The sequence below is a fragment of the Physcomitrium patens genome, chromosome 4 (genome assembly GCF_059467195.1).
Source record: "Physcomitrium patens ecotype Gransden chromosome 4, ASM5946719v1, whole genome shotgun sequence".
NCBI classification, from domain to species: domain Eukaryota; kingdom Viridiplantae; phylum Streptophyta; class Bryopsida; order Funariales; family Funariaceae; genus Physcomitrium; species Physcomitrium patens.
The window spans coordinates 20531078-20596661 of record NC_143413.1 but is presented as its reverse complement, the minus strand read 5'-3'; the positions used below and the strand labels follow the sequence as shown (position 1 = coordinate 20596661).

Here is a 65584-nt window from a genome sequence, read left to right as displayed (position 1 = left end):
CGCATCAAGAAGCTTCCCAAGAACTATGAAGCTTCTCGAGCAACTACCCAAGAGCTAGGAAGCTTCTCAAGTAACTTCCTAGAATCTACTAGAATATTCTAAGAATCTTCTAGAGCCTTCTAAGGGAATCTTTAGGAAATCTTCAAAGAATCTTTAGGGGATCTTTGAAGAATATTCTAAGAAAATATTCAAGGAATCTTCAGGAAGTTTCTAGAGACTTCTTTCTAGAAGGTCCTAGAAACTTGTCTCTAGAAAGGTCTAAGGACTATGTCCCTAACAATTGGTTGGGCAACTCAATGCGGACCAATTACGGGAACATCCAGGTCTTAGTACAGGTCTCTTAGCCAATATGAGACTTGAACTAGTCGGGCGACTCAATGTGGTCCCGATTACAGGGCTCCGGTTCCGTTTCAGGCTTTTCCGTCCTTTGTGCCATTCCTGGAACGTCTTTTTGGTAAAAGGATCTCTTCAAGGTAAAATTGGAGAAGAAAGTTTTGACGGCGGGAGCCAATTTCGGATCCAAGATGGAAGATTGAAGAAATGCAGAGGCTAGGGTTTGAAAGAGGAGAGAATTAGTGTTAAAGGGGAGGATAGGTTAAGAAATGAAAGGGGAGAGAATAAGTTTTTTATTAGCCAATTGGATTGGTTAGAATGTGCACTCTTCTTCAACGCGCGACCATCTCAGTTGCACATATGATGAATGGGATGAATAAGGTATTGAGAGATTTTATTCCGGAAAAGACTATGCCTTTTTTGGATGATGTTCCTATAAAAGGGTGCAGAGAAGGAGACAAGAATGAAACTTTAGATACGAGAGGGTGTCGCAGATATGTTATTGATCATATACAAGATTGTGAAAAGATTTTAACTCGGCTTGGAGAAGTTCATCTTACATTATCGGGTATGAAGTCCGTATTTGGAGTACGAGAGGTTGTGATTGTTGGACATTTATGTGGATCTTACAGAAGAAAATCAGATCCGACTAAAGTTGATGCAATTGGAAGGATGAAAGAGGATTCTGATTCTTTAACAAAGGTTCGCAGGTTTTTGGGTGCATGTGTATTTTATCGAATCTGGATCCCTCATTTTGCTCACATAGCGGATCCATTATATGAACTGTTATGCAAGGATTACCGATTTAAATGGGAAGAAAGGCATATTCAGGCAATACAAAGATTGAAGAAATTATTGATGTCACCTCTAATATTGAGGAAGGTTGATTATAAGTGCAATAGACTAGTGATTCTTACTGTAGAAGCTAGTCCAATTGCCATTGGATGGGCTGTGGATCAAGATGATTCAAGTGGGAATAGATTTGCAGTTCGATTTGGGGCTAAAGTTTTAAGTATTCGTCAGCATGCATACTCGCAAGTCAAAAGAGAACTTTGGTGAGTTGTTTCCGCTATGGAAGCTGAAAAGGACTATTTGATTGGGGCAGTAGTAGTAATTGAAATAGATTGCTTGCCATTGCTTGGAATGATTATTAACTGTTCAACGCCAGATATTACAATGTTGAGATGGATTGCTTATATTAAGTCACTAAATCTAGAATTTAAGCATATCACTGGAAAGGACAATTTAGTAGTAGACATGGTATCTCGAGCAAGATACGAGAGGGAGGACGAAATGGTTGAAGACATTGATGATGTCAGATTGAAATTCTATTCAATATCAAATCTCAACAGAGAAGACAAGCTATTTCTTGAAGAATCTTATGAAGGAGAATTATTGAATATTGATCATTACTTGAAGACCTTGACTAAGCAAGGGAATTGGTCTACAGAAAAATTCAAACAAATAAGAAAAAAAGCATATGGATTTTTGCTTCGAGATGGATTCTTATGGAAGAGACCGAAGAAAGGAATTAGAATGCCACAACGAGTGATAGGCAAAAAGGAAGAAAAATTAAAATTATTAAAGGAGTTTCATGATAGTTTATGGGCAGGGCATAGAGGAATCTGGGCTACTTTTGCTAAACTCAAGGAACGATATTGGAGGAAAAATATGTATCGAGATGTGCTCTCATTTGTAGAGTCATGTGAAATCTGTCAATCGTATTCTAATATCCGACATCGAGATGGTCTTCATCCTACGTATCCTCTAGCTATTCATTTTAAATGGATTGTTGATTTGGTTATTATGCCGGTTGGGTTATGGTAGATGAGATATTTGATTTTAGCTCGTGAAGATTTATCAAATCAAGTAGAAGGAAGAGCATTGAGGACAAAATCTACAGAGGAGATTTGTAGGTTTTTGCTTGAAGATGTCCTTTGCCGTTATGGATGCGTAGGAAAAATCACTGCAGATCGTGGAGAATTAAATGCACAAGAAGCTCGAAAGTTCTTTGAAAGATGTAGAGTTAAACTATCACTGACTACTGCTTATAATCCAGAAGGAAATGCAAAAAGCGAACGTGGTCACCCACCGATTGTGAAAGCATTAATTAAAGCTTATAATGGGAAAGTTAAAGAGTGGCCACGGCTTTTGTCATTTGCATTATGGGCTGATCGAACAACACATAGTTCGGTGACAAGATATATGCCAGTAGAACTTATGACAGGTCAAAAACCAATTATGTCGATTGAAGAAAAGGTACTTACTTGGAGTATGCTACCATGGGAAGATGGATTGACAAGAGAAGAACTTCTGGCTATTAGGATTCGACAATTGGAGCAAAGATCGGAAGATGTGCAGATATCATTGAAAAGGTTAAAAAGAGGAAGATTACAAAATAAGGCGCGATTCAATAAGCAACATCGATTGAGACCTAAAGTAATCGAGGAAAGTGACTGGGTACTTGTTTATGACAATAGTCTAGATAATCAACATAGTACTTTGCGGAAATTTTTAAAATGTTGGTTTGGACCATATGTAGTAACAACTGTTCATGATAATGCGACTTACTCATTACGGGAGTTAGATGATACAAAATTGAAAATACCAATTGCAGGGAAGCGAATAAAAATATTTAAATGAAGACACGCGGAGATGAATATAGAAGACCTTAATGAAGGTATAGAGATTCCGCAGCAAGAAGATGAAAGTGATTTGGATAATGAAGGTGACGAAGACGAACTGGACAAAGACGTAGAGGATGTATTCTAAATCAAACAGCAATTGGATAAATTGGTGCATATCGGAGGATGCACAGGTTCAGAGGGGGTGGATGTCGTGTTGTAATACGAGTATACCGTGAAAATATAAAGAAATGAGACTTTTATTAATATTCAGTTACCTCGAATATTGGGAGAAACGACCAATTCCAGTGTAAATACTGAGAGGCCAGGTTCAGTAACCCGCTACAGTCAGTCGAGGCATATTGAAATGCTCCATTCGATTCCAATAACGGGAGTCAGCAAGAGGGAAAAGGACCAATTCAACAACGAGTGAGCCTGGTTCAAAGAGCCAATTGGATCCAATTTCAAGACATCCAATCCAGATCCTATTACGGGCCTCTTACCCAATATGAGACCTGAATTGGTCGGACAACCCAATGCGGACCAATTACGGGAACATCTTGGTCTTACTACGAGTCTCTTAGCCAATATGAGACCTGAATTAGTCGGGCGACTCAATGTGGTCCCGATTACAGGGCTTCGATTCCGTTTTAGGCTGTTTTGTCTTTTGTGCCATTTTGAGAATGTCCTTTTGGTAAAAGGATCTCTTAAAGGTAAAAACGGAGGAGAAAGCTCTGACGACGGGAGCCAAATTCGGATCCAAGACGGAAGATTGAAGAAATTCAGAGGCTAGGGTTTGAAAGAGGGGAGAATTAGGGTTAAAGGGGAGGATAGGTTAAGAAATGAAAGGGGAGAGAATAAGTTTTTTAGAAGGATCAGAGAGCTAGCTTCATGCTTCGGGCGGGGAAAAAAGGCAGAGGATTGGGGTTTTTTTTTTCTTCATAGGGTTTTGGGAAGACTGAGGCAATCGTTGCTGAAGTCAGTGTTGTAATGGTGAATCGAGATTTTTAATGAAGTGGGTGTGATTACTCTTGACTGTTTTGTGAAATCAAAGTTACGTCTGTGATTGAAGAATTAAAAGGGTGTCTATAGGATTGAGTATGTAGAGTGAATGAAATTTTTTGGATTAATCTAACAAGACAGTCAGTGGATACAAGATCGTGAGTATAAAGCGGTATCAAAGATTAGCAGTTTGGGTTGTTCGGGATTCTCTTTAACGTCTAGAGACCTACCGGTTGGAACAAAAAGGACTTTGGCGAGCAGTCGAAGGACATCCGTATAGATTTACGATGTATTCTTGCAATTGTTTATATTCCAACAGTCAAAAACTGATAGACTGCTTGAATATTAGCGAATCTCCATACTACCTTCTACAGCCAGACGCCCGGTGTCGTATTACGTGTTGTCTTGTTCGGGAATACATTAGGTATCTGGCTGTGGAAGGTATAGTTGTTTTTGCAAATAACAAAGAAACCCTAATAGATTTTATCCATGTGTGAAGAATATAATTGAAATATCAATTTCCAAGTATTTAAAAACACTCCTCATAGTCATTTTAACCATACAATATTCCAATTGCTTTATTTCTTTTATAATTAAGTTGTTTTTGTTTTTCTTAACAAGCCCTAATTCTAGCTAGTGAGCTTTGACAAGCTGTAGCTTTTGATCCAACCGTCCACTTAGTGTGAAATTTTGCACCCAAATACCAATATAAGCCTTCTATATGCTCAAAAAATTTCAGCCCAACCCAACTTACAGATTGCAAGAAAACGCCCAAAAACCGCACTAATGACACTCGGCCGCAACCTTGAAATTTGATGTAGAAACTCCAGAAGTGATTTCTCCTTTTTCAACCGTTAACTCTAGCTCAAAATTAAATAGCCGCTTGATCTCCAAATCTTCTATTACCAAGCCAAAAATTACGTCGATCCAACCAGTAGATCTTCAGATATCACAGAAATCCTATCCAACCCTAGACTGCTAACTTCCGACAACCCTTTGTACTAAAACCCAGATATCTCTTGATTGCATCGTTAGATTAACACAAATTTTTGTATACACTTAGCACACCCAACTATCCAGACAATACCAAATTTTGACCCATAGATGCTACACGACTTGCACAAATCAATTGAGAATGCAAACCATCAATGTTTTATATAAAATCCAAAACACCAAAATAAACACTGACTTTGAGCAGCGATTTCTCTCTCCTTACAAACCCTAATGAAACCAAACTAGTGACCTTAAAAAGAGCTTGAAACTAGCTCTTCGATCCATAAACCCGATCTGAAAAATCCCCCGTATTTTGCCCTAGGCGGCCGTTTTAGTGGCTGGAGGTCGGATTTCGACCCTGTCTCATATCCGGCCGATCCCCGGATATCAATCTAATCTATCCTAGTGGTTTTATAGCCCGATCCTACCCTCAACTTAACCCTAGTATCAACCATGCTAATAAATTATCCTTTTTGTCCTTCTTTTTACCATTTTATGGCCTTTCTAAGGCAATAAAAAAGTTACTACAGCCTAGAAGGTAAAATTACCAACTAGTTTTTATCTACTAGCTATTAAGTGAAGAAAATAGGATTAGAGGCTTTTATAAAAGCCTTGTAAAATATATTGAATGCTTGTTGAACCATGATAATAGAATATTAATTAAAATATCATTTTTTTGTCATATTTTCACCATATAGTCGTGTCACAACACGACACCGGCGCATTCTCAAGCAGGAAAGCACGTAATACGACAGCGCTTCTTGATTCCATTGAAGTTTGTTTTTATAAGTCAAAGGTGTAAATAGAGCTATAACTTGAGAGAAGTCTTTTTGATGAAGATCCGATAGTAGCCGATAAATCTCAAAAAACATTGGACATCTCTTACTATTTTTGGGATCTTCCAATCCATAATAGTTTCAATTTTTTAGGATCCATCATAAGTCCATCATTTGAAATGATGTATCCTAAGAAGTCGACTTGAGTAGTGTGAAATACGCACTTTTTTATCTTTGCATAGAGTTCCACATCTTTTAGTTTTTGCAACACACAACGAACATAAAGTTTATATTTTTCTATATTCTTAGAATAGATTAAGATGTTGTCTAGGTAACAGACAACAAAATCATCTCAAAACTCCCAAAAGACATCATTCATTAGATGTTGGAATGCTGCTAGTGCATTTGTAAGTCCAAAAGGCATGTTGTTGTATTTGAAATGTCCATACCTTGTTCAAAATGTAATCTTCCATTCATCTCCTTCTTTGATGTGTACCAGATTGTATGCTCTTTGTAGATCTATTTTTATATAAATCTTAGCTTGATTCAACTGATCATAGAGTCTAGATATCAAAGGTAGCAGGTACCTGTTCTTAATGGTGATTTTGTTGAGTCCTCAATAATCGACACACATCCACAATGATCCATCTTTTTTCTTCACAAATAAAATTAGAGCTCTTATTGGAGATTTGGAATGGCGTATGAAGTTCTTGGCTAGATTTTCTTCAATATATTCCTTGAGTTCAGCCAATTCATTTTGTGATAAATTGTAGATTGGTCCAAATGGCAAATGGGCTTTTTCTTGAAGGTCAATTGAGTAATCATAGGAACGATGTTCCGAAAAAGTATCCACATTCTTCTTCTCAAATACATCTTAAAAATCTTCATATTAGCTTAGAATGCCACTTGAAGTCTTTCCACTAATAGAAATAGATACGACATAAATGACACAAAGTGATTCTTCTTTTGCAACATGCAAGAAAGCTCTTGTACCTAAAAATATAGGTTTAATTGTATTAGACTTATGACTTTCTACTTGATTAACTACGCTCTTAGTTATACTTTTAAAAAATTTAAGACTAAGAGAAGTCTAATCTATTTTAGGATTATATTTTTCTAGCCATGATAAACCTAAAATGATTGGATTAGAGGGAGATCTAATGATATTAAATATTACAAAGCTACTATGACCATTAGTTGCTACTTCTATAAGAAAGGTTGCATGAATAACATCTCCTAAAGACAACGGACAACCATCTATGACTTCTACATGAACAGGTTTAGTTTTCTTCACTAAAAGTATGCTATATCTTTTAGCAAATTCTTCATCTAAGAAATATGCTAAAGGTCCTGAATCTAACAAGGTAAAGGCTTTGTGATGTTTAGGTCCTGAAATAACATTTCTCGTAAAACAAGGAGAAGGTTCTGAGGAGAGAATAGGACCTTCACTAGGTGTTGTACAAGGTTCCAACCGCACTGTCTCTATTGTAGCTAGACAAACTTGTTTTCTATTATATTATCTTCTTTGATAGCCGTACTCATTATTTTATGGTTGCGTCACTTCTTTAGGCAATGTTGAGCAGTGTGCTTAGGTTCTCCACAATATAAGCACAATCCTTTCTGATGACAACAAATCTTTTCTTGCTCAGTAAGAGGTTTGAAATGTACTACATCAATTTGCATATCCCCTACTTCCAAATGTATGTGTTGAAGAGATGTTGGTGTTTCCATTGAATTATAGTAACATTGAGATCAACTTGTATGATTATCAGATCAAAATTTAAAAAGACAATTGTCACACTTCACAACAAAGTCAATTACTTGACTCAATATTTGAGGATCAAGTAAGTTGAGCATTAATTTTTTTATCTCATATTGTAATTTGTAGAGAAATTGGATAACAAGTGCAACATCATTCTACTTAATATCAATTGCAAGTTGTCAAAACTATGAAGCATACAACATTACTAATCAATTTTTTTGTCACAAAATACGGATCTTATTAGTTGGAACACAAATTATATCATGTTCTCTATACATAGATCGAAAATCCACCAAAAAAACCTCTAAATTATCTGTGGTTGATGTTTTATATATTCTACAATTCCTTTCAGAATAAACCTGTATAAGGAAATTCGAACACAAAGAAAGACTAAGTACATGAGTTTTACTTCTTAGGATCACACAATTAATCGTATTCCAAACCAGTAAAATACTAATAAAGACTACAATGCTTTCTTCCAATAACAATACTCCTTCATCACCTGACAAGAATAATGTGCAACCCTGCACTCTCAAAAGACCGCTCAAAATACATAATTGCTATCCAACACCAGAAATAACTGACTTCACTCTAACAATTTGAATTCACATAATTTCTGTAATTACAGACTTCTTTTGTCAAAACACACACAGCTCTCAATAAACAACAATCATAATCTTCCAATAACTCCTCATATAATTCAATCACTCAGTGCTCCAATTACATAATCAATAATTCAATAATCAATCTCTGATTTATTCTACAGACTCACTTCTCAGTATTCAAAAACTATCCATTACTTTTCAACAACAAAGAAAACAAAGAAACAAAGAAGTAGCACCAAGCTTATCCCTGACTCATGACTATCACAGTCTGGCATTCCAACAAACTTCTACAACTCCTATATAATTGCTCTTGATTTTTAGATTCTAATCGTAATCCTATAATTAACCGCTTTTAATAACTAAGTTAACCATTCGTCCTCCTGAACTAACTATTCTATGGACTATTAGTCTATTTTACCAATATCTTACAAAAATGAACTAATATCTATTCTACATTATCCAATATTAGATCTTATCGTTTAAGAAAAGATAAAAACTATGATAATGCTAAACCTGAAAGAAGCGTAGCAATGAATCTAACTTACGATCCTGGAGTTGGATAACTTTGAGGTTGAAGTTCAATCACAAGTTGTACTTGATTGATAAATCCTCTAAACTTTGATCTAGTGCCATCAAACTTCTTGGGTAGGGCAATTCTTGGTTCTCTAACACTGGAAGGGTGTTCCATTATAGGAGAAGGGACATGATTTGGTGCTGATGTTGAAGCAGCTTTAATCATTTCTATATCTTCACTTCCTACCAATCTTGTTGCTCATTGTGGTGATAAATTGAGTTGATGCATCACAAGTATTAACTCCCTCAATTGCTCTTGCATTTGTGCCATTGCACTCTTTATTTCAGCAAGTTTTGCCATGATAACACTTAGAAAAGAAAAGATGTCTAATATTGCTCAAGACAAATAGAAAAGAGGACTTGAGAACAAAGAAAATACTAAAAACAATATCAGTTTAGAAGAAGGTAATTTGTAACTTCTAATATGCTTATGTCTTATCAAAAGAAAGAGATAATCCACTCCTAATCAAGATTAGACAAAGCTTTGATATTGTAAAGTACATTCTTATCAATCAGAAAAGACAAGAACTTGATAAAAACAAATAAATAAGTGAGACTTTTTTCAAAGAAAGATGAAAAAAATAGAAATAACTAAATATGTATATTAAGAAAGAAACTAGAATGGCTATTGCCAAAAGATAAGAAAACTAGAGACCCTTGAAACTAGACTAGAAACAAGAAAGGAGTAAACAAAAGTGAAGAAGGCTTTACTCTTGCCTCTATATAAACTATCTACCTAGGAGTTACATGGCAACATTCTATAGGACCTCCAAAAACGTGTTGACTTTGCACAACACATATCTTAACTTACAAGGCAAGTTTTCTATATGGGCACCACAAAGTTAGCTTGTTCCGCAAGCTATCAACATGTGTGGCACGTGGTTACCTTGTTGACCAAGTTTCTAACCTACCAATCAAGTATAAACACATATAAAGTCAAAGCAGTGTCTATGAAGCTTTTAGGAAGCTTTTTTAGAAGATATTATGAAATTAATCTATTTTTATCTACTTCTACCTATTCATATCATCTAAGTAATAATAACAATAAATATATGTTCATGACAATCTTCCAATTTCAAGTACATATGATTCTATATTTGTGATTTTAGATTTTTTGATCAATATAGTATATCTTGTATTATTTACAAAAACTATCACAAGTGAAGAAATAGCTAAATTATTTTTTGACAATAATTACCACTGTTATGGATTATCAAGGGATTTTATTTCACATAAGAAGAGTCAATTTATATTAAAATTTTAGAAAATAATCTTTAAAATATTGGAAGTAGACACGAATTTGTCTTTGGCTTTCTATTCTCAAATTAATAGACAAACGGATCTAGTCAATTAAGTTTTGGAATAATATTTGAAGTATATCATCAATTACCATCAAAATGATTAGACAATTCTTTTTTCATTGACAAAGTTTGCTTATAATAATACAGTGTCAATAAATTTATAGTTGGTCCGTAAAAGCACAAAGCTTCTTATTGTGCAGGTCTATATTATTTATATATGTCTTAATTAGAATCTATCCTCTAGTTTGGATATACTTCACTTTGAACTTAAATAATTCAATTCCAATTTAATAGAATTATTGAAATCTTTTGTAATAGATTATATATCTTTCTTTTTTTTAATTTAGATTTTAAATTGAATGGTGAATTAACTTTCTTATAACAAGAAAATCATCTAAGCTGATATTATAGTCACTATTTGTTTTTTACAATCCTATCCTTGGTTATTCTTTTATACACATTTCTTAAACCTAATATAAAAATACCTTGAAACTTGGTTAATAAATTTTTAACTTAACAATACATCTATATTTTAAGTTTCATATCCATAGCTCTTCATAATATCAAGTTATGACCTCTCAAAGTTGTTGCCTTTGACTTGTAATCTTTCTAGACCCTCTTTGCATTAGCAATTTATTCTTTTTGACTCGATTAGTTTTTTCTTTCAATCTTTGCATAAAGATGGATAACTAATGTTTCAAAAACTTATTCTAATCAAAGACTCCAATCAATTACAATAGACTTTCTTCTAAGTCTCAAAATCTACCTTCTTTACTAATTAAAATTAAAGATATAATAACCATTCAAAAACATAGTTTTGTACTTCTTTCTTCTTTTTTTATATCATCTTTTCTTCCTACCATGCGTTGTCTTTCTTCTATCCTTATTTTTTTCAAAAAGTCACAAAGAAAATTCTAAAATAAATAACCATTACTTATAATCTGTCTTCTTTTTTATCCAAAATTCACCAAGAAGACTCTAAGATGAATAACCACTACTTGTGGTCTATCTTTTTATTTATCCAAAAATCACTAAGATGACTCTTAAGTGAAAAACTACCACTTGCGGTCTATTTATTTTTTTATCCAAAAAATTACTAAGAGGATTCTAAGATGACAATCCACCACTTATATTTATCTTATCTTTAATCTCATCTTTTAATCTTCTTGATTATTAGTCTTATGGCTACTCCTCTATTGATAATAAATAAGTACATAAACTAAAACAAATATATAAACTAAAATATCAAATATTAACAACAACCTAATTATATACTTAAGATAGATACAATATATATATAAATACTTATTATTTAACTATTGAATGGCTTATATTATGACAATAGTATATTCTTCTAATCAAAAAATATCTTTCTTTGCCAATAATGGTTATTATTTATAACTTGATGCTTTTGACTTCTCAAAAGCATATATTCCTATGATAGAAGATTTGACAAAATGTTTATGAAACTTACATTCAATAATAAAAATACAATTAAAAGAACCTTAAGAACAACAAAAATCAATGCACATATCTATCACAAGGAAAAATTTCAATTTCACGTAGGCAACAAGGTATGGTTACTTTATTGTAATATTAAGACTATTTGCTTTTGTAAAAAGTTAGATTATCATAGATTTGGACTATTTTCTATTTGTAAATAAATCAATCCATTTGCTTACTAATTGCACCTACTTGAATCTATAAATATCCATCATATGTTCCATGTATCTCTTTTTGAGACATATAAGACAATAGAATTATCAAAAAGAAGACAAATTCCACCTCCTCCTATAAAAATAGATAATAATAAAGAATATGAGGTAGAAGAAGTTTTAGATACATGGAGATGCTAAAATAGGTTAAAATATTTTATTTATTGATACAAATTTGATATTAATAAATGCATATGGAAGCCAATGAAGAATCTTATAAATACAATTAAGAAGATTGATGGTTTTTATTAAAAATACCTATCCAAATTAAGATAAAGAATAACAAATCTTTGTTATAAAAGAAAAAATGTCTAGAAAAGATTATATTCTATCTTCTATCTTTTTTTATATTTTCTATATATTTATAGTATTAAAAAGATAAAAAATCAATAACTAATAGATTTAATTCAAGAGCTATTATTTGTATAGTAAACAAACAAGATATTATAATTGTTGTAACTTTTAAGATGTTGTAATAGAAATGAAGATCTTCAAGAATAATATATTTTATTTCAAATAGATGGTGAAATATAACATCTTTGATATTACAACCTTATAAGAGACTTTTAATATTTGGTGATATTATTATCACAAATATATTATATGAGAAACCAAATAAGAAGTTAAACAGAAGTGTTTTAATAAGAAAGCCAATAAGAACTTGATTAAATCAGATGAATACAAGTTCAATATGAAGATGGTAAGCTAGAGCTTCAAGAAATGTATTGTTAAAATTGAGGATCTTCTCAGCCTCAATTCCAATGTATATTAGGTATTAGGAAGCTTTTCAAAAAATATTCATGTTGCTTGAAGATAAAGCAATCTTTGGAAGCTTCTTAAGAAGTTTCTATATTGCTTGAAAATAAAGCAACCTTTGAAAGCTTTTTAGACAACTTCTTTAATTTTTTTAGAACTTTCTAGAATTTTCTAAAATATTCTAAAAACTATTTGAAACCTTCCAAAATATTCTTAGAATATTTTTAGAATCTTATAGAGCCTTTTAGAATCTAAAAATATTCTAAGAATATTCTTAGAATCTTCTTATTGAATGTCTATAATAATTATTGAAAATAAGAACCATCTTTGATGGTATTTTAAATATTTTATTTGAAGGAAGTTATAAAAGCCTCAAAAATGATCAAATATCAAGGTAGTCTTCTCACTCTAGTATGAAATATTATCAATGGTTTAAAAGACCTATCAACCAATATTAAAAGAAAGAAAGATCATAGTATGTAGCAAATATAATTTGCTACATTTTCAACTTCATCAACATATGATTATCACTCTTTGTAGAAGTTCTTTCTAAAATAAGAGATTATATCATAGACATACATATTTACCTAGATAAAAATATTATGTCAAAAATAAATATAAATAAATTGATATTATCTTATAGAAAAGCTTCTTTGAAGCCTAATAAATGTGTATTTGTCTTTATATATATTTATAATTGAGTAATAAGCTAACAACTTGGCCAATAAATTAGCCACATGTTGTACGTATTAAGCTTGATATACAAGCTAACCATGTAATGCACATATAAGAAACTTGTCTTATATGTTAAATATGTGTCTTGTAAGTTGGACATGTATTGGAGGTCCTATAGAACATTGCTACATAGCTCCTAGCTAGATTTTATATATATATATATATATATATATATATATATATAGAGAGAGAGAGAGAGAGAGAGAGAGAGAGAGAGAGAAAGAGAAAGAAAGAGAAAGAGAGAATGAAGAGTTAAGCCTTCTTCATTCTTATCAACACCTTTGTTTTTCTTAATATTATTTTAAGAGAATTTAATTTTCTTGTCTTTGGCAATAGCCCTTTTAGTTTAATGTTATATCATCTTTAAATAATTATCTAGTCTTTTTGAATGGTAGAAGATTGTATTGATATTTTAATTCTTTGAATTTTATGTCTTTAATATATTATAAAGATGATGTTTTTTTTACAAATATATCTCTAAATTTGTGGCTCAAATTTAAAACAATGTTAAAAATAAATTTTGAAATAAGTGAGATAATAATACTTCAATTACATTTCATGTCAAGTTAGAGAATATAAAAGTTTCACATAAAACATTTATGCTTTAACAAGCATGCTATTGCCAAACATTGAAGACTTTAAGGTTATTCAATGTCTTCTAACCTCAACTCTTATAGTTCAAATACAACACTTACTTTCCAAAATTTAAGACAATGCAATAAATCCCACTTTCTATCATTCAATAGTTAGTAAGTTATTACATCTCACTTACATTCTATCAAAGATTACATATATTGTTAATGTTATAAACTACTATATATAGAATCTTTAAGTCTCTTATTTTCAAATAAACAAATAAATCCTTTTATATGTTACAACAACTTAGAATTGTGGCATTTTATTTAAATAAGAGAGTATAAATGTTTGACACAATTGAAGAATATTATATTTACAATTATATTAGATATATTTAAAGCAAATCAACAACCATTAATTTTGAATTATATTTTTTAGAATTTTCTATCATATTTTTTTTTTTAAAAAATCAACAATAATACTTTAGCATTACATAAGTTAAGTATTGAACTCTCTATGAAATCCAATATGTTTGAAAATCCTCATGAATGATTTTAGAATATAATTTTAATAAGTGAGAATAATCAACTATAACAATACAAATCCTATTTGTATTGCATAAAATCCATGAGTCTATTCAAAATTAAAGTATATTATGGTCTATTATCACTTTCCTAAAGAAAAACCAGAGAAAAGAAAAATTGATATTATGTACATATCAACAAGAAAAAAAAATAACCAACTTCTTCACCAAACCAATAGGCAAGTCATTCTTCAAAAATTTTAATATAAAATTAAAAATATTTAGTTTAATTACAACCAATAGTAGTTGTCATTAAATTTAGCATTAAACTTTTAGATCATTAAAATTATAAACTATTACTTCTTATAATTTTGGCCAAATCATCTTATCCAACTTATGCCCAATTCTTGCATATAATTATTGTGCAACAATCTAATAAAGACAACAATTAATCCATCTTTTTTATTCTTAATCTCATACTTTTTATATACAAAGTAGTATAAAAGATGAAATTGAAGATATAATATTACTACTATTTTTAGAAAATTAGATAAAGATCTAAATTTTCATTACATCTTTCTTTGATCAAACATAAAAGAAGTTATAACTATGATCCATGCATTTTTATCCAACTTTTATTCTTATTTATAGTATTTTCTAAATTTTTCCATCCTTTCAAAATATCACAAAAATATATATCAAATCAAATAGTCACCTAAATAAATAAAATAGATAGAAGTAGATAAAAATAGATTAATTTCATAATATCTACTAGAAAAGCTTCATAGTTGCGATTTCACCTTTATATATGTTTATACGTGATTGATAAATTAGAAACTTGGCCAACAAGTTAGCCATGTATTGCACGTATTGATAGCTTGTGGTACAAGCTAATAATGTGGTGCACATAGAGGAAACTTGCCTCATAAGTTAAGATATGTGTTTCACAAATTAAGCACATGTTGAAGGTCCCATAGAACATCGCCACATAGTTCTTAGGTAGATAATATATATAGAGGCAAGGATGAAGTCCATCTTCACTCTTATCAACTCCTTTCTTGCTTCTAGTTTAATTTCAAGGGTCTCTAGTTTTCTTGTTTTTTGGCAATAGCCATTTTAATTTCTTTTTAATATATATATTTTCTAATTTCTATTTTTTCATCTTTTTTAGAAAAAAATTCCACTTATTTATTTACCTTTATTAAATTCTTATCCTTAACACAATATTCTTAAGAAAATTAACTTCAAAAGTATATAGATTGTGAAGATGAATAATTAAGTTACACCTTAATGGTTACCCTCTATATCAAATAATAGAAAAAAGTACTATTCCTTCCAACCAACCATGTGTATCATTGATTTGTTTTTAGTTAAATACTCTCTAAATTGCTCAAAACAAAGATAAGAGTTCAACTCAATAATTCATGTTTGTTGCTATCTTTCTACAAATGTTTGCTTACTTAAAACCATAGTTATAGTATGGCATTACAAAAGCTTTCTTTTGAGCAATTTTGCTCTTTTTTATACACTTTCTTTAATATTATATACCTACCAATAAAACACATGTAAGAAGGGATGTTGGATTGTTTCATTCATACTATCCTTATATGTGTTTCTTTGTTATTTATCATCTTTTGTGCATCAATATTTAAAAGAGACTTTGTTATATTCAAAATAGTTTTTTCTTCTTTTTCATTTTATATATTTAAAGTATCTATCACTAGATTATAGAATGATAATATTTTTGCAAGCTCAAAGTAGATTACATTTTTCTTCACCAAAAGATAAGTTACTTTTGAATTGAAAATAATAAGAATCAGATTAGGTCGTAGGATAAGCTAGATTGTGCAAAGATTGGAGCTACATTGAGATAAGAAGACATGTATTTACATCAACATGAAATCAACAACAATAGAACAATGTCAAGTAATTACATAACAAGACAACTTAGAAGGTTGCCAAAATTTCACCACCACCAACACAAATGTAGTGAATATATAAAAAAAAAAAAAAAAAAAAAAAAAAATCTATGAGGATCCAATAACCTTGAACTTTTTCTTCACAAATTTCAAGCTAGAATTAACAATGTTATACTCTCTTAACATACCATATTATAAACTTTATTAGATTTAAAACAACATAAAATTGTATAATTTAATGAACGAGACATTATATCAATAGGATATCAATACATAATTAAAGTGACAACATAAAAATAGCCAAGCAATAAGTGAAAATCTAAGTCATCTAATAAAATAATCATATGTTAAACACTCATATCAATGAATTGATTATGAGTTGAGTTGATTTTTATAGATTATATCAAGAAACTTGATTTATTTGTGAAAAATGTGTAATAATTTTCATTTTTATTTTATTCTATTCTATTGGCTACTTATAAACGATTGAAATATATATATATATATATATATATATATATATTATTTAATATCTTAAAATTCCTATCACTAACTTCTAAAATCTCACCAAGTAAATAATAATCATTCAAAAAATTCATTGCATGCTTTAAGAAAAATTTCAACTTCAAATTTGTTAATCATATTATACACATATCTATTTACATTCAAAAGCTAAAGCTCGAGGAGAATATTTTTTAATATATATATTATATATATATATATAACTTTTAATTTAATCCAGTTTAATTTTAAATTTTTTAATTGATATATATATATATATATATATATATATATATTTTATATAAATATATACACATATTTTTCAAAATCTTAATCCCATCACAATCAAACAAAATAATCTTTGTACATACTCATACAATATACAATGTATAATAATACTTTAAGAAAAACATTTTCTTGATTAAAAAACATGTTTGAAAAAAAAAAAAAAAAAAAAAAAAAAACGACCATACATTTAGACACTTTACACTTTAGATGTTACAAAAGACACTTTGCAAAATGTTCATATGTAATCTACTATACTTGTAAAGAAAATTATATCATATTCATAAAATCTATTATTGGCTGTGGTTTAAGTCTCACTTTAAATACTAAGTTAAATATAATCATCAACAACAATCTCATGGGTTTTCTGCCAATCTTTCTCAATCATTATAATTACTCTGAGTTTTGTTTGTACATATCCACAGCTTCCAATTCTTTTTCAGATATTCTGCTTAACCTTCATGGTTGAAACTCAAGCCACAATTTCTGATCTAAACACGTATTAAGAGAATGGACTCATCTTGAACAATCAATATTCAATGATTTCATATTATATGAAAACATATTCCCTACACTTTTCACACTAACACATTTCTTCAAAGCTTGAATTAGTCTCTAAAGGAGTAGAAGCTTCAACGTTTACAAACCAAAAATCTCCACATAGGATTACATAAATAACATGGCCTACAACAACTTCCATTGTCACATATGGTGTGACATAAATAAATTCCATCCTTTTTAACAATCGTCTACTGTTGGACCATCACGCAATGTTCCTTTTGCAACTCCGTATATCTTCCAAGATCAACACTGGATTTGGGAACCCTATGCATCTGCTGAATACACACAAACACCACAACTTCCTCCCATCTTTCCCTTTGGATTTGATGCTGAACCGTCCCTCATCTTCACGCACAATGTCACCGTCTACTTGCTCTTCTTTCCATCACATAGACTCGCAATACGTCAAAATATAATCCGCGCATTCTTTGAACCAACATGCGTGATTTACTGAACACAGCTCCTCGTCCGGCCTTTCTCTTATCTAAAGACCGTGCCTGCTCGACACTTCTGCTCCTCCGCACTGCTGCCTCCCGTGCACACACTCCCTCCCGGATGTGTCTCCCGCTACCCCAAAACCGAATCGACACCGCGCGTCGCGAGGGAGGTCCCCGAGCACCCATTTTCACCTCTCCAACTCACCGCGTACGCCGAGTCCCAGCATCCTCTCACCTCACGCTCTCCTCCTACGTTACATTTTCGGCAGAATTCGGCCGTGGTACATTTGGTCCAACAGAGCTTTCGATTCTGGCCTTCGCAGCAACCCCTTGTTGTTGGCCGATCCGGTTCCTAAGCATACGGGGCCACACCAACTTCCCCCTCCCTGCAACCACCACCCAACAGCGCCGTCAGCCCGAACCACGCTGCAGAACTGCAACAAATATACGACATCCTCTCCGCATCCACGAGCGTGCGCCTGCACGCATCTTCACTACTTCCACAAACGACGACCTCGCCCTCCGCTCCATTTCATCGCATCCGTCACATTCTCGAGGGATCCAACGTTGTTCAGCGCGCTCAGTCTCATCTTACCCAACCGGCGTTGCACCAGGCACCGTTCTCACGTTCTGTGCCTTCTCAGCAGTGCCTGGTCCCCTCCTCTTTTTGAAATGCCCGCTCCGTCGCCCCGCGCGGACACTACCCCTCGCACCTCAACCCACACATTCCGTCCTGGTGAAGCATGTCCTTACCGTAGCAATTGGGGCACTCTGTGTACTCGTACACGTCCTTGGGCCGCTTCCGGTTGAGCGCCTTCCATTTTCCCGTTCCGCCGCACATATCGCCTGCACTCACAGAATGTGCGGTGTCAGCCTCGGTTCACCCGCCACAGAAGACCACAACATAACTTCCATTCCCTCGCGTTTCGTAAGCTACGCACAAGGAACCGCGCCTTGCCCCTGACAATTCTTGCAAGGAGCAGCTGGAACACCCTCCTTCTCTGCAGCTTCCGCTTCGTCCCCTGTTACTTCGCGCCTTGCTAGTGCAGCCAACCCGAAGCCGCATGCGCACAACATTCGCCTCCGGGGAATCGACACCTCTCGATCTGCCAATGACCTTGTTGTCGACTCGTTCGATTGCGACGAACTGGATTCGGCTTCCCCGGATTCACCAGCTCGAACCGCGACCCGCGACCGCCTCGCCGCCGGCGAAACCCCTCGCCCGCCACTTCTCGTCAGACCCGCCGCTTTCGTCACCTGCACCGCAAGTCGATCCGGCTCTGTGATTATTGTTCCTCAGGTTTTGATCGACACAGCATCTCACCCTGCTTAAGCTCACTGACCCAGGGTTCTGTACCGCACACCAAATCCACCCTCCTGCGTCGGCTCCACCCCGCGACTTCTCTCACAACGTTTCAGTCCGCAGAAAGCATGCGCTGTGAACGGAACAGCCCCACCGATAACCTTCTTGCAAGTCGGACATGAAACCTGTGACAGCCGCGGGATTCTGGAAAAAACCATAAACCTTCCGCATGCCAAACTGTTCCAATTCTCCCCGCAAAACTCAGCTTCCCACATCCAATACAAACGCACCGCACGCGCTTGCACGCTTCGTGAGGTGCTGGGGGTACCCACTCCACGACTGAAGTAGAGCGGTGCGCGCCACCCCACACTCCCACGTCGGTGCTTAGTCATTCACTCGCACGACCCTCCACAACCAATAAACCCGACAGCGACACTGGCGCACTAGAATTCCATTTCGGACAAATCTCGCATCGTTAACAGATGACTCCCAACCCCCCACTCTTGCTGCAACGCAAAACGACTACACAGACGAGGCTGGAGCGAGCGAGGACTAACATGTACATTCAGTCCACAGACAGCCACCCGCTTCCTCACGGACGTGCCCCTCTTTGGCTTCTGCTTCCGCCCGCCCATGCAGCTCCCACCCTCCCGCCCGTGGACACCACCGAGAACGACGACACTTGGGTCGCCATCGCTCTAGCTCCGGTCCTCCCAATTCTCTCCTCAACTCCTGCGGACACTGCAAAATCCTCGATCCGGCTGCCGTTCCGGTGCGCTGCGAGGGCGGACAGGGCAAGATAAGGTGCGCGTAGCGCTGCGACAGCGGCTGAACAAAGTCGGCCCTCGCCGGCGGGGTGGCCGCCTCGCTGCTTCTCTTCCTCCACCTTACCACAGAGGTGGAGATGGTCTCGCGGCCTCAACGTCCTGCTCCTGAAGCCTCACGTTGCTGTGCTCGCAAATATCCGGCTGCACAACGAATCCATGTCACCAACGTCGCCCCCACAAATAGTTTGTGGGTTCTACTAAAGGTGCGGAGTGGCGAAAGAACACACCTCCAGCGATCCTATGTGGCGGGGAGGGTCGCAGAAGCGACTTTAGATTTTATCCTCAAAGCTTGTGAGGTTGGCCATCTCCACGCCGTTCAGGGTCGTAGAGGTTTTCCTGGATCAAGGTGTTGCCCTGGATGCTGGGCGACGCATGCGTCTCCAGGAGAGCCACCCAGACTCTTTGGAATTTATCCAGGTCCAGTACAAAGAGACAAGGTCGTCCGTTTAGGATTTGAGATTGCAGAAGGGTCTCTCTTGATACAGCTTCACAGATGGGGCATGCACAGATTGCCGTTTGCCGTAGTTGCAAACGTGCAGAGGTGTTGCTCACATCCAATTACAAGGCATTGTCTAAATTCGGTTCTTGCAAATGTCTTTTGCTTAGGGTCATGAAAATGCTTTCAAGTGAGCTATGGACTACCTGGAGTTGACTCCATCAATGATGTAGCTGCTCATGCAATGTAATGTTTGCACTCAATAAAAACAGTACTGCCCAACTCATAATGACAAACCCTTGTTGTTGATAATGTTAGTATAAACTAAGTCCATATTTGCATCAAGTACATGTAGTGAAAGTGAATGTTGTTCACTTTTCTTTTTCTTTTTCAAAATAGAGATGTGTCATGATACTTAACAAATGAAGTTGGCCCTCAGTATATGCCCATAATTGAACAAACCTTTGTCACAATGTATGGGAGATGGAATACTTTGCATTTTCTAAGTTGAAGAATATCAAGGATTAATGCTTTTGTAAGATTTTGGTAGCAAGCCATGGATCATGCAAGCTCAAGGAAGACGTTTTGAGGTGTAAAATTTGAAAAAGGACATGTTTCAATTATTTTATCAAAGTGGAATACATTTAAAATCTTCTAGTATTGAAGCAACATGCAATGAATTATAAACACCATGTCATTACTATATCTTGTTCTATATCACTACTATAAAGACCTTGACTATATATATATATATATATGTATATATATATGCATACAATAAATTCCTAATCAAGCAACATTAGTTATTAAAGAATTATAAATATAAGAAGATCAAAATTATAATATCTTTGTAATTATGTATTTTTAGAGAATTTACACTATAAGCAATATGGATAGAGACTTCCAAGGTTTTGAATAAAGAATAGTTAAAAAAAACATACAAGAGTCTAGAAGGAAATGATTCATAAATAATATTGTCAATTTATGATGGCTAAGATATATATGTTATAAAAACTAACAAATATACACTTAATGATATAATGTTACTATAAGATTTTAGATATCAATGAAATATTGATCCACAGTTTTAAATGTGTTAAATATGGTTTAAAGTGATTAATACTTGCCATAAAAATAAATTAATCAAAAGCACTAATAAGGCATATACATCATAAGTGCAAGTTGATATTGAAGGCCTTTGATACAATTTTTACACATGATACAACAAAGAGTGTAGATTTCATGATACTTATAAAATATAGTTTCAATATGTGTATTATTTTTTAGAAATGAATGAGTTTAATAACAACTATACATTTAGATTTAGTCTTCTTCTACTATTTCTTATCAACTATATATCATTTCATAATATTTCAAAGAGTCCTATTTATGAATAATAATTTAGTATTCTAATATTTATAATTTCTTAGCTTAAATTAGACTTGGTCATTTTACCAATTTTTATACTAAGGCTTTACAAATAGAACACTTAAATCCAAACTTGTATATTTAGTAACTTGCATCATCTTTTATGACACCATTGTTAAGAAAGGCAAATCTAATTGATATGAATAAAGGAAAACCTTCAAATATCAAAAAACTCATTAAAAATGTCCCTAAAGTTTTAATTGATATTGCATACAAAAAAAGATTTAAAATATATATATATATATATATATATATATATACAATGAAATAATAGACTTTAATCAATTGTAACAATATTGAGATTAATAAAGAGTTTAATCCAAAGACTTTTATGTTGGATGCCTAAAAAAAAAAAAAAAAATTATGTTCCATTGATTCTAGAATTTTATGATTTAAGTTATACACATGTAAGATCAAAACTTTTACAATAATAATGCCAAACATCAAGTAATTCATGCATAAAAAGTGTGTGTGGTAATGTATTTTTAATTGATTTTACTTTTTTTCCATAAATTAAAGATAAGATATTGATCTTATTCATGAACTTACAAAATCCTTATAAAAGTACAATCTATGCACTACAATCTACTCCAAAGTAAATTATCAATTTTGAAATATGTACTTTATGAAGATTGATGCTTGAAGAAATAACATTTCAAAATAATACATATTAAAAGTAAAAATTTAATCTTCCTACTTACATCAAGAACCCAAAAAAAAAAAAAAAACAAACAAATAAACGAACAAACAAACATACCTAATATAAAACCTAATATAAAAAAAGTCATTATTGTCCAAAACTCAATTACTTTGCTTATGGTAAATATCATACTTTTATCAATCAAAAGATATGTAACAAGTGAATCAATCAAGTGTGACATGTTTACATATCATTCTTTTAGAAATCAACAAGCATATGACTCTTAATCCAAATTATTTCTATACATATTAATTTATTCTAATAAACATGTTATTCTCTAAAGGCAAATGAATACCTTGGACCATTCACATGGCATTTAATCTTATAAAAGTCATTATAGGTGCAAGCACAAAAGAATAGGATTAGGTAGTTATTTATATACATCTATGAAAAATTTTAGTTTCAATCATATATATATATATATATATATATATGTGTATGTATGCAGACCTTTCAATGCAAATATAACTATAAATTCAAACAATATCAACATACATGCTCTAGTTTATATAACTTTGAATTAAAAAAATATAGAATTTTGTCTACTTACAAGTTTTGCTTTATTATATTAGTATTTATGATATACAAGATTTGACACCAATTTAATTTTTAATGAATGATATAAAACTCATAAAGTTGAATTGTAATGGTTTAAATATGATATCCAAAGATTTCAATAACATTGATAACATTTGTACAAAAAAAATAGTCGTAGAAGAATAAAAACCAAACACACAATGGACATTGTACAATTGGATGTGTGTGGTACAATAAAGACTACTTCTATAAAAAGGGCTTATAATTATAGATTTTGCTCACATACTTTCTAAAACAAATTTAGACATACATGCTACAAACTACAAAGACTTTACTTTGAAAGGCTTAAAGCTTTTGAAAAACTTGAGTTACATGAAATTTGAGCAAAACACAAAAATCTCAAGGTTGGGCAATAGAGATGAATTAAAGTCTAGATGACACCAATAGTTCATGTGAGAAGATTCTACTAGAAGCTATTATTCAATGCCTTTATATTCCATAAGAAAATTGAATGAAAATTAATACATTGTTCAATTCTACACATGTCAAAGACACAGTTACATGTACTAAGTTTTTACCTTCAGACCCAAGTGAAAGCAGTATCCAATACAATGATCACAGCGTCCCAAACTACTCCACTGTCAATAAAATCCAAAGAAATATGAAGTGATAAAAAAATATTGCATATCATATGCACGGCTGTAGGACTGAATTACATATATTAAGCTATCCAATTGTATGAGAAACAAGCATGATGCAAAAAAAATTAGGTGTACACTTCCTGCATATTCTAATTCAAAACAAGAAATTGGTGTAGACCAAAAACATATTGCAGATTACCACGTTGTTCAACCCACGGAGCCTTCCAATTCTTAAGTTGCAGACGAAGAGAGGTAGCATTCTCAACACTTGACAATCAGGGTCAGCGGTTGCTATGGTACTGGTTGCTACTAAGCACAACTACAGCACAAGACAGCAGTAATTCGATTATCAGCTTGGATGGTGAAGCCACTAAACCGATTACACATCGAACGATGCAAATCTCTTCAAATCTCGTCTGATGCCATTACCAAGTTTAACAGCTTGGAAAAAGTGTATCAAAACATTTAAAAGGAGGCAAAAATCTAATAACACCACACGAAGAAAAATCATTCAAGCCCATGCCAGGATTGTTGATGTATACAATGATACGATGTAAACAGTAACATATATGATACACGTGCAATGAATGTACCAGGCCAACCTAAAATATACACTTTTTGTGTATATTGACTGGCGGTGAAACTTATTGTGCAAATCTTGAGAAACATCCTGAATCATACATCATCATTTCGGGCCAAAACCACTCAAAAGCAAATCTTATTCTGAACAAATCGGATTAACAACATGAAAAGTAAAATACTACGCACACAAAAAACACGCGATCTTTATTGGACCCAAAATCACCTACTAAAATTGCCAAACACAAACGACATTCCCAACTTGTACAACGTACGCATTGCTTACATGAACAACAACTCCATGGTACTAAGACAAAACCAAATTACAAACCATTTGGTTTTAGCAACTTATGACAGCTGTAACAACTTCGACCCAAAAAAAAAACAAAAAAACAAAAACAAAACAAAAACAAAACAAAACAGAAATATCCAACACCAGATCAACTATGCAACATCATCCTCACTACCAAAAAAACCCACTAAAGCATCACAACGAAACTTATAAACCAACATCCTCCACACTGCGTACCAGTCAATAGTGCACTCCATTTACACTACATCCAAACATCACTCTTACACTATAACCACATTCATGTGAAACACCGCTTCCCTTTGTAACAACACCATTACATTCGTTCACGAAAACCGCCTCATAACTCATATTCCACTGCCTACGCACACGAAAACGAACCCACAGATTCAGCACAATCATACGCTCATTTGACTACATAAAACACCTCTCCCAACGTCGAAAGTTGCACCTCATCTCTTCATTCTCCAAAACCTGCCCATCTACTCACAATGTCCCATCCACTTAGCGCTCCCCTGTCTGTTTCTATTCTTGTCATCCTCGACTTTGCCCCCCGTGTTGTTCTCCCTTGTTATTGTCAGACCAAACTCTCACGCCACAACAATACTGCTCTCGTCACACTTGTGCAAAGTGGTGCACAAATGCCATGACGCCCTTGACACGCGAAGTGAACAAGCACTGTGCTTTTGTGAATGGGCCCAACACACCCCACCTCTTCCATCGCATCGTTACTCCGCACCCATGGACTCATTTCCACTCGCCGTCACGCCGCTCCAAAAATAACACGACTGACCCCGTACATCAAACGTTTTGATTGCCACACATCGCTTCCGAGTTGGACGTTATGGTCCCTGTTATCCAAGGCCCTGCGTCGCTTGTTCCCACACTCCAGCGACCATCCACCGGGAGGTCGAACGATGCACCGTAACAACCCAGTTCGTTCGGACAGCTGCAGTCTGCAAACCTCCGACGACATCGTTCTGTGTACATGTTCAAACCTCCTCATTCCTTGCGTTCATAGGCGCGGTGCTACAGTCGGTGCCCATTCCCAAAATTACCCACCTATGGCGCCATCCCCAAACGGCTCGCGCAGCCGCCTGTGTGCGTTTCCGAGCGCCACGAACAGCACGTGTTCAGAACCGACGCCTCCACATGTTGCTCTGTGTGCCCCGGGTCCTAACCTGTTTCATCCGATTCAACACATCGATGCGGTTCGCTGACAACATGAACCGGGCAAGCTCACACCGCCCTGAACCCCGCACAGCCAATCCTCGCGCGTTCATACCTCAATTGACAACCAACGTCTGCGGCCACCACTGTGGAAGCAGCGAAGCCCTACACAACCTCAAACCAAGCTACTCACACCATTTGGACCAGAAGAGCACCGCCCCCGTTCCTCGCTACACTCACACTTCCTTCCCAAGCAATATCGACACGAATCCCGCCCTCCACATGCCCAGCGTTCCTGATGCGCAGCAAACTCGACGGCGAACACGAACGGGAAATAACACTCCGCTCACAGCGCCACAAAAAGTGCCACAAACCATCGACACGAACGCCCTGCACTCGTCCCCAACCCATCCTCATCCATTCCAGGTTCACACCCGTACCAGACTTGTGCCACCGAACGCAGGTATGAGAAAGCCTCTCACCGATGTGCCTCCGCCTCGGGCAGTCCGGCATGCACCCCACTGCCCGGGAAGAGATCCCACCATCCACGACACTGTTTGTACCGCAATCCATCGGCACACACATCGCCAAACACATACACTATCACAAAAGAAAAACATTGGCAACACCAAGCGCAGACAGCCACAGAAACCAGCCACAAAACACCCCGAATCCGTGCCACATACGTCGCGCCAGTCAAGACGTCCACAGCACAAGCCAAACAAGAACGACGCTGTGTTGGAGGCAATATCTCATCCCATTTCCACGGCACAATTTGCATTCATCATCCAAAGAAGGGACGCGGCACCCCGAACCATCCCGCACACTCGCTTATCCACACCTCTTATTTGCGGCACCCTCGCACGGCCCCCTACCGCCATGGCGCTCGGAGCCTCTAATTACGACTACAACTAAGCACGCCCACTCGTCCGTCCTCTACCGGGATCTCATTCCTTCAAACCTTGCCCTGTTGCCAGGTGGTACACTCCCCGACCCATCAGCGACAGCCCGATGGCAGCCAAAGCACCCGGGATGATCACGGACGTGATTCTGTCGCGCGGACCTTTCAGATGGGTCAGCTTGTGCACCCTCTGGAGCGCCTGCTGCCTCTCCATCACCCACTCCGGCGTCTTTCCAATTTCTTCCGACGCCATCTCTTCCGACTTCCTGCATGCCACGCAACCACCTCAACAACGCAGTCCAATCCCTTTCGAACCAAATGCGATCATCCTCTCACAATCATTCCGAAAACCTAGCACCACGGCGAAGCCAAAAAAAGAGAAAAAAAAGAAAAAAAAGAAAAAAAAAACGCAAAACCCCGTCCAGCCCACGCAAATCAAGCTCCGGGACCGAACAGCCACCGCCCCATGCTGAGGAAATTTCTTAAAAGCAACAACAACGACTCACGCCCGATCTACGCAGATTCAGAGACGGCAGGAACCACACAACTCAATTCCAGCGCATGCCAAAACTCTATCGCCTCGCCCCTGCGCGCGGGAGAGGCAAACATACCTGGACCTGGCGGATCACGCAGCAGCTAAGGGAAACGAACGATTGCGGAGCTGTAAACCCTAGAAAAGCTTCGGCACTGCTATATATGAACCACTGAGGGCTGCGTCGCGAGCCTTTCAAGAAGCACTTGGGCCAGAGAGGCCCGTCCGAGAATGTTGGGCTTGATCCAGGCCGTTTCCAAAATTCGTTCCACTGGAGTTAATTTCTGAGAATAAATGAAACAAGAACCCTTGAAATATTTTTATTAATATGTAGTCAGCTTCATTGATAATGTTGTAGGTATGCACGATTGTGTTTTCAAAAAAGTCGATTGAATTCGTTAACAAGAATTTCAAGCTATAAAATTATAAAGAGAATTTGAAAGGCGATTTTCTTGATATTGTTTAGTTCTTGCTAAATGCCAATATTAGAAAAATAAAAAACATTTGAGTATTTTCAGAATGTAATGTTTACAGGATATTTTTGATTTTTGAATCGTGTATACCTACAACATTATCAATGAAGCTGACTACATATTAATAAAAATATTTCAAGGGTTCTTGTTTCATTTATTCTCAGAAATTAACTCCAGTGGAACGAATTTTGGAAACGGCCTGGATCAAGCCCAACATTCTCGGACGGGCCTCTCTGGCCCAAGTGCTTCTTGAAAGGCTCGCGACGCAGCCCTCAGTGGTTCATATATAGCAGTGCCGAAGCTTTTCTAGGGTTTACAGCTCCGCAATCGTTCGTTTCCCTTAGCTGCTGCGTGATCCGCCAGGTCCAGGTATGTTTGCCTCTCCCGCGCGCAGGGGCGAGGCGATAGAGTTTTGGCATGCGCTGGAATTGAGTTGTGTGGTTCCTGCCGTCTCTGAATCTGCGTAGATCGGGCGTGAGTCGTTGTTGTTGCTTTTAAGAAATTTCCTCAGCATGGGGCGGTGGCTGTTCGGTCCCGGAGCTTGATTTGCGTGGGCTGGACGGGGTTTTGCGTTTTTTTTTTCTTTTTTTTCTTTTTTTTCTCTTTTTTTGGCTTCGCCGTGGTGCTAGGTTTTCGGAATGATTGTGAGAGGATGATCGCATTTGGTTCGAAAGGGATTGGACTGCGTTGTTGAGGTGGTTGCGTGGCATGCAGGAAGTCGGAAGAGATGGCGTCGGAAGAAATTGGAAAGACGCCGGAGTGGGTGATGGAGAGGCAGCAGGCGCTCCAGAGGGTGCACAAGCTGACCCATCTGAAAGGTCCGCGCGACAGAATCACGTCCGTGATCATCCCGGGTGCTTTGGCTGCCATCGGGCTGTCGCTGATGGGTCGGGGAGTGTACCACCTGGCAACAGGGCAAGGTTTGAAGGAATGAGATCCCGGTAGAGGACGGACGAGTGGGCGTGCTTAGTTGTAGTCGTAATTAGAGGCTCCGAGCGCCATGGCGGTAGGGGGCCGTGCGAGGGTGCCGCAAATAAGAGGTGTGGATAAGCGAGTGTGCGGGATGGTTCGGGGTGCCGCGTCCCTTCTTTGGATGATGAATGCAAATTGTGCCGTGGAAATGGGATGAGATATTGCCTCCAACACAGCGTCGTTCTTGTTTGGCTTGTGCTGTGGACGTCTTGACTGGCGCGACGTATGTGGCACGGATTCGGGGTGTTTTGTGGCTGGTTTCTGTGGCTGTCTGCGCTTGGTGTTGCCAATGTTTTTCTTTTGTGATAGTGTATGTGTTTGGCGATGTGTGTGCCGATGGATTGCGGTACAAACAGTGTCGTGGATGGTGGGATCTCTTCCCGGGCAGTGGGGTGCATGCCGGACTGCCCGAGGCGGAGGCACATCGGTGAGAGGCTTTCTCATACCTGCGTTCGGTGGCACAAGTCTGGTACGGGTGTGAACCTGGAATGGATGAGGATGGGTTGGGGACGAGTGCAGGGCGTTCGTGTCGATGGTTTGTGGCACTTTTTGTGGCGCTGTGAGCGGAGTGTTATTTCCCGTTCGTGTTCGCCGTCGAGTTTGCTGCGCATCAGGAACGCTGGGCATGTGGAGGGCGGGATTCGTGTCGATATTGCTTGGGAAGGAAGTGTGAGTGTAGCGAGGAACGGGGGCGGTGCTCTTCTGGTCCAAATGGTGTGAGTAGCTTGGTTTGAGGTTGTGTAGGGCTTCGCTGCTTCCACAGTGGTGGCCGCAGACGTTGGTTGTCAATTGAGGTATGAACGCGCGAGGATTGGCTGTGCGGGGTTCAGGGCGGTGTGAGCTTGCCCGGTTCATGTTGTCAGCGAACCGCATCGATGTGTTGAATCGGATGAAACAGGTTAGGACCCGGGGCACACAGAGCAACATGTGGAGGCGTCGGTTCTGAACACGTGCTGTTCGTGGCGCTCGGAAACGCACACAGGCGGCTGCGCGAGCCGTTTGGGGATGGCGCCATAGGTGGGTAATTTTGGGAATGGGCACCGACTGTAGCACCGCGCCTATGAACGCAAGGAATGAGGAGGTTTGAACATGTACACAGAACGATGTCGTCGGAGGTTTGCAGACTGCAGCTGTCCGAACGAACTGGGTTGTTACGGTGCATCGTTCGACCTCCCGGTGGATGGTCGCTGGAGTGTGGGAACAAGCGACGCAGGGCCTTGGATAACAGGGACCATAACGTCCAACTCGGAAGCGATGTGTGGCAATCAAAACGTTTGATGTACGGGGTCAGTCGTGTTATTTTTGGAGCGGCGTGACGGCGAGTGGAAATGAGTCCATGGGTGCGGAGTAACGATGCGATGGAAGAGGTGGGGTGTGTTGGGCCCATTCACAAAAGCACAGTGCTTGTTCACTTCGCGTGTCAAGGGCGTCATGGCATTTGTGCACCACTTTGCACAAGTGTGACGAGAGCAGTATTGTTGTGGCGTGAGAGTTTGGTCTGACAATAACAAGGGAGAACAACACGGGGGGCAAAGTCGAGGATGACAAGAATAGAAACAGACAGGGGAGCGCTAAGTGGATGGGACATTGTGAGTAGATGGGCAGGTTTTGGAGAATGAAGAGATGAGGTGCAACTTTCGACGTTGGGAGAGGTGTTTTATGTAGTCAAATGAGCGTATGATTGTGCTGAATCTGTGGGTTCGTTTTCGTGTGCGTAGGCAGTGGAATATGAGTTATGAGGCGGTTTTCGTGAACGAATGTAATGGTGTTGTTACAAAGGGAAGCGGTGTTTCACATGAATGTGGTTATAGTGTAAGAGTGATGTTTGGATGTAGTGTAAATGGAGTGCACTATTGACTGGTACGCAGTGTGGAGGATGTTGGTTTATAAGTTTCGTTGTGATGCTTTAGTGGGTTTTTTTGGTAGTGAGGATGATGTTGCATAGTTGATCTGGTGTTGGATATTTCTGTTTTGTTTTGTTTTTGTTTTGTTTTTGTTTTTTTGTTTTTTTTTTGGGTCGAAGTTGTTACAGCTGTCATAAGTTGCTAAAACCAAATGGTTTGTAATTTGGTTTTGTCTTAGTACCATGGAGTTGTTGTTCATGTAAGCAATGCGTACGTTGTACAAGTTGGGAATGTCGTTTGTGTTTGGCAATTTTAGTAGGTGATTTTGGGTCCAATAAAGATCGCGTGTTTTTTGTGTGCGTAGTATTTTACTTTTCATGTTGTTAATCCGATTTGTTCAGAATAAGATTTGCTTTTGAGTGGTTTTGGCCCGAAATGATGATGTATGATTCAGGATGTTTCTCAAGATTTGCACAATAAGTTTCACCGCCAGTCAATATACACAAAAAGTGTATATTTTAGGTTGGCCTGGTACATTCATTGCACGTGTATCATATATGTTACTGTTTACATCGTATCATTGTATACATCAACAATCCTGGCATGGGCTTGAATGATTTTTCTTCGTGTGGTGTTATTAGATTTTTGCCTCCTTTTAAATGTTTTGATACACTTTTTCCAAGCTGTTAAACTTGGTAATGGCATCAGACGAGATTTGAAGAGATTTGCATCGTTCGATGTGTAATCGGTTTAGTGGCTTCACCATCCAAGCTGATAATCGAATTACTGCTGTCTTGTGCTGTAGTTGTGCTTAGTAGCAACCAGTACCATAGCAACCGCTGACCCTGATTGTCAAGTGTTGAGAATGCTACCTCTCTTCGTCTGCAACTTAAGAATTGGAAGGCTCCGTGGGTTGAACAACGTGGTAATCTGCAATATGTTTTTGGTCTACACCAATTTCTTGTTTTGAATTAGAATATGCAGGAAGTGTACACCTAATTTTTTTTGCATCATGCTTGTTTCTCATACAATTGGATAGCTTAATATATGTAATTCAGTCCTACAGCCGTGCATATGATATGCAATATTTTTTTATCACTTCATATTTCTTTGGATTTTATTGACAGTGGAGTAGTTTGGGACGCTGTGATCATTGTATTGGATACTGCTTTCACTTGGGTCTGAAGGTAAAAACTTAGTACATGTAACTGTGTCTTTGACATGTGTAGAATTGAACAATGTATTAATTTTCATTCAATTTTCTTATGGAATATAAAGGCATTGAATAATAGCTTCTAGTAGAATCTTCTCACATGAACTATTGGTGTCATCTAGACTTTAATTCATCTCTATTGCCCAACCTTGAGATTTTTGTGTTTTGCTCAAATTTCATGTAACTCAAGTTTTTCAAAAGCTTTAAGCCTTTCAAAGTAAAGTCTTTGTAGTTTGTAGCATGTATGTCTAAATTTGTTTTAGAAAGTATGTGAGCAAAATCTATAATTATAAGCCCTTTTTATAGAAGTAGTCTTTATTGTACCACACACATCCAATTGTACAATGTCCATTGTGTGTTTGGTTTTTATTCTTCTACGACTATTTTTTTTGTACAAATGTTATCAATGTTATTGAAATCTTTGGATATCATATTTAAACCATTACAATTCAACTTTATGAGTTTTATATCATTCATTAAAAATTAAATTGGTGTCAAATCTTGTATATCATAAATACTAATATAATAAAGCAAAACTTGTAAGTAGACAAAATTCTATATTTTTTTAATTCAAAGTTATATAAACTAGAGCATGTATGTTGATATTGTTTGAATTTATAGTTATATTTGCATTGAAAGGTCTGCATACATACACATATATATATATATATATATATATATGATTGAAACTAAAATTTTTCATAGATGTATATAAATAACTACCTAATCCTATTCTTTTGTGCTTGCACCTATAATGACTTTTATAAGATTAAATGCCATGTGAATGGTCCAAGGTATTCATTTGCCTTTAGAGAATAACATGTTTATTAGAATAAATTAATATGTATAGAAATAATTTGGATTAAGAGTCATATGCTTGTTGATTTCTAAAAGAATGATATGTAAACATGTCACACTTGATTGATTCACTTGTTACATATCTTTTGATTGATAAAAGTATGATATTTACCATAAGCAAAGTAATTGAGTTTTGGACAATAATGACTTTTTTTATATTAGGTTTTATATTAGGTATGTTTGTTTGTTCGTTTATTTGTTTGTTTTTTTTTTTTTTTTGGGTTCTTGATGTAAGTAGGAAGATTAAATTTTTACTTTTAATATGTATTATTTTGAAATGTTATTTCTTCAAGCATCAATCTTCATAAAGTACATATTTCAAAATTGATAATTTACTTTGGAGTAGATTGTAGTGCATAGATTGTACTTTTATAAGGATTTTGTAAGTTCATGAATAAGATCAATATCTTATCTTTAATTTATGGAAAAAAAGTAAAATCAATTAAAAATACATTACCACACACACTTTTTATGCATGAATTACTTGATGTTTGGCATTATTATTGTAAAAGTTTTGATCTTACATGTGTATAACTTAAATCATAAAATTCTAGAATCAATGGAACATAATTTTTTTTTTTTTTTTTAGGCATCCAACATAAAAGTCTTTGGATTAAACTCTTTATTAATCTCAATATTGTTACAATTGATTAAAGTCTATTATTTCATTGTATATATATATATATATATATATATATATTTTAAATCTTTTTTTGTATGCAATATCAATTAAAACTTTAGGGACATTTTTAATGAGTTTTTTGATATTTGAAGGTTTTCCTTTATTCATATCAATTAGATTTGCCTTTCTTAACAATGGTGTCATAAAAGATGATGCAAGTTACTAAATATACAAGTTTGGATTTAAGTGTTCTATTTGTAAAGCCTTAGTATAAAAATTGGTAAAATGACCAAGTCTAATTTAAGCTAAGAAATTATAAATATTAGAATACTAAATTATTATTCATAAATAGGACTCTTTGAAATATTATGAAATGATATATAGTTGATAAGAAATAGTAGAAGAAGACTAAATCTAAATGTATAGTTGTTATTAAACTCATTCATTTCTAAAAAATAATACACATATTGAAACTATATTTTATAAGTATCATGAAATCTACACTCTTTGTTGTATCATGTGTAAAAATTGTATCAAAGGCCTTCAATATCAACTTGCACTTATGATGTATATGCCTTATTAGTGCTTTTGATTAATTTATTTTTATGGCAAGTATTAATCACTTTAAACCATATTTAACACATTTAAAACTGTGGATCAATATTTCATTGATATCTAAAATCTTATAGTAACATTATATCATTAAGTGTATATTTGTTAGTTTTTATAACATATATATCTTAGCCATCATAAATTGACAATATTATTTATGAATCATTTCCTTCTAGACTCTTGTATGTTTTTTTTTAACTATTCTTTATTCAAAACCTTGGAAGTCTCTATCCATATTGCTTATAGTGTAAATTCTCTAAAAATACATAATTACAAAGATATTATAATTTTGATCTTCTTATATTTATAATTCTTTAATAACTAATGTTGCTTGATTAGGAATTTATTGTATGCATATATATATACATATATATATATATATATAGTCAAGGTCTTTATAGTAGTGATATAGAACAAGATATAGTAATGACATGGTGTTTATAATTCATTGCATGTTGCTTCAATACTAGAAGATTTTAAATGTATTCCACTTTGATAAAATAATTGAAACATGTCCTTTTTCAAATTTTACACCTCAAAACGTCTTCCTTGAGCTTGCATGATCCATGGCTTGCTACCAAAATCTTACAAAAGCATTAATCCTTGATATTCTTCAACTTAGAAAATGCAAAGTATTCCATCTCCCATACATTGTGACAAAGGTTTGTTCAATTATGGGCATATACTGAGGGCCAACTTCATTTGTTAAGTATCATGACACATCTCTATTTTGAAAAAGAAAAAGAAAAGTGAACAACATTCACTTTCACTACATGTACTTGATGCAAATATGGACTTAGTTTATACTAACATTATCAACAACAAGGGTTTGTCATTATGAGTTGGGCAGTACTGTTTTTATTGAGTGCAAACATTACATTGCATGAGCAGCTACATCATTGATGGAGTCAACTCCAGGTAGTCCATAGCTCACTTGAAAGCATTTTCATGACCCTAAGCAAAAGACATTTGCAAGAACCGAATTTAGACAATGCCTTGTAATTGGATGTGAGCAACACCTCTGCACGTTTGCAACTACGGCAAACGGCAATCTGTGCATGCCCCATCTGTGAAGCTGTATCAAGAGAGACCCTTCTGCAATCTCAAATCCTAAACGGACGACCTTGTCTCTTTGTACTGGACCTGGATAAATTCCAAAGAGTCTGGGTGGCTCTCCTGGAGACGCATGCGTCGCCCAGCATCCAGGGCAACACCTTGATCCAGGAAAACCTCTACGACCCTGAACGGCGTGGAGATGGCCAACCTCACAAGCTTTGAGGATAAAATCTAAAGTCGCTTCTGCGACCCTCCCCGCCACATAGGATCGCTGGAGGTGTGTTCTTTCGCCACTCCGCACCTTTAGTAGAACCCACAAACTATTTGTGGGGGCGACGTTGGTGACATGGATTCGTTGTGCAGCCGGATATTTGCGAGCACAGCAACGTGAGGCTTCAGGAGCAGGACGTTGAGGCCGCGAGACCATCTCCACCTCTGTGGTAAGGTGGAGGAAGAGAAGCAGCGAGGCGGCCACCCCGCCGGCGAGGGCCGACTTTGTTCAGCCGCTGTCGCAGCGCTACGCGCACCTTATCTTGCCCTGTCCGCCCTCGCAGCGCACCGGAACGGCAGCCGGATCGAGGATTTTGCAGTGTCCGCAGGAGTTGAGGAGAGAATTGGGAGGACCGGAGCTAGAGCGATGGCGACCCAAGTGTCGTCGTTCTCGGTGGTGTCCACGGGCGGGAGGGTGGGAGCTGCATGGGCGGGCGGAAGCAGAAGCCAAAGAGGGGGCACGTCCGTGAGGAAGCGGGTGGCTGTCTGTGGACTGAATGTACATGTTAGTCCTCGCTCGCTCCAGCCTCGTCTGTGTAGTCGTTTTGCGTTGCAGCAAGAGTGGGGGGTTGGGAGTCATCTGTTAACGATGCGAGATTTGTCCGAAATGGAATTCTAGTGCGCCAGTGTCGCTGTCGGGTTTATTGGTTGTGGAGGGTCGTGCGAGTGAATGACTAAGCACCGACGTGGGAGTGTGGGGTGGCGCGCACCGCTCTACTTCAGTCGTGGAGTGGGTACCCCCAGCACCTCACGAAGCGTGCAAGCGCGTGCGGTGCGTTTGTATTGGATGTGGGAAGCTGAGTTTTGCGGGGAGAATTGGAACAGTTTGGCATGCGGAAGGTTTATGGTTTTTTCCAGAATCCCGCGGCTGTCACAGGTTTCATGTCCGACTTGCAAGAAGGTTATCGGTGGGGCTGTTCCGTTCACAGCGCATGCTTTCTGCGGACTGAAACGTTGTGAGAGAAGTCGCGGGGTGGAGCCGACGCAGGAGGGTGGATTTGGTGTGCGGTACAGAACCCTGGGTCAGTGAGCTTAAGCAGGGTGAGATGCTGTGTCGATCAAAACCTGAGGAACAATAATCACAGAGCCGGATCGACTTGCGGTGCAGGTGACGAAAGCGGCGGGTCTGACGAGAAGTGGCGGGCGAGGGGTTTCGCCGGCGGCGAGGCGGTCGCGGGTCGCGGTTCGAGCTGGTGAATCCGGGGAAGCCGAATCCAGTTCGTCGCAATCGAACGAGTCGACAACAAGGTCATTGGCAGATCGAGAGGTGTCGATTCCCCGGAGGCGAATGTTGTGCGCATGCGGCTTCGGGTTGGCTGCACTAGCAAGGCGCGAAGTAACAGGGGACGAAGCGGAAGCTGCAGAGAAGGAGGGTGTTCCAGCTGCTCCTTGCAAGAATTGTCAGGGGCAAGGCGCGGTTCCTTGTGCGTAGCTTACGAAACGCGAGGGAATGGAAGTTATGTTGTGGTCTTCTGTGGCGGGTGAACCGAGGCTGACACCGCACATTCTGTGAGTGCAGGCGATATGTGCGGCGGAACGGGAAAATGGAAGGCGCTCAACCGGAAGCGGCCCAAGGACGTGTACGAGTACACAGAGTGCCCCAATTGCTACGGTAAGGACATGCTTCACCAGGACGGAATGTGTGGGTTGAGGTGCGAGGGGTAGTGTCCGCGCGGGGCGACGGAGCGGGCATTTCAAAAAGAGGAGGGGACCAGGCACTGCTGAGAAGGCACAGAACGTGAGAACGGTGCCTGGTGCAACGCCGGTTGGGTAAGATGAGACTGAGCGCGCTGAACAACGTTGGATCCCTCGAGAATGTGACGGATGCGATGAAATGGAGCGGAGGGCGAGGTCGTCGTTTGTGGAAGTAGTGAAGATGCGTGCAGGCGCACGCTCGTGGATGCGGAGAGGATGTCGTATATTTGTTGCAGTTCTGCAGCGTGGTTCGGGCTGACGGCGCTGTTGGGTGGTGGTTGCAGGGAGGGGGAAGTTGGTGTGCCCCGTATGCTTAGGAACCGGATCGGCCAACAACAAGGGGTTGCTGCGAAGGCCAGAATCGAAAGCTCTGTTGGACCAAATGTACCACGGCCGAATTCTGCCGAAAATGTAACGTAGGAGGAGAGCGTGAGGTGAGAGGATGCTGGGACTCGGCGTACGCGGTGAGTTGGAGAGGTGAAAATGGGTGCTCGGGGACCTCCCTCGCGACGCGCGGTGTCGATTCGGTTTTGGGGTAGCGGGAGACACATCCGGGAGGGAGTGTGTGCACGGGAGGCAGCAGTGCGGAGGAGCAGAAGTGTCGAGCAGGCACGGTCTTTAGATAAGAGAAAGGCCGGACGAGGAGCTGTGTTCAGTAAATCACGCATGTTGGTTCAAAGAATGCGCGGATTATATTTTGACGTATTGCGAGTCTATGTGATGGAAAGAAGAGCAAGTAGACGGTGACATTGTGCGTGAAGATGAGGGACGGTTCAGCATCAAATCCAAAGGGAAAGATGGGAGGAAGTTGTGGTGTTTGTGTGTATTCAGCAGATGCATAGGGTTCCCAAATCCAGTGTTGATCTTGGAAGATATACGGAGTTGCAAAAGGAACATTGCGTGATGGTCCAACAGTAGACGATTGTTAAAAAGGATGGAATTTATTTATGTCACACCATATGTGACAATGGAAGTTGTTGTAGGCCATGTTATTTATGTAATCCTATGTGGAGATTTTTGGTTTGTAAACGTTGAAGCTTCTACTCCTTTAGAGACTAATTCAAGCTTTGAAGAAATGTGTTAGTGTGAAAAGTGTAGGGAATATGTTTTCATATAATATGAAATCATTGAATATTGATTGTTCAAGATGAGTCCATTCTCTTAATACGTGTTTAGATCAGAAATTGTGGCTTGAGTTTCAACCATGAAGGTTAAGCAGAATATCTGAAAAAGAATTGGAGCTGAAGCTTCTAGAGCAGTTTTAAAAGGAAGCTGTGGATATGTACAAACAAAACTCAGAGTAATTATAATGATTGAGAAAGATTGGCAGAAAACCCATGAGATTGTTGTTGATGATTATATTTAACTTAGTATTTAAAGTGAGACTTAAACCACAGCCAATAATAGATTTTATGAATATGATATAATTTTCTTTACAAGTATAGTAGATTACATATGAACATTTTGCAAAGTGTCTTTTGTAACATCTAAAGTGTAAAGTGTCTAAATGTATGGTCGTTTTTTTTTTTTTTTTTTTTTTTTTTTCAAACATGTTTTTTAATCAAGAAAATGTTTTTCTTAAAGTATTATTATACATTGTATATTGTATGAGTATGTACAAAGATTATTTTGTTTGATTGTGATGGGATTAAGATTTTGAAAAATATGTGTATATATTTATATAAATATATATATATATATATATCAATTAAAAAATTTAAAATTAAACTGGATTAAATTAAAAGTTATATATATATATATATATATATATATATAAAAAATATTCTCCTCGAGCTTTAGCTTTTGAATGTAAATAGATATGTGTATAATATGATTAACAAATTTGAAGTTGAAATTTTTCTTAAAGCATGCAATGAATTTTTTGAATGATTATTATTTACTTGGTGAGATTTTAGAAGTTAGTGATAGGAATTTTAAGATATTAAATAATATATATATATATATATATATATATATATATATATTTCAATCGTTTATAAGTAGCCAATAGAATAGAATAAAATAAAAATGAAAATTATTACACATTTTTCACAAATAAATCAAGTTTCTTGATATAATCTATAAAAATCAACTCAACTCATAATCAATTCATTGATATGAGTGTTTAACATATGATTATTTTATTAGATGACTTAGATTTTCACTTATTGCTTGGCTATTTTTATGTTGTCACTTTAATTATGTATTGATATCCTATTGATATAATGTCTCGTTCATTAAATTATACAATTTTATGTTGTTTTAAATCTAATAAAGTTTATAATATGGTATGTTAAGAGAGTATAACATTGTTAATTCTAGCTTGAAATTTGTGAAGAAAAAGTTCAAGGTTATTGGATCCTCATAGATTTTTTTTTTTTTTTTTTTTTTTTTTTTATATATTCACTACATTTGTGTTGGTGGTGGTGAAATTTTGGCAACCTTCTAAGTTGTCTTGTTATGTAATTACTTGACATTGTTCTATTGTTGTTGATTTCATGTTGATGTAAATACATGTCTTCTTATCTCAATGTAGCTCCAATCTTTGCACAATCTAGCTTATCCTACGACCTAATCTGATTCTTATTATTTTCAATTCAAAAGTAACTTATCTTTTGGTGAAGAAAAATGTAATCTACTTTGAGCTTGCAAAAATATTATCATTCTATAATCTAGTGATAGATACTTTAAATATATAAAATGAAAAAGAAGAAAAAACTATTTTGAATATAACAAAGTCTCTTTTAAATATTGATGCACAAAAGATGATAAATAACAAAGAAACACATATAAGGATAGTATGAATGAAACAATCCAACATCCCTTCTTACATGTGTTTTATTGGTAGGTATATAATATTAAAGAAAGTGTATAAAAAAGAGCAAAATTGCTCAAAAGAAAGCTTTTGTAATGCCATACTATAACTATGGTTTTAAGTAAGCAAACATTTGTAGAAAGATAGCAACAAACATGAATTATTGAGTTGAACTCTTATCTTTGTTTTGAGCAATTTAGAGAGTATTTAACTAAAAACAAATCAATGATACACATGGTTGGTTGGAAGGAATAGTACTTTTTTCTATTATTTGATATAGAGGGTAACCATTAAGGTGTAACTTAATTATTCATCTTCACAATCTATATACTTTTGAAGTTAATTTTCTTAAGAATATTGTGTTAAGGATAAGAATTTAATAAAGGTAAATAAATAAGTGGAATTTTTTTCTAAAAAAGATGAAAAAATAGAAATTAGAAAATATATATATTAAAAAGAAATTAAAATGGCTATTGCCAAAAAACAAGAAAACTAGAGACCCTTGAAATTAAACTAGAAGCAAGAAAGGAGTTGATAAGAGTGAAGATGGACTTCATCCTTGCCTCTATATATATTATCTACCTAAGAACTATGTGGCGATGTTCTATGGGACCTTCAACATGTGCTTAATTTGTGAAACACATATCTTAACTTATGAGGCAAGTTTCCTCTATGTGCACCACATTATTAGCTTGTACCACAAGCTATCAATACGTGCAATACATGGCTAACTTGTTGGCCAAGTTTCTAATTTATCAATCACGTATAAACATATATAAAGGTGAAATCGCAACTATGAAGCTTTTCTAGTAGATATTATGAAATTAATCTATTTTTATCTACTTCTATCTATTTTATTTATTTAGGTGACTATTTGATTTGATATATATTTTTGTGATATTTTGAAAGGATGGAAAAATTTAGAAAATACTATAAATAAGAATAAAAGTTGGATAAAAATGCATGGATCATAGTTATAACTTCTTTTATGTTTGATCAAAGAAAGATGTAATGAAAATTTAGATCTTTATCTAATTTTCTAAAAATAGTAGTAATATTATATCTTCAATTTCATCTTTTATACTACTTTGTATATAAAAAGTATGAGATTAAGAATAAAAAAGATGGATTAATTGTTGTCTTTATTAGATTGTTGCACAATAATTATATGCAAGAATTGGGCATAAGTTGGATAAGATGATTTGGCCAAAATTATAAGAAGTAATAGTTTATAATTTTAATGATCTAAAAGTTTAATGCTAAATTTAATGACAACTACTATTGGTTGTAATTAAACTAAATATTTTTAATTTTATATTAAAATTTTTGAAGAATGACTTGCCTATTGGTTTGGTGAAGAAGTTGGTTATTTTTTTTTCTTGTTGATATGTACATAATATCAATTTTTCTTTTCTCTGGTTTTTCTTTAGGAAAGTGATAATAGACCATAATATACTTTAATTTTGAATAGACTCATGGATTTTATGCAATACAAATAGGATTTGTATTGTTATAGTTGATTATTCTCACTTATTAAAATTATATTCTAAAATCATTCATGAGGATTTTCAAACATATTGGATTTCATAGAGAGTTCAATACTTAACTTATGTAATGCTAAAGTATTATTGTTGATTTTTTAAAAAAAAAAATATGATAGAAAATTCTAAAAAATATAATTCAAAATTAATGGTTGTTGATTTGCTTTAAATATATCTAATATAATTGTAAATATAATATTCTTCAATTGTGTCAAACATTTATACTCTCTTATTTAAATAAAATGCCACAATTCTAAGTTGTTGTAACATATAAAAGGATTTATTTGTTTATTTGAAAATAAGAGACTTAAAGATTCTATATATAGTAGTTTATAACATTAACAATATATGTAATCTTTGATAGAATGTAAGTGAGATGTAATAACTTACTAACTATTGAATGATAGAAAGTGGGATTTATTGCATTGTCTTAAATTTTGGAAAGTAAGTGTTGTATTTGAACTATAAGAGTTGAGGTTAGAAGACATTGAATAACCTTAAAGTCTTCAATGTTTGGCAATAGCATGCTTGTTAAAGCATAAATGTTTTATGTGAAACTTTTATATTCTCTAACTTGACATGAAATGTAATTGAAGTATTATTATCTCACTTATTTCAAAATTTATTTTTAACATTGTTTTAAATTTGAGCCACAAATTTAGAGATATATTTGTAAAAAAAACATCATCTTTATAATATATTAAAGACATAAAATTCAAAGAATTAAAATATCAATACAATCTTCTACCATTCAAAAAGACTAGATAATTATTTAAAGATGATATAACATTAAACTAAAAGGGCTATTGCCAAAGACAAGAAAATTAAATTCTCTTAAAATAATATTAAGAAAAACAAAGGTGTTGATAAGAATGAAGAAGGCTTAACTCTTCATTCTCTCTTTCTCTTTCTTTCTCTTTCTCTCTCTCTCTCTCTCTCTCTCTCTCTCTCTCTCTATATATATATATATATATATATATATATATATATATATATATATAAAATCTAGCTAGGAGCTATGTAGCAATGTTCTATAGGACCTCCAATACATGTCCAACTTACAAGACACATATTTAACATATAAGACAAGTTTCTTATATGTGCATTACATGGTTAGCTTGTATATCAAGCTTAATACGTACAACATGTGGCTAATTTATTGGCCAAGTTGTTAGCTTATTACTCAATTATAAATATATATAAAGACAAATACACATTTATTAGGCTTCAAAGAAGCTTTTCTATAAGATAATATCAATTTATTTATATTTATTTTTGACATAATATTTTTATCTAGGTAAATATGTATGTCTATGATATAATCTCTTATTTTAGAAAGAACTTCTACAAAGAGTGATAATCATATGTTGATGAAGTTGAAAATGTAGCAAATTATATTTGCTACATACTATGATCTTTCTTTCTTTTAATATTGGTTGATAGGTCTTTTAAACCATTGATAATATTTCATACTAGAGTGAGAAGACTACCTTGATATTTGATCATTTTTGAGGCTTTTATAACTTCCTTCAAATAAAATATTTAAAATACCATCAAAGATGGTTCTTATTTTCAATAATTATTATAGACATTCAATAAGAAGATTCTAAGAATATTCTTAGAATATTTTTAGATTCTAAAAGGCTCTATAAGATTCTAAAAATATTCTAAGAATATTTTGGAAGGTTTCAAATAGTTTTTAGAATATTTTAGAAAATTCTAGAAAGTTCTAAAAAAATTAAAGAAGTTGTCTAAAAAGCTTTCAAAGGTTGCTTTATTTTCAAGCAATATAGAAACTTCTTAAGAAGCTTCCAAAGATTGCTTTATCTTCAAGCAACATGAATATTTTTTGAAAAGCTTCCTAATACCTAATATACATTGGAATTGAGGCTGAGAAGATCCTCAATTTTAACAATACATTTCTTGAAGCTCTAGCTTACCATCTTCATATTGAACTTGTATTCATCTGATTTAATCAAGTTCTTATTGGCTTTCTTATTAAAACACTTCTGTTTAACTTCTTATTTGGTTTCTCATATAATATATTTGTGATAATAATATCACCAAATATTAAAAGTCTCTTATAAGGTTGTAATATCAAAGATGTTATATTTCACCATCTATTTGAAATAAAATATATTATTCTTGAAGATCTTCATTTCTATTACAACATCTTAAAAGTTACAACAATTATAATATCTTGTTTGTTTACTATACAAATAATAGCTCTTGAATTAAATCTATTAGTTATTGATTTTTTATCTTTTTAATACTATAAATATATAGAAAATATAAAAAAAGATAGAAGATAGAATATAATCTTTTCTAGACATTTTTTCTTTTATAACAAAGATTTGTTATTCTTTATCTTAATTTGGATAGGTATTTTTAATAAAAACCATCAATCTTCTTAATTGTATTTATAAGATTCTTCATTGGCTTCCATATGCATTTATTAATATCAAATTTGTATCAATAAATAAAATATTTTAACCTATTTTAGCATCTCCATGTATCTAAAACTTCTTCTACCTCATATTCTTTATTATTATCTATTTTTATAGGAGGAGGTGGAATTTGTCTTCTTTTTGATAATTCTATTGTCTTATATGTCTCAAAAAGAGATACATGGAACATATGATGGATATTTATAGATTCAAGTAGGTGCAATTAGTAAGCAAATGGATTGATTTATTTACAAATAGAAAATAGTCCAAATCTATGATAATCTAACTTTTTACAAAAGCAAATAGTCTTAATATTACAATAAAGTAACCATACCTTGTTGCCTACGTGAAATTGAAATTTTTCCTTGTGATAGATATGTGCATTGATTTTTGTTGTTCTTAAGGTTCTTTTAATTGTATTTTTATTATTGAATGTAAGTTTCATAAACATTTTGTCAAATCTTCTATCATAGGAATATATGCTTTTGAGAAGTCAAAAGCATCAAGTTATAAATAATAACCATTATTGGCAAAGAAAGATATTTTTTTGATTAGAAGAATATACTATTGTCATAATATAAGCCATTCAATAGTTAAATAATAAGTATTTATATATATATTGTATCTATCTTAAGTATATAATTAGGTTGTTGTTAATATTTGATATTTTAGTTTATATATTTGTTTTAGTTTATGTACTTATTTATTATCAATAGAGGAGTAGCCATAAGACTAATAATCAAGAAGATTAAAAGATGAGATTAAAGATAAGATAAATATAAGTGGTGGATTGTCATCTTAGAATCCTCTTAGTAATTTTTTGGATAAAAAAATAAATAGACCGCAAGTGGTAGTTTTTCACTTAAGAGTCATCTTAGTGATTTTTGGATAAATAAAAAGATAGACCACAAGTAGTGGTTATTCATCTTAGAGTCTTCTTGGTGAATTTTGGATAAAAAAGAAGACAGATTATAAGTAATGGTTATTTATTTTAGAATTTTCTTTGTGACTTTTTGAAAAAAAATAAGGATAGAAGAAAGACAACACATGGTAGGAAGAAAAGATGATATAAAAAAAGAAGAAAGAAGTACAAAACTATGTTTTTGAATGGTTATTATATCTTTAATTTTAATTAGTAAAGAAGGTAGATTTTGAGACTTAGAAGAAAGTCTATTGTAATTGATTGGAGTCTTTGATTAGAATAAGTTTTTGAAACATTAGTTATCCATCTTTATGCAAAGATTGAAAGAAAAAACTAATCGAGTCAAAAAGAATAAATTGCTAATGCAAAGAGGGTCTAGAAAGATTACAAGTCAAAGGCAACAACTTTGAGAGGTCATAACTTGATATTATGAAGAGCTATGGATATGAAACTTAAAATATAGATGTATTGTTAAGTTAAAAATTTATTAACCAAGTTTCAAGGTATTTTTATATTAGGTTTAAGAAATGTGTATAAAAGAATAACCAAGGATAGGATTGTAAAAAACAAATAGTGACTATAATATCAGCTTAGATGATTTTCTTGTTATAAGAAAGTTAATTCACCATTCAATTTAAAATCTAAATTAAAAAAAAGAAAGATATATAATCTATTACAAAAGATTTCAATAATTCTATTAAATTGGAATTGAATTATTTAAGTTCAAAGTGAAGTATATCCAAACTAGAGGATAGATTCTAATTAAGACATATATAAATAATATAGACCTGCACAATAAGAAGCTTTGTGCTTTTACGGACCAACTATAAATTTATTGACACTGTATTATTATAAGCAAACTTTGTCAATGAAAAAAGAATTGTCTAATCATTTTGATGGTAATTGATGATATACTTCAAATATTATTCCAAAACTTAATTGACTAGATCCGTTTGTCTATTAATTTGAGAATAGAAAGCCAAAGACAAATTCGTGTCTACTTCCAATATTTTAAAGATTATTTTCTAAAATTTTAATATAAATTGACTCTTCTTATGTGAAATAAAATCCCTTGATAATCCATAACAGTGGTAATTATTGTCAAAAAATAATTTAGCTATTTCTTCACTTGTGATAGTTTTTGTAAATAATACAAGATATACTATATTGATCAAAAAATCTAAAATCACAAATATAGAATCATATGTACTTGAAATTGGAAGATTGTCATGAACATATATTTATTGTTATTATTACTTAGATGATATGAATAGGTAGAAGTAGATAAAAATAGATTAATTTCATAATATCTTCTAAAAAAGCTTCCTAAAAGCTTCATAGACACTGCTTTGACTTTATATGTGTTTATACTTGATTGGTAGGTTAGAAACTTGGTCAACAAGGTAACCACGTGCCACACATGTTGATAGCTTGCGGAACAAGCTAACTTTGTGGTGCCCATATAGAAAACTTGCCTTGTAAGTTAAGATATGTGTTGTGCAAAGTCAACACGTTTTTGGAGGTCCTATAGAATGTTGCCATGTAACTCCTAGGTAGATAGTTTATATAGAGGCAAGAGTAAAGCCTTCTTCACTTTTGTTTACTCCTTTCTTGTTTCTAGTCTAGTTTCAAGGGTCTCTAGTTTTCTTATCTTTTGGCAATAGCCATTCTAGTTTCTTTCTTAATATACATATTTAGTTATTTCTATTTTTTTCATCTTTCTTTGAAAAAAGTCTCACTTATTTATTTGTTTTTATCAAGTTCTTGTCTTTTACAGATTGATAAGAATGTACTTACAATATCAAAGCTTTGTCTAATCTTGATTAGGAGTGGATTATCTCTTTCTTTTGATAAGACATAAGCATATTAGAAGTTACAAATTACCTTCTTCTAAACTGATATTGTTTTTAGTATTTTCTTTGTTCTCAAGTCCTCTTTTCTATTTGTCTTGAGCAATATTAGACATCTTTTCTTTTCTAAGTGTTATCATGGCAAAACTTGCTGAAATAAAGAGTGCAATGGCACAAATGCAAGAGCAATTGAGGGAGTTAATACTTGTGATGCATCAACTCAATTTATCACCACAATGAGCAACAAGATTGGTAGGAAGTGAAGATATAGAAATGATTAAAGCTGCTTCAACATCAGCACCAAATCATGTCCCTTCTCCTATAATGGAACACCCTTCCAGTGTTAGAGAACCAAGAATTGCCCTACCCAAGAAGTTTGATGGCACTAGATCAAAGTTTAGAGGATTTATCAATCAAGTACAACTTGTGATTGAACTTCAACCTCAAAGTTATCCAACTCCAGGATCGTAAGTTAGATTCATTGCTACGCTTCTTTCAGGTTTAGCATTATCATAGTTTTTATCTTTTCTTAAACGATAAGATCTAATATTGGATAATGTAGAATAGATATTAGTTCATTTTTGTAAGATATTGGTAAAATAGACTAATAGTCCATAGAATAGTTAGTTCAGGAGGACGAATGGTTAACTTAGTTATTAAAAGCGGTTAATTATAGGATTACGATTAGAATCTAAAAATCAAGAGCAATTATATAGGAGTTGTAGAAGTTTGTTGGAATGCCAGACTGTGATAGTCATGAGTCAGGGATAAGCTTGGTGCTACTTCTTTGTTTCTTTGTTTTCTTTGTTGTTGAAAAGTAATGGATAGTTTTTGAATACTGAGAAGTGAGTCTGTAGAATAAATCAGAGATTGATTATTGAATTATTGATTATGTAATTGGAGCACTGAGTGATTGAATTATATGAGGAGTTATTGGAAGATTATGATTGTTGTTTATTGAGAGCTGTGTGTGTTTTGACAAAAGAAGTCTGTAATTACAGAAATTATGTGAATTCAAATTGTTAGAGTGAAGTCAGTTATTTCTGGTGTTGGATAGCAATTATGTATTTTGAGCGGTCTTTTGAGAGTGCAGGGTTGCACATTATTCTTGTCAGGTGATGAAGGAGTATTGTTATTGGAAGAAAGCATTGTAGTCTTTATTAGTATTTTACTGGTTTGGAATACGATTAATTGTGTGATCCTAAGAAGTAAAACTCATGTACTTAGTCTTTCTTTGTGTTCGAATTTCCTTATACAGTTTATTCTGAAAGGAATTGTAGAATATATAAAACATCAACCACAGATAATTTAGAGGTTTTTTTGGTGGATTTTCGATCTATGTATAGAGAACATGATATAATTTGTGTTCCAACTAATAAGATCCGTATTTTGTGACAAAAAAATTGATTAGTAATGTTGTATGCTTCATAGTTTTGACAACTTGCAATTGATATTAAGTAGAATGATGTTGCACTTGTTATCCAATTTCTCTACAAATTACAATATGAGATAAAAAAATTAATGCTCAACTTACTTGATCTTCAAATATTGAGTCAAGTAATTGACTTTGTTGTGAAGTGTGACAATTGTCTTTTTAAATTTTGATCTGATAATCATACAAGTTGATCTCAATGTTACTATAATTCAATGGAAACACCAACATCTCTTCAACACATACATTTGGAAGTAGGGGATATGCAAATTGATGTAGTACATTTCAAACCTCTTACTGAGCAAGAAAAGATTTGTTGTCATCAGAAAGGATTGTGCTTATATTGTGGAGAACCTAAGCACACTGCTCAACATTGCCTAAAGAAGTGACGCAACATAAAATAATGAGTACGGCTATCAAAGAAGATAATATAATAGAAAACAAGTTTGTCTAGCTACAATAGAGACAGTGCGGTTGGAACCTTGTACAACACCTAGTGAAGGTCCTATTCTCTCCTCAGAACCTTCTCCTTGTTTTACGAGAAATGTTATTTCAGGACCTAAACATCACAAAGCCTTTACCTTGTTAGATTCAGGACCTTTAGCATATTTCTTAGATGAAGAATTTGCTAAAAGATATAGCATACTTTTAGTGAAGAAAACTAAACCTGTTCATGTAGAAGTCATAGATGGTTGTCCGTTGTCTTTAGGAGATGTTATTCATGCAACCTTTCTTATAGAAGTAGCAACTAATGGTCATAGTAGCTTTGTAATATTTAATATCATTAGATCTCCCTCTAATCCAATCATTTTAGGTTTATCATGGCTAGAAAAATATAATCCTAAAATAGATTAGACTTCTCTTAGTCTTAAATTTTTTAAAAGTATAACTAAGAGCGTAGTTAATCAAGTAGAAAGTCATAAGTCTAATACAATTAAACCTATATTTTTAGGTACAAGAGCTTTCTTGCATGTTGCAAAAGAAGAATCACTTTATGTCATTTATGTCGTATCTATTTCTATTAGTGGAAAGACTTCAAGTGGCATTCTAAGCTAATATGAAGATTTTTAAGATGTATTTGAGAAGAAGAATGTGGATACTTCTTTTCGGAACATCGTTCCTATGATTACTCAATTGACCTTCAAGAAAAAGCCCATTTGCCATTTGGACCAATCTACAATTTATCACAAAATGAATTGGCTGAACTCAAGGAATATATTGAAGAAAATCTAGCCAAGAACTTCATACGCCATTCCAAATCTCCAATAAGAGCTCTAATTTTATTTGTGAAGAAAAAAGATGGATCATTGTGGATGTGTGTCGATTATTGAGGACTCAACAAAATCACCATTAAGAACAGGTACCTGCTACCTTTGATATCTAGACTCTATGATCAGTTGAATCAAGCTAAGATCTATATAAAAATAGATCTACAAAGAGCATACAATCTGGTACACATCAAAGAAGGAGATGAATGGAAGATTACATTTTGAACAAGGTATGGACATTTCAAATACAACAACATGCCTTTTGGACTTACAAATGCACTAGCAGCATTCCAACATCTAATGAATGATGTCTTTTGGGAGTTTTGAGATGATTTTGTTGTCTGTTACCTAGACAACATCTTAATCTATTCTAAGAATATAGAAGAATATAAACTTTATGTTCGTTGTGTGTTGCAAAAACTAAAAGATGTGGAACTCTATGCAAAGATAAAAAAGTGCGTATTTCACACTACTCAAGTCGACTTCTTAGGATACATCATTTCAAATGATGGACTTATGATGGATCCTAAAAAATTGAAACTATTATGGATTGGAAGATCCCAAAAATAGTAAGAGATGTCCAATGTTTTTTGAGATTTATCGACTACTATCGGATCTTCATCAAAAAGACTTCTCTCAAGTTATAGCTCTATTTACACCTTTGACTTATAAAAACAAACTTCAATGGAATCAAGAAGCGCTGTCGTATTACGTGCTTTCCTGCTTGAGAATGCGCCGGTGTCGTGTTGTGACACGACTATATGGTGAAAATATGACAAAAAAATGATATTTTAATTAATATTCTATTATCATGGTTCAACAAGCATTCAATACATTTTACAAGGCTTTTATAAAAGCCTCTAATCCTATTTTCTTCACTTAATAGCTAGTAGATAAAAACTAGTTGGTAATTTTACCTTCTAGGCTGTAGTAACTTTTTTATTGCCTTAGAAAGGCCATAAAATGGTAAAAAGAAGGACAAAAAGGATAATTTATTAGCATGGTTGATACTAGGGTTAAGTTGAGGGTAGGATCGGGCTATAAAACCACTAGGATAGATTAGATTGATATCCGGGGATCGGCCGGATATGAGACAGGGTCGAAATCCGACCTCCAGCCACTAAAACGGCCGCCTAGGGCAAAATACGGGGGATTTTTCAGATCGGGTTTATGGATCGAAGAGCTAGTTTCAAGCTCTTTTTAAGGTCACTAGTTTGGTTTCATTAGGGTTTGTAAGGAGAGAGAAATCGCTGCTCAAAGTCAGTGTTTATTTTGGTGTTTTGGATTTTATATAAAACATTGATGGTTTGCATTCTCAATTGATTTGTGCAAGTCGTGTAGCATCTATGGGTCAAAATTTGGTATTGTCTGGATAGTTGGGTGTGCTAAGTGTATACAAAAATTTGTGTTAATCTAACGATGCAATCAAGAGATATCTGGGTTTTAGTACAAAGGGTTGTCGGAAGTTAGCAGTCTAGGGTTGGATAGGATTTCTGTGATATCTGAAGATCTACTGGTTGGATCGACGTAATTTTTGGCTTGGTAATAGAAGATTTGGAGATCAAGCGGCTATTTAATTTTGAGCTAGAGTTAACGGTTGAAAAAGGAGAAATCACTTCTGGAGTTTCTACATCAAATTTCAAGGTTGCGGCCGAGTGTCATCAGTGCGGTTTTTGGGCGTTTTCTTGCAATCTGTAAGTTGGGTTGGGCTGAAATTTTTTGAGCATATAGAAGGCTTATATTGGTATTTGGGTGCAAAATTTCACACTAAGTGGACGGTTGGATCAAAAGCTACAGCTTGTCAAAGCTCACTAGCTAGAATTAGGGCTTGTTAAGAAAAACAAAAACAACTTAATTATAAAAGAAATAAAGCAATTGGAATATTGTATGGTTAAAATGACTATGAGGAGTGTTTTTAAATACTTGGAAATTGATATTTCAATTATATTCTTCACACATGGATAAAATCTATTAGGGTTTCTTTGTTATTTGCAAAAACAACTATACCTTCCACAGCCAGATACCTAATGTATTCCCGAACAAGACAACACGTAATACGACACCGGGCGTCTGGCTGTAGAAGGTAGTATGGAGATTCGCTAATATTCAAGCAGTCTATCAGTTTTTGACTGTTGGAATATAAACAATTGCAAGAATACATCGTAAATCTATACGGATGTCCTTCGACTGCTCGCCAAAGTCCTTTTTGTTCCAACCGGTAGGTCTCTAGACGTTAAAGAGAATCCCGAACAACCCAAACTGCTAATCTTTGATACCGCTTTATACTCACGATCTTGTATCCACTGACTGTCTTGTTAGATTAATCCAAAAAATTTCATTCACTCTACATACTCAATCCTATAGACACCCTTTTAATTCTTCAATCACAGACGTAACTTTGATTTCACAAAACAGTCAAGAGTAATCACACCCACTTCATTAAAAATCTCGATTCACCATTACAACACTGACTTCAGCAACGATTGCCTCAGTCTTCCCAAAACCCTATGAAGAAAAAAAAAACCCCAATCCTCTGCCTTTTTTCCCCGCCCGAAGCATGAAGCTAGCTCTCTGATCCTTCTAAAAAACTTATTCTCTCCCCTTTCATTTCTTAACCTATCCTCCCCTTTAACCCTAATTCTCCCCTCTTTCAAACCCTAGCCTCTGAATTTCTTCAATCTTCCGTCTTGGATCCGAATTTGGCTCCCGTCGTCAGAGCTTTCTCCTCCGTTTTTACCTTTAAGAGATCCTTTTACCAAAAGGACATTCTCAAAATGGCACAAAAGACAAAACAGCCTAAAACGGAATCGAAGCCCTGTAATCGGGACCACATTGAGTCGCCCGACTAATTCAGGTCTCATATTGGCTAAGAGACTCGTAGTAAGACCAAGATGTTCCCGTAATTGGTCCGCATTGGGTTGTCCGACCAATTCAGGTCTCATATTGGGTAAGAGGCCCGTAATAGGATCTGGATTGGATGTCTTGAAATTGGATCCAATTGGCTCTTTGAACCAGGCTCACTCGTTGTTGAATTGGTCCTTTTCCCTCTTGCTGACTCCCGTTATTGGAATCGAATGGAGCATTTCAATATGCCTCGACTGACTGTAGCGGGTTACTGAACCTGGCCTCTCAGTATTTACACTGGAATTGGTCGTTTCTCCCAATATTCGAGGTAACTGAATATTAATAAAAGTCTCATTTCTTTATATTTTCACGGTATACTCGTATTACAACACGACATCCACCCCCTCTGAACCTGTGCATCCTCCGATATGCACCAATTTATCCAATTGCTGTTTGATTTAGAATACATCCTCTACGTCTTTGTCCAGTTCGTCTTCGTCACCTTCATTATCCAAATCACTTTCATCTTCTTGCTGCGGAATCTCTATACCTTCATTAAGGTCTTCTATATTCATCTCCGCGTGTCTTCATTTAAATATTTTTATTCGCTTCCCTGCAATTGGTATTTTCAATTTTGTATCATCTAACTCCCGTAATGAGTAAGTCGCATTATCATGAACAGTTGTTACTACATATGGTCCAAACCAACATTTTAAAAATTTCCGCAAAGTACTATGTTGATTATCTAGACTATTGTCATAAACAAGTACCCAGTCACTTTCCTCGATTACTTTAGGTCTCAATCGATGTTGCTTATTGAATCGCGCCTTATTTTGTAATCTTCCTCTTTTTAACCTTTTCAATGATATCTGCACATCTTCCGATCTTTGCTCCAATTGTCGAATCCTAATAGCCAGAAGTTCTTCTCTTGTCAATCCATCTTCCCATGGTAGCATACTCCAAGTAAGTACCTTTTCTTCAATCGACATAATTGGTTTTTGACCTGTCATAAGTTCTACTGGCATATATCTTGTCACCGAACTATGTGTTGTTCGATCAGCCCATAATGCAAATGACAAAAGCCGTGGCCACTCTTTAACTTTCCCATTATAAGCTTTAATTAATGCTTTCACAATCGGTGGGTGACCACGTTCGCTTTTTGCATTTCCTTCTGGATTATAAGCAGTAGTCAGTGATAGTTTAACTCTACATCTTTCAAAGAACTTTCGAGCTTCTTGTGCATTTAATTCTCCACGATCTGCAGTGATTTTTCCTACGCATCCATAACGGCAAAGGACATCTTCAAGCAAAAACCTACAAATCTCCTCTGTAGATTTTGTCCTCAATGCTCTTCCTTCTACTTGATTTGATAAATCTTCACGAGCTAAAATCAAATATCTCATCTACCATAACCCAACCGGCATAATAACCAAATCAACAATCCATTTAAAATGAATAGCTAGAGGATACGTAGGATGAAGACCATCTCGATGTCGGATATTAGAATACGATTGACAGATTTCACATGACTCTACAAATGAGAGCACATCTCGATACATATTTTTCCTCCAATATCGTTCCTTGAGTTTAGCAAAAGTAGCCCAGATTCCTCTATGCCCTGCCCATAAACTATCATGAAACTCCTTTAATAATTTTAATTTTTCTTCCTTTTTGCCTATCACTCGTTGTGGCATTCTAATTCCTTTCTTCGGTCTCTTCCATAAGAATCCATCTCGAAGCAAAAATCCATATGCTTTTTTTCTTATTTGTTTGAATTTTTCTGTAGACCAATTCCCTTGCTTAGTCAAGGTCTTCAAGTAATGATCAATATTCAATAATTCTCCTTCATAAGATTCTTCAAGAAATAGCTTGTCTTCTCTGTTGAGATTTGATATTGAATAGAATTTCAATCTGACATCATCAATGTCTTCAACCATTTCGTCCTCCCTCTCGTATGTTGCTCGAGATAGTATATCTGCTTCTAAATTGTACTTCCCAGTAACATGCTTAATTTCTGGATAATGTGATTTAATATAAGCAATCCATCTCAACATTGCATTATCTGGCATTGAACAGTTAATAATTATTCCAAGCAATGGCAAGCAATCTATTTCAATTACTACTACTGCCCCAATCAAATAGTCCTTTTCAGCTTCCATAGCGGAAACAACTCACCAAAGTTCTCTTTTGACTTGCGAGTATGCACGCTGACGAATACTTAAAACTTTAGCCCCAAATCGAACTGCAAATCTATTCCCACTTGAATCATCTTGACCCACAGCCCATCCAATGGCAATTGGACTAGCGTCCATAGTAAGAATCACTAGTCTATTGCACTTATAATCAACCTTCCTCAATATTGGAGGTGACATCAATAATTTCTTCAATCTTTGTATTACCTGAATATGCCTTTCTTCCCATTTAAATCGGTAATCCTTGCATAACAGTTCATATAATGGATCCGCTATGTGAGCAAAATGAGGGATCCAGATTCGATAAAATATACATGCACCTAAAAACCTGCGAACCTTTGTTAAAGAATCAGAATCCTCTTTCATCCTTCCAATTGCATCAACTTTAGTCGGATCTGATTTTCTTCTGTAAGATCCACATAAATGTCCAACAATCACAACCTCTCGTACTCCAAATACGGACTTCATACCCGATAATGTAAGATGAACTTCTCCAAGCCGAGTTAAAATCTTTTCACAATCTTGTATATGATCAATAACATATCTGCGACACCCTCTCGTATCTAAAGTTTCATTCTTGTCTCCTTCTCTGCACCCTTTTATAGGAACATCATCCAAAAAAGGCATAGTCTTTTCCGGAATAAAATCTCTCAATACCTTATTCATCCCATTCATCATATGTGCAACTGAGATGGTCGCGCCTTGAAGAAGAGTGCACATTCTAACCAATCCAATTGGCTAATAAAAAACTTATTCTCTCCCCTTTCATTTCTTAACCTATCCTCCCCTTTAACACTAATTCTCTCCTCTTTCAAACCCTAGCCTCTGCATTTCTTCAATCTTCCATCTTGGATCCGAAATTGGCTCCCGCCGTCAAAACTTTCTTCTCCAATTTTACCTTGAAGAGATCCTTTTACCAAAAAGACGTTCCAGGAATGGCACAAAGGACGGAAAAGCCTGAAACGGAACCGGAGCCCTGTAATCGGGACCACATTGAGTCGCCCGACTAGTTCAAGTCTCATATTGGCTAAGAGACCTGTACTAAGACCTGGATGTTCCCGTAATTGGTCCGCATTGAGTTGCCCAACCAATTGTTAGGGACATAGTCCTTAGACCTTTCTAGAGACAAGTTTCTAGAACCTTCTAGAAAGAAGTCTCTAGAAACTTCCTGAAGATTCCTTGAATATTTTCTTAGAATATTCTTCAAAGATCCCCTAAAGATTCTTTGAAGATTTCCTAAAGATTCCCTTAGAAGGCTCTAGAAGATTCTTAGAATATTCTAGTAGATTCTAGGAAGTTACTTGAGAAGCTTCCTAGCTCTTGGGTAGTTGCTCGAGAAGCTTCATAGTTCTTGGGAAGCTTCTTGATGCGCTTCCTTAGAACCATAGGCTAGTAGTATATATAGGAGTCGAGGTTGAAGAGTTTTTCAGTCTCGACAACACATCTCTTGGAGTTCTAGCTCACCTTTCTGGTGTTGTTCTTGTACTCATCTGTTTAATCTAGTTCTGCCACTTCTTCTTGAACTTCTTGTTAGATTTCAAGTCTGTATTTTGTGTCCGTGACAGTTTGTCGAGACTACCTTTATCTTAATATCAGAGCTGAATCCTTCTTGTTTGAGAGCGGATTACCCCTCTTCTTGAAGGTATTCTAGCGCTTTAGGGGTTGCGGATTACCTTCCTCTAAATTGATATTTTCTCAATCACAATATCAGAGCTTAGTTCTTTGAGGCAGAGAGTGGATTACCCCTTTCCTTGGAGATACTTGAGCGTTCTAAGGGTTGCGGATTACCCTCTCTTCGATTGATATTAATTCCTTCTTTTTGTTTAGCATAGCTAGTAAAAAAGACTGTTAACATCGATTTCAGAGCTTTGCCTTCTTGATAGAGTGCGGATTACCCCTCTTCTCGAAAGCATTGAGGCATTTTTAGAGGTTGCGGATTATCCTCCTCTAAAACTGAAATCGTTTAGTGTTTTTTTTTCCTTTTCTCCGAGTAGGTTTTAGTGACAGGTAGTGCTACAATTTTCTCCAAGAGACTTAGCAATTTCTTCTTCTCTCAAAATTTTAATCCATCTATTCTTTAAATATGGAAGTAGACCAGGTCATAGACAATGCATCTCCACAAGTAGACAATAGAGTGGTAACTCTTGCAGATCTTCAAGCTCTTATGAATAGTGTACGAAAGGAGATTGCATTTCTTCGCAATCCAAGTAAAAAACCTCAAATTGATCTAGTGATCGAAGAAGCTAGACGCAAAATTCATAGCCTACAACAAGAGATTATTCGATTGAGAGAAGCAAGACATGTGTCACATACGACCCCTATAGATACTTCAAGGATTAGTACGAAAGAACCAAAAGTGAGTATGTCAGACAAGTTTGACGGAACAAGAGCCAACTTCCGAGGTTTTGTGCAACAAGTACGGCTTTACCTACGCCTATAACCTTCTCGTTATCCGAATGGATTTACCCAGGTTGCTTTCATAGATACTCTTCTATCAGGAAATGCTCGCTCTTGGTTTGCTCTACTATTGGAGAAGGATTCTCCAATATTGTATGACCTAGAGGCTTTCATAGAGAGACTTACTGCTGCATTTGGAGATAGCGATCGAGAAAGAGTGGCTGAAAGAAAGATACAAAATCTGCGACAAGGATCACGTTCTGCTGCAATCTATGCTGCAGAATTTCAACAGCTTACATGTGATCTTGATTGGAATGATAAGGCGTTCATGACACGATTTCGATATGGACTGAGAGATGATGTCAAGAACTTATTGATCACCATGCCTAAGGCGGATACTTTAGAAGAACTTATATCTCAAGCAATTATTTGTGACAACCGCCTCTTTGAATTACGACAAGAAAGACGATCATGCTAGAGAAATGATGGAGCATTTGCTACATTTTCAAAGGTCCAGAGAATCACTCCACAGATCCTGAACCCATGCAAATTGATGCGGTACGTTTCAAATCCCTCACAGCTGAGGAAAGGAAGCGACGGTTTGAACAAAACTTGTGTTTATATTGCGGAGAAGCGGGCCATAAAGCTGTAGATTGTCGGAAGAAACAGAAGCCTCAAACAACAAGACTCAGGAGTACAAGCATGCAGGAAAACAAGGACGCCCAGCCACAATAGGGACCGTGCGGCTGGATATCTCAACATCCAAAATTAATCAAGGTCCCTTTCTCTCAGCTCAACCTTCAGATTGTTTTATGGTACCTTTACATCTGGGTATTCAAGAACTACAAGTCGATGCTTTATTAGACTCGGGTGCATCTGCTTACTTTATAGTTGAAGAGTTTGCCAAGCTTCACAATATTTCTCTTGTAAAGAAACTTAAGCCTGTCCATGTAGAAGTCATAGATGGACGACCATTGTCTTCGGGCAATGTTATCCATGAAACTAAACCATTGAAGGTACGTCTTGAAAACCATGAGAGCAATATTGTGTTTAATGTTATCAAGACCCCTTCATGTCCTATCATTTTGGGACTATCTTGGCTTGATAGATATAATCCATTGATAGATTGGAAGTTGCGGAAAGTGACATTTCCAACAAACTCCTTGAAGGTGGAATCTGCCAAAACAATGTTTAGAAACAAATCCTTGTTTATAGATGCAAGGGCTTTCATGAAGGATACCAAGCAAAATACACCTCTTGTCATCTTTGCAACTCCGACTGGAGAAGATGCAACTCCGACTTTGGTTATTCCAAAGCAGTATGAAGAATTCAAAGATGTCTTTGAAAAGAGGAATGCTGATATGCTGCCAGAGCATCGACCCTATGACTGTGCCATTGAATTGCAAGAAGGAGCACAACCACCTTTTGGACCAATCTACAATTTGTCGCAGACGGAGTTGACTGAGTTGCGGAAGTACATTAACGAGAATCTAGCCAAGAACTTCATCCGTCATTCGAAGTCTCCAGCTGGGGCACCAATCTTATTTGTGAAGAAGAAAGATGGCTCACTACGGATGTGCGTGGACTATCGAGGTCTCAACAAGGTGACAAAAAAGAATCGCTACCCACTGCCTTTGATCTCTGGTCTTCTAGAACAACTTGGGCATGCAAGGATCTTTACAAAGATTGACCTAAGGGGAGCTTACAACCTTGTGCGAATCAAGGAAGGAGATGAATGGAAGACAGCTTTTCGAACAAGGTATGGCCATTTTGAATACAATGTCATGCCATTTGGTCTTACTAATGCTCCAGCGGTCTTTCAACACATGATGAATGACATCTTTCGAGAGCATCTAGACGATTTTGTTGTCATCTATCTAGATGATATTTTGATATTTTCTAAGAACGAAGAAGAACATGAGAAGCACGTTCGTCTGGTACTCAAAAAACTACGGGAGCGAGGACTCTATGCCAAATTGGAGAAGTGCTTATTTCACCAAACTGAGATAGAGTTTTTGGGATTCATCACAACTACGGAAGGATTGAAGATGGATCCAAAGAAGGTGGAAGCAATCATGTCTTGGGAAGTTCCGAAGACGGTTAGGGACGTACAATGTTTTCTTGGATTTGCTAACTACTATCGGATCTTCATCAAGAATTATTCTCAAGTTGTTGCCCCCCTCACTCGGTTAACGTGTAAGGATAAGCTCAAATGGGGACCTATCGCAGAAAAAGCATTTCAAGATTTGAAGATGGTATTTACTACAGCTCCAATCTTGGTACATCCGGACTTTACAAAGGCCTTTTATTTGGAGACAGATGCTTCGGATTTTGCTTTGGGAGCTGTACTTTCACAGATGGGCATAGATGAGAAGGTCCATCCAGTTGCGTTCTATTCTCGAAAATTCTCTGCTGCTGAGATCAACTATAAGATCCACAATAAGGAACTCCTTGCTATAGTAGATTCTTTCGAAGAGTGGCGCCACTTTCTGGAAGGAACTGTACATCCAGTGACCGTATATACGGATCACAAGAATTTGGAGTATTTTATGTCGGCTCGGGTTTTGAATCGACGTCAAGCTCGGTGGAGTATGTCGCTATCCAGGTTTGACTTTGTTATTACTTATCAGCCTGGGAAGCAACAAGGGTTGTTCGATGCATTATCAAGGAGATCATATCTCGCGCCAAAGGCTGGAGATGCAGCATTTGATCAACAGTACACGACATTGTTGAAGCCAGAGAAATTTCGACTCAACGCAGCTATTGTACCAATTGATGCTGACTTCCTCGACCACTTTTGGGCCGCAACTATTGAAGATTCTCTAGCCCTTGATATCAAGCAACATGCTAGTGATGATAAATTCAAGATGGAAGGAGATCTAGTATATTTCGAAGAGCGGTTGTATATCCCAAAAGGGCCAACACGACTCCGAGTTCTTCAATCTCGTCATGACTTTCCAACTGCGGGACATTTTGGATTCAATAAGACCTTGGAACTTATTTCCCGCGATTTCTGGTGGCTTCAAATGTGGAAGGATGTGAAAGATTTTGTTGTATCTTGTGACATTTGTTCAAGATCCAAAAACCCTCGACATTGGCCTTATGGACTTCTACAGCCATTGCCTATTCCGCGCCGACCATGGTCTTCGGTTTCCATGGACTTTATTACGGATCTACGACCATCGAATTCATTTGACAGCATTTTTGTTGTCGTAGATCGGCTTACAAAGATGGCACATTTTGTCCCTTGCAAGAAGACATTGTCAAGCGAAGACACAGCAAGACTCTTTCTTGATAATGTGTATCGATATCATGGTCTACCAGATAATATCGTATCGGATCAAGGAACCTAGTTTGTATCAAAGTTTTGGAAATCTCTTTTTGAGATATTGAAGGTGGATATCAAGCTTTCTTCAGCATTTCATCCTCAAACGGACGGCCAAACAGAATGAGTGAATGAAGTTTTAGAGCAATATTTACGTTGCACCATCAACTATCAACAAGATGATTGGGCCGCATATCTACCACTAGCCGAGTTCGCATATAACAACACCTTTCATGCGTCAACTCAACAAACGCCATTCTTTTCTAATTATGGATATCATCCGAAGCTTGACTTATGGAGTTCGTAAACGATTAACAATCCGACAGCTGAAGGATTGGTGAAGGACCTTTCACAACTTCAAACTATATTGAAGCTTCAATTGCAAACTGCCCAAGAATCTTACAAGGCGTCTGCGGATAAATTTCGGAATTAAGCACCTAAATTCACGATTGGAGACAAAGTTTGGCTGCTTCGACGAAATATTAAGACCAAGCGGCCATGTGACAAATTGGACTATCGGAGATTGGGACCATTTGTTATCCAGAAGCAGATCAATCTTATAGCGTATCGTCTGGAGTTACCAGCTACTATGAAGGTACATCCTGTCTTTCATGTTTCTTTGTTGGAGCCTTATCGAGAATCGTCTTTTCCTGGAAGAGTACAATATCCACCACCTAGCATAGAAATAGAGAACCACGAAGAATACGAGGTGGAAAAGGTCCTGGATTCACGGCAAAGACGGGGTAAATTAGAATACTTTGTGCATTGGAGCGGTTACGATATTAATGAACGAACATGGGAGCCGGCCGAAAATCTCACGAATGCGCCGCAAAAGGTACAGGAGTTTCATCGACGATATCCTGAGAAACCCAAGCCGGTTCGACGATAGCTTCTTACTGAAGCTTGCTCATCCAGAAAATAGAAAAGAGGAGAGAGCACCACCAAAATCCATAGTTGATGTAGTCATTCTCTCCAAGATAGCATAGAACTTTGTTAGTAGCCCAAGTTTGTTCTTATTGTTTTAGCCTTTGAATATGGATAGCCAAGATACTACACTTGTCATGTCATCTCAAGCAATTAGCTCAAGAAGATGACCGCGAGATGAAGAACCGCTTGCACCACGACGATGTCGAAGGATTCCGAGCAACAGATTGCTGGTGATTGTATTTGAGGTCGAGCCTGGCTACAATGGTCAGCCAGAAGGAGTGTTTGCAGGACAATTTCACAATGAAGACACGGAGGTTCATGCTTGGTCAGAAGTTGAAGGCGTGGGCCACTACCGTTTGCTTCAAGGACTGTTGAATCACTTGCCTTGTGAACAACAATTGGAGTTCATAGCAGAGGTTATGAGACAGATCTTCATTTTCTTGCGCTGCTATTGACTGACGATAACATTGCTTCTCGGAGACCTCGAAGCTAAAGGAGAAGGTGATGTTAGGGACATAGTCCTTAGACCTTTCTAGAGACAAGTTTCTAGAACCTTCTAGAAAGAAGTCTCTAGAAACTTCCAGAAGATTCCTTGAATATTTTCTTAGAATATTCTTCAAAGATCCCCTAAAGATTCTTTGAAGATTTCCTAAAGATTCCCTTAGAAGGCTCTAGAAGATTCTTAGAATATTCTAGTAGATTCTAGGAAGTTACTTGAGAAGCTTCCTAGCTCTTGGGTAGTTGCTCGAGAAGCTTCATAGTTCTTGGGAAGCTTCTTGATGCGCTTCCTTAGAACCATAGGCTAGTAGTATATATAGGAGTCGAGGTTGAAGAGTTTTTCAGTCTCGACAACACATCTCTTGGAGTTCTAGCTCACCTTTCTGGTGTTGTTCTTGTACTCATCTGTTTAATCTAGTTCTGCCACTTCTTCTTGAACTTCTTGTTAGATTTCAAGTCTGTATTTTGTGTCCGTGATACCAATTCAGGTCTCATATTGAGTAAGAGGCCCATAATAGGATCTGGATTGGATGTCTTGAAATTGGATCCAATTGGCTCTTCGAACCAGGCTCACCCGTCATTGAATTGGTCCTTTCCCTTCCTACTGACTCCCATTATTAGAATCAAATGGAATATTTCAGTATGCCCCGACTGACTGAAACTGGGTGACAGAACCTGGCCTCCGAGTATTTGCACTCGAATTGGTCGTTTCTCCCAATATTCGAGGTAAGTGAACATTAATAAAAGTCTCCTTTCTTTATATTTTCACGGTATACTCATGTTACAACACGACAGCGGAAGTAGCATTTGAAGCTTTAAAGACAACCTTTGTTTATGCATCAATCTTGTATTGTGTAGATTTTTCTAAGCCATTTTTTATGGAAACAGATACATCAGACTTTACTTTAGATGCCGTTGTCGTATTATGTGCTTTCCTGCTCGAGAACGCACCGGGCGTGTCGCTGTAGAAGGTAGTATGGAGATTCGTCGATAGTCAAGCAGTCTATCAGTTTTGACTGCTTGAATATAAACGACTGCAACAATGTACTGTAAATCTATACGGATGCTCTTTGACTGCTTGTCGAAGTCCTTTTTGCCCCAGTCGGTAGGTCTCTAGACGTTACAGAGAACCCCGAACAATCCAAACTGTTAATCTTCAATACCGCTTTGTACTTAGGATCTTGTATCCACTGACTGTCTTGTTAGATTAACCTAATAAATTTCATTCACTCCGCATACTCAATCCTATAGACACCCTTTTAATCCTTCAATCTTAGACGTGACTCGATTTTACAAAACAGTCAAGAGTATTCAAACCCACTTCATTAAAAATCCCGATTCACCATTACAATACTGGCTTCAGCAACGATTGCCTCAGTCTTTCCAAAACTCTACGAAGAAGAAAAACCCAAATTCTATGTCTTTCCTTCACCGACCCGAAGCATGAAGCTCTCCTCTCTAATCCCCTTGATCTTCAAAAACCTCCAATGAAAAACCGAACTAGTAACCTTACAAAAGCTTTTTTTTTCCGCTCCCCCGATTCCCCTTCAAACTTATTCTCCCCCTAACCTTATCCTCTTGAATTCTTTCAATCTTCTGTCTTGGATCCGGAATTGGCTCTCGCCATCAAGGCTTAGATCCAAAATTGGCTCTCGCCGTCAGAGCTTTTTTTTCCCCCGTTTTTATCTTTAAGAGATCCTTTTATCGAAAACAATGTTCCCTGAATCGACAAAGAGAATAGGACAGCCCGAAACAGAATCGAAACCCGTAATCAGGACCACATTGAGTCGCCCGACCAATTCAGGTCCCATATTGGGTAAGATGCCCGTAATAACCTGAATGTTCCCGTAATTGGGTCTGCATTGGGTTGCTCGACCAATTCAGGTCTCATATTGGGTAAGAGGATCCAGATTGGATTCTCGAAATTCGATCCAATTGGCTCTTCGAACCCGTCGTGTGAATTGGTCCTTCTCTTCCTGTTGACTCCCGTTATTGAAATTGAATGGAGCATTTCAGTATGCCCGGAATGACTGTAACGGGGTGACTAAACCTGGCCTCTCAGTATTTGCACTGGAATTGGTCGTTTCTCCCAATATTCGAGGTAACTGAATATTAATAAAAGTCTCATTTCTTTATATTTTCACGGTATACTCGTATTACAACACGACATCCACCCCCTCTGAACCTGTGCATCCTCCGGTATGCACCAATTTATCCAATTGCTGTTTGATTTAGAATACATCCTCTACGTCTTTGTCTAGTTCGTCTTCGTCACCTTCATTATCCAAATCACTTTCATCTTCTTGCTGCGGAATCTCTATACCTTCATTAAGGTCTTCTATATTCATCTCCACGTGTCTTCATTTAAATATTTTTACTCGCTTCCCTGCAATTGGTATTTTCAATTTTGTACCATCTAACTCCCGTAATGAGTAAGTCGCATTATCATGAACAGTTGTTACTACATATGGTCCAAACCAACATTTTAAAAATTTCCGCAAAGTACTATGTTGATTATCTAGACTATTGTCATAAACAAGTACCCAGTCACTTTCCTCGATTACTTTAGGTCTCAATCGATGTTGCTTATTGAATCGTGCCTTATTTTGTAACCTTCCTCTTTTTAACCTTTCCAATGATATCTGCACATCTTCCGATCTTTGCTCCAATTGTCGAATCCTAATAGCCAGAAGTTCTTCTCTTGTCAATCCATCTTCCCATGGTAGCATACTCCAAGTAAATACCTTTTCTTCAATCGACATAATTGGTTTTTGACCTATCATAAGTTCTACTGGCATATATCCTGTCACCGAACTATGTGTTGTTCGATCAGCCCATAATGCAAATGACAAAAGCCGTGGCCACTCTTTAACTTTTTCTTTACAAGCTTTAATTAATGCTTTCACAATCGGTGGGTGACCACGTTCGCTTTTTGCATTTCCTTCTGGATTATAAGCAGTAGTCAGTGATAGTTTAACTCTACATCTTTCAAAGAACTTACGAGCTTCTTGTGCATTTAATTCTCCACGATCTGCAGTGATTTTTCCTACGCATCCGTAACGGCAAAGGACATCTTCAAACAAAAACCTACAAATTTCCTCTGTAGATTTTGTCCTCAATGCTCTTCCTTCTACTTGATTTGATAAATCTTCACGAGCTAAAATCAAATATCTCATCTACCATAACCCAACCGGCATAATAACCAAATCAACAATCCATTTAAAATGAATAGCTAGAGGATACGTAGGATGAAGACCATCTCGATGTCGGATATTAGAATACGATTGACAGATTTCACATGACTCTACAAATGAGAGCACATCTCGATACATATTTTTCCTCCAATATCGTTCCTTGAGTTTAGCAAAAGTAGCCCAGATTCCTCTATGCCCTGCCCATAAACTATCATGAAACTCCTTTAATAATTTTAGTTTTTCTTCTGTTTTGCCTATCACTCGTTGTGGCATCCCAATTCCTTTCTTTGGTCTCTTCCATAAGAATCCATCTCGAAGTAAAAATCCATATGCTTTTTTTCTTATTTGTTTGAATTTTTCTGTAGACCAATTCTCCTGCTTAGTCAAGGTATTCAAATAATGACCCATATCCAATAATTCTCCTTCATAAGATTCTTCAAGAAATAGCTGTCTTCTCTGTTGAGATTTGATATTGAATAGAATTTCAATCTGACATCATCAATGTCTTCAACCATTTCGTCCTCCCTCTTGTATCTTGCTCGAGATAGCATGTCTGCTTCTAAATTGTCCTTTCCAGTGATATGCTTAAATTCTGGATTTAGTGACTTAATATAAGCAATCCATCTCAACATTGCAATATCTGGCGTTGAACAGTTAATAATCATTCCAAGCATTGGCAAGCAATCTGTTTCAATTACTACTACTGCCCCAATCAAATAGTCCTTTTCAACTTTCATAGCCGAAACGACTCCCCAAAGTTCTCTTTTGACTTGCGAATATGCACGCTGACGAATACTTAAAACTTTAGCCCCAAATCGAATTGCAAATCTACTTCCATTTGAATCATCTTGATCCACAGCCCATCCAATGGCAATTGGACTAGCTTCTACAGTAAGAATCACTAGTCTATTGTACTTATAATCAACCTTCCTCAATATTGGAGGTGACATCAATAATTTCTTCAATCTTTGCATTG

General features: G+C 35.9%; 3 protein-coding genes across 3 annotated transcripts; 2 read left to right on the top strand and 1 right to left on the bottom strand.

Moving 5' to 3' along the window:
• Positions 1-17500: 17500 nt before the first annotated feature.
• LOC149989437 (uncharacterized) lies at positions 17501-20286 on the bottom strand. Its single transcript, XM_090250115.1, has 4 exons — positions 19838-20286; positions 18919-19234; positions 18731-18823; positions 17501-18363 (listed from the first exon to the last, which is right to left on the bottom strand). The coding sequence occupies exons 1-4, from the start codon at positions 19913-19915 to the stop codon at positions 18227-18229; spliced, it is 624 nt and encodes a 207-aa protein (XP_090106241.1). The 5' UTR covers positions 19916-20286; the 3' UTR covers positions 17501-18226.
• Positions 20287-27275: 6989 nt separating this feature from the next.
• Positions 27276-28957, top strand: LOC149989436 (uncharacterized). Its single transcript, XM_090250186.1, has 3 exons — positions 27276-27410; positions 27992-28183; positions 28529-28957. The coding sequence occupies exons 1-3, from the start codon at positions 27276-27278 to the stop codon at positions 28757-28759; spliced, it is 558 nt and encodes a 185-aa protein (XP_090106312.1). The 3' UTR covers positions 28760-28957.
• A 6337-nt stretch (positions 28958-35294) lies between these two features.
• Positions 35295-37985, top strand: LOC112281645 (protein PHOTOSYSTEM I ASSEMBLY 2, chloroplastic). Its single transcript, XM_024518402.3, has 4 exons — positions 35295-35766; positions 36370-36685; positions 36781-36873; positions 37241-37985. Exons 1-4 carry the CDS (start codon positions 35629-35631, stop codon positions 37369-37371), a joined length of 678 nt encoding a protein of 225 aa, XP_024374170.1. The 5' UTR covers positions 35295-35628; the 3' UTR covers positions 37372-37985.
• The last annotated feature ends 27599 nt before the right edge of the window (positions 37986-65584 follow it).

Excerpts from the sequence above, each read along its gene's own strand:
- LOC149989437 (XM_090250115.1), bottom strand. The coding sequence starts at position 19,915 with ATGGGCGGGCGGAAGCAGAAGCCAAAGAGGGGCACGTCCGTGAGGAAG. Across the intron at positions 19,235-19,837 it reads TCTGTGGACTGAATGTACAT|GTGACGAAAGCGGCGGGTCT; the intron begins GTTAGTCCTCGC and ends CTTGCGGTGCAG. Across the intron at positions 18,364-18,730 it reads AGAGTGCCCCAATTGCTACG|GGAGGGGGAAGTTGGTGTGG; the intron begins GTAAGGACATGC and ends TGGTGGTTGCAG.
- LOC149989436 (XM_090250186.1), top strand. The coding sequence starts at position 27,276 with ATGCTGAGGAAATTTCTTAAAAGCAACAACAACGACTCACGCCCGATC. Across the intron at positions 27,411-27,991 it reads CGCCCCTGCGCGCGGGAGAG|TGGAACGAATTTTGGAAACG; the intron begins GCAAACATACCT and ends AATTAACTCCAG. Across the intron at positions 28,184-28,528 it reads GCGTGATCCGCCAGGTCCAG|GAAGTCGGAAGAGATGGCGT; the intron begins GTATGTTTGCCT and ends CGTGGCATGCAG.
- LOC112281645 (XM_024518402.3), top strand. The coding sequence starts at position 35,629 with ATGGCGACCCAAGTGTCGTCGTTCTCGGTGGTGTCCACGGGCGGGAGG. Across the intron at positions 35,767-36,369 it reads TCTGTGGACTGAATGTACAT|GTGACGAAAGCGGCGGGTCT; the intron begins GTTAGTCCTCGC and ends CTTGCGGTGCAG. Across the intron at positions 36,686-36,780 it reads GGGGCAAGGCGCGGTTCCTT|GCGATATGTGCGGCGGAACG; the intron begins GTGCGTAGCTTA and ends CTGTGAGTGCAG.